We start from the raw sequence: 72089 nt of genomic DNA on the forward strand, positions 1-72089 counted from the left end.
AACTCAGTAGAAACCAAATTCCCTAAAGTAACTCAACAAAAAATTTGTTCCTCAAGACACCAGTTAGTCACCCTTAACTTTCTGGAAAACAGCAAAACTGCAAACTCCAGGAGCTAAAAAGAAAAGTCCAATGCAGACCTAATCAATTCGGCAAAGACATATTTTCCCAGTAAAGCTGGACAGCTCTCAAAAAATTAAATGAGCAATAATCGAACTCAAATAAATTCCAAAAAAAAAGGTAAACCTATTATCCCAATCGGAGAGAGGGAATAGAGAGACCAGTTTTCTGGGAGCGAGCAAGGCCAAGAGCGTAGTTGATCATCTGAAGGGAGACAGAGTTGAAATTTGAGATATGATTGCCGCAAAAAGATCGGAAAGGTGAAAATGGTAATGGCTGAAGAAGATGGCGACTGAAGAGGCCATTAACAGCAGGAGTTCTAGTGGGGGAGATTATGTTGGTGCTGCTGATTCCAAAAGCTTTTTCAAGGAGCTTGTGTAAACCAGCTACACGATGGCGAAACATCCCTTCTTTTACTGTAGGTGGCAGATCCTGATCCAAGAATTATGAACACAGATACAACAATAAGATCAAACTGAGCAATTTTGTCCATAACATAACAACCAAATCATAATTAACAATAAAAATTACAATCCCCATTAGGCAACATAATTGGAAAACAAGATGAAGATTATATAAACAATTAGGGTTTGGGGAAGTAAGATACGCTTCATTACAGATATGTAGTCTGAACCAATGTTATCTAATTTGTAATTTGCTAAAACCCTCCCAATTGCGATCCAGAAAGACGAATCAGTATGTAGAAATGGTATACTTTTGGGATAATTTATCAAAATCAGTTAGCGAATTGCGATCCAGTACCCATTCTTGTAACGCCAATTAACTAACACTGGTCTGAACTCTGAACCTTCTTTTACAAAATGGAATGCATAGAACTCAACAGCACTAGATAATATATTTTACCAAAGACTGTGGCTGAACTAATAAGTAATTCCATTATGTCTCCTAGAAAATGCATAAACAGTTGAAATAACAAAAACCAACCCACCATGCTTCAATAAAAGTTCACCACTGCCTTCGCTGAGCAACGAAAACAACAGTAGAATAAACCCGTCTCAAAGACGTTACGATGAACTCATATAAGCAATCACAACAATTCAAGCAAAACATGATAAATTTTCTGAATAAGGGCATGTTCTCTTCGACATAAAACAACTAAACTGAACTGAATTAAATTGAACTGAAATGAATAGTGATATGTGAGAGTAAAAGTACTGAACTAAATTGAACTGAAAATAAGCTGGGGAGAACAGGCCTAAGCGTAGTATAAATATCATAAAAAAGGAAAGAAACCAGCTATGATCATAAAACCATAAATGAGAATAACACAAAAAATTATTTTTACTGAACTAAGTAGCAAGCAGCCTAACAATGAGCTACAGCATTTGCATTTCCAAAAGTAAAAACAACCAAGGAATACTCATAAAAATTACAATATCTAAGATTCAAAGCACTGATAATATAATATAAAAAAACACAAATTACGATGAAATTAAGTGCTAAAATTAGGGTAACAATCAATTGAAACAATTACCAATTAAGGCAACAGAAGTAAATTAAACGGAAAATTTTGAACAAGGGGTAAATTTAGTACCTGAGAAAATGAGAAATAATATTTGAATTTCAGAGTGAGAGAAGAATTCGCAGGGAGAAAGACAAAGAACAAGGTTGGAGGTCTGATTGTTAAAAACGCAAACAAGCAAAACGCAAATTCGTTTATTCTTTTTACTTGGGAGAATCGGACACTTGGCTGATGGCTCTTCTGATTTTCGGTCGGGTTCGGGTCAGATTGGGTGTGATCGGAGTCGGATATGTCTCACGTCTATTCAATTGGGTTGGGTTAAAGTCAGCTCTGTTTCATGTCAATTCAATATTTGAATTAAATCTATTAAGTAAAATATAAAATAATGACAAAAAAAATGATGTCATTTTACGCGTAGGAGATATAATTAAAGTAAATAATAAAATATTCAAATTAAAAAATTGAAATTTGGTTATATGTATGGCGAGGAATCATAGTTACGATCTGGTTGTTTCGGGTTAGTTTTTGAAAGTCTATTTAGGAAGGTCTTATTGATTTAAAATCATTTGATTATCCATAGTTTTTGGATAACAAATCATCTAAATTTCTGATCAAATATGGGTATTATAAATTATGGTTATAATCCTAACGTGATTATGTTAATAGTTTTTATTAAAAGACACCCTTGAAAGGGCTCGCTCTCTACTGACGATAGTGCTATCTCACCATCGCCGGTGCGCCTCCATCGCGGCAAATTAACTCCTTAGCCATAGTTGAGGAGATCACAAAAAAAATGCTCCTAATATGAATGTCTGGGACCTGTCTCATGGTGTTGCAATCAAGGTTTCAAGCCATAACTTATATGATTTTCAATTCTTTCATTGGATATATCTCAAGAAAGTAATGGATGGGCGTCCATGGTGCTGCTTAAAGAGGCTGATGGTGACGAATAACGGGATCATGTTATCATCAACCATTCTCCATTCTGGGTACATAAAAAAAAATTCCTTTTAATCATAGATCCAATGAGATAATTTACCCTTTGGTTGAGAATTATTGGAACTAGAAGAGGATGTTTTAGAGATTGGAAGATATAGGAGAGTTCGTGTTATGATGGATGTAACGAAACCAATTCATCGTTTCAAACGTATCAAAGATAAGTATGGGAAGGAGCTTCATGTTGATTTCATATGAGAGGCTTCCTTTTTTCTGCTTTGCCTGTGGAATTATGGGTCACTCTGGAGGGATTGTCAGGTGGTGGCTGAAGACGATAAACATGAGGGACCGGGGTGGAGTCTTGGGCTGAAGGCGACACCTCGCAAGGGAAGGTCGAAAGAGTTAAAAGAAGAGAGGTGTTCGAGAGCTGCTAAAAAAGTTTTGTTTGTGGTTGATAATGAAGCAAAAAACATCCCTCCCTTTACTGATGGGGTTGAAAAACCTTAAACAATTGCGTGTGCTGGTTCCAAGAAGGTTAGAGAGAAGGAGATTTTAATGAGATTCTTAGTTTTGAGGAGAAAGAAGGAGGAGTTGATCGTCATAGACATGAGATGGGTGCATCTAAAGAGGTGTTGGATGATTGTGCTCTTCGTGATATGGGTTTTGAAGGGTTGTGCTATACTTGGGAGCATGGGCTCATGTCTCTACGCGCATTCGAGAAAGGCTTGACAGGTATGTGTGTGATACGGAATGGTCGAATCTTTTTCGTAGTCATTGTGTGGAGAATCTTCTTCGATACAAATCAGACCATTCGTCAATTGTTACTCATGCCCATACTCGCAGCAAACATCGAAGTAAAGGGCACTACTTTTGTTTTCAATCATGTTGGCTACTTGATGATGAGTGTGAAGCAGAAGTGAAGATTGCGTGGGAGGGCTCTATGGGTGATGAGATTATTAGGCGTTTTTCCTTGGCAGGTCATAGGCTTGCTACGTGGAGTGCTACACACTGTAGCAAGTTGGGGAACAAATACAAAAAATGGAAAAGGATTTTGCCTTAGTGCAAGAACATGAGGTTATGGAGGCTAGCTGCAAGGAGAGTACTGAGCTTGAAAAAAAGCTTGATAACCTGAATGGGAAATATGAAGCCTACTGGTACTTGAGATCTAGAATTGATGAGGTCAAGGATGGTGATAAGAATTACTCAATATTTTCACCATAAAGCTTCTCAGAGGAAGAAACGAGACTATGTGAAAGGTCTTCATAATGATGATGGTGTTTAGTGTACGGAGGAAGATGAGATCGAAAACATTTTTGCTAATTATTTTAGCAATATTTTAAAATCATCTAACCCTTCTGATATGAACTTGCAGCATGTTTTGCAGTATATTACTCCTGTTATGTTTGATGATTGTAATCAAGCTCTGTTAAAACCCTACACCAAAGATGAGATTTATGCAGCTCTTGTTCAGATACATTCGTGCAAGGTTCTTGGGCTTGCAGAAATGCATGCTATTTTTTATCAGCGTTTCTGGCACATTGTTGGTGATGACGTTTTTTAGGTCGTGTGTAACATTCTTCATGGTCACCAGTTTCCTGCTGATTTGCATTGTACTAATATAGCTCTCATTCCAAAGGTGAAGGAGCCAAAAGTTGCTGCTAAGTCTAGGCCTATTGCCCTATGTATGTGTTGTACATGTTGGTCTCAAAGGCCATTGTATTGTAGATAAAAGTGTAACACCCCCAAAATCCATACACGTCTACGACTACGCCGCATCGACTTTGGGAGTGTTACCGCCGCGATCCGCGATGAAACACAAGGCTTATTAAAAGGAATATTAACTCAAAATGTTGTCTCAAAAACTGAAATGCAGTGGAAATAAAATGTAACTACAACACAAGAATCATCAACGGCCCCTTTTATTCAAAACACAACTAATTAAGTAAATCCTAACATTCTTGTAATACTTAATTCAAAAGCTATAAAGTCCAAGACTAAGGACTACCCTCGAATGTTCAGTATCATGCAGCAGCACTAGTGCGCCTAGTCTGCTCCCCATTGTAGCATCAATGGTTCATCACAGGTCAACAAACACATAATAACACACAATCAACTATGTTGAGTACATAATAAACCATTGAATGCATATAAACATAAACAAAGCAATAATGAACAATCCTAAACATGATACTACAATAATGTTACATCCTTTACTCTTTATTTAGTTGGCAGCGAATGAGCACCGTCATCTTACTAGAATCATACGGGCTACTTAATCCTTAATAGACAACTTGGTCTATTAGATGAAATGCAAATACGGTTTCATTCTGTCTCACTCCCATCACCTTAGTATGCATACCCTTAAGATCGTACGGAACCTTCTGCCTACTTGAGTTATGAAAATTTATAAGGACACTTCTGTCGTCATAGTAGGACTGCGTAGGAGTGTAGAACAAGTCCCACATTCCCCCCATTGTTCATCCCTTGTAGGGAGTCCAACTACAAGTTTATTGACATAGTTCATTCTTAATATTGTCCATTCATACCACAATAACATATATAGAATCGTTTAACATGTTCTCTTAGATACAATACTCAAATATTTTCTCTTGTAACACTCTTCTTACACCATGGATCAAATAATACGAATCCAATGCTCATGTTCATAATACGATAGAATTACGCATTTCAATGCCACATATCAATTTTCAATCATAAACATATTACCAAACAATCTCAACAATCAAAATCGTTCCTTATCATGATTCTAGGTTCCAATAGCATGTATAAATCACAACCTAATCATGATACTAGTACTTGCAACTAAACTGGTACGCATACGTACCTTGTAACGGAGAATTTTCGCTGTCTTAGCCAAACGTACCGCTTATGAAATTGGGACCTAAACGGTTAAGTAAGTACTTCAGTGTTACGTCCTTGATAATATTATCAACTAATAATACATAACTAACTATAACGACTTAGTAATTCGAAGTATAAACGATAGCTAATCTCATTGTTTATTAACTTCCTTAATTTTCTTTTCTATTCTATTGAGTTTAGCATCTTTTAAGAGTTAATGTTAGTGAACTAAACTGCTTTTAGTTAGTTTAATCACCTAACACCATTACCAATGCAAGTTCATTCAAGTCTTATGTCCAATACTCCTAAAATCAGGTTCGAATAGCAAAGGTTATAACTTCCAACTAATGAACAATAATCTACTTTCTTTACTTCCGACCTTACTTAATTACAACACCTTAAATCAGATTTACAACTTAATCAGATTAATAACTTAAACTAATTATACAACTTAATTAATTACTAATTTACTCAAATTACAATTTAATTACTTACAACTAGAATTAATATAAAAAACAGAATATACAATATTAAACTAATATACTATCATATAATACATATTAGGTTTTATACCCCTTAATCTCGCCGGTGTTAAACACCGGCAACGGAATTCCGACAGCGGCGCAAAACCCTCGAGCCTCGCCCCTTGCTTCGCACCACCACACTTCGCACGGCTCGCACGCACGCACCACAACCTTCGAACGCCACACAACCCGTGCACAACCCTTGACGACTCGTCGCTCGCTCGCACAACACCCCAGCAGCGACGACTCGACGCTCGTCGCACAGCACCCCAGTAGCGACGACTCGACGCTCGTCGCACAGCACCCCAGCATCGTCGACTCGATGCTCGTCGCACAAGCCCTCGTTAGAAATCACTCGCACAAACCCTGGTCACCAATCGCTCGCACAAAGCACTCGAGCACCTACTACTTGCTTGCACAGCCTCGAACCACTCTCGCTCGCTCGCACTCGAACTCCACACGCACACCCTTCGCACCACTTCGCTCGCACGCCACTTCGTCAAAGGCGACGAGAGAGAAGGACAGAGAAGAGAGGGAACAACAGGGGAGATGAAGGGAGAGGAGAGAGAATTTGAGAGAGAGAGATTACGGCTGAGAGAGAAAAGAATAGAGAGAGAAGAGAGGGAAGGGAAAACGGCTGGAGGGAGAAGAGAGAGAGAGAGTTAAGGGTTCTGACTTTTTCTGATTTTTTTATTCTTATTCTCTCTATTTATAGTATGGCATATCTAGGTCTAGTAGGACTCTGTTTGATCTTTTAAATTCCAAAATTAAACTAAACCGAACTATAATAGAATTACGTTAAAGTTGTAAACGTACTCAACTGTGTTATTATTATTATTCTATTTATTTTTTTGTAAATAATACTAAAATACCTTTCAGTTATATTCTTTACAAATTTATCATTTATAAAGAATTAACTCCAAAAAATACGGAGTATTACAAAAAGAATTTCTCTCAACTATTGTTACTAAGAATCAAAGTGCCTTTGTTCTGGGTCGCCTAATTATAGATAATACGCTTAAACTAAGGAAATTTTCATTCAATGAAGCACAAAAATCGAAGCATGAGGGACACTATTGCAATTAAGCTTAACATGAGTAAATCCTATGACAGAGTTGAGTGGGGCTTTCTTAGGAAGATGCTGCTTACTATGGGTTTTGATGGTAGATGGGTGAACATGATTATATGTTGTGTTTCTTAAGTTTCTTATTCCTTCATTATCAATGAAGGTGTTTGTGGTTCTGCTATTTTTGACAGAGGTCTCCGGCAAGGTCACCCCCTTTCTTCATATCTCTTTATCTTGGTTGTTGATGTATTTTCAAAGATGATATAGACAAAAGCTCAGGAGAAACTGATCCATGGTGCTAGGGCCAATCGTAGTGGGCCAGAAATTTCTCATCTTCTTTTTGCAGACGATAGTTGTAATACTCCGTATTTTTAGTAAGTTATTATTTATATTTTTATAAAAGTTTTAGTTTTTAAAAAGGTCTTATTTACTAAAAAGGTTTATTATTTGTTAGAAAAGCCTTTTATAAAAAAGGTTTTGGGTATTTAAAACAAATTCTAGCCCAAATGGATTTTAGACCTAACTTTTCTAAGTTTCAAATTCAAGTAATTTGTTCAAAATTAAAATTAAAATTTTTTTATAGACAATCCACAAAGGTTTTCAAAAAAAAAAAATGTGCATCGTAGTCACGACTCAAAGCAGCAAGCAAGTGTGGTAGATGCATAGTTGTTATCCTTTGTTTTAGTAATCTTACTTGGTTAAATCTTTTGTAACTTATGAAATAATTATCTTTTCCTAACTTTTCTAACGTACACTACTAGTTGATCCTACCTAATTTTGTTTATCCTCTTATAAAACCTATCTTTTAGTTTCCTAATCCTATTCCGATTCTACCTTTTCAACTAGTATAAATAGGGGTCTTCACCCATCATATTTTTCACACCAAATTTGAGAAATAAATCTCTTTTCTCAAGTTTAAACTCTCTCCCTCTCTTAGCCTACCTTTCCTCTTTCTCCTTAGTAGTTATTAATTTTCAAGGTGCGTGTATTTGTAGATCTTTAATAATTATTTCGCAAGTGTAGTATCATGTTTTTAGGAAAATATTTTGGATTGAAATACATGTTTTTATGAGTTTTATTATGAAGTGCATCCGTATTATATGAACATATTTGAATGTTTACAAATTTTATTTATGAACTTTGAATTATGTCTTTCGTTTAATATATTTATAAAGTTTGATCTTTGAATTTATATTCAAATATTTTAGAAGGAGTTTGATCTTTTAATTCATGTTTAAATATTTATAAAGGAGTATTTTTGAACTATTATTATTTTTCAAAGGTTATCCTTTGAGGAAGTTGTTTTATTTATGCTTTATATGGCTAAGTTTTAAGAATTATTATTCTTTTTAAAGGAGGATTATTTCAGAAGGATTTTTATTAGATATATGATCTTATATGATCACAATTATAAAGAGGCAACGACTTGTTATTTATTAACAAGAACGGTAGCCATTATATTATTTACCCATGTACTTTTTGTATAAGTCATGTGGACAAGGTAGTAACCCCTCGTAACAGACTCATTAAGGAATACTACATTTGGGGGGTGTGCACACTTTAGGGAAGGTACCCTGGCAAGGAAAATGAGTTTTTATCAAAGTTATATACTTTATGTTATAAAAGTATTATCAAGTATCCAGAAAGGTTTTTTCGAAATTAAATATTGCAAAGGATTAAGTAAATAAAGTGTTTAATATTCCGCTTATACATGTACTCAGTATTTTTACTGACATGCTTTTATTCGTCTTGTTTATGGCTTTGTCCCTGTGATGACATTTTGGCAAGCAGAATTTACAGGTTGATATGATGCATACTTCATATGGGGGAGCTAGTGAGGAATCATAACTAGTCAAGGATTTGTTATTTTATTTTCTTTATTTTATTATTGTCGTCATAGTTGTATAATAAAGTTTATATATATTAATAAAGAGGAGTTATTTAAGTTATTTTCGCTGCATTAGTTTCAAGTTCAGTTAGTAGTTAGTATTAAAGCATTTAACGTTATCACGTGGCGGTAATACTCTCAAGTTTCTCAAGGAATTTTATATTAAAATAAGTTTTTTAAAAAGAGAGAAATTTGGGGGTGTTACAATAGTTTACTTTTTACAAGAGCCACCCGTCAGGAATGCACAAAATTAGTTAATATTCTCAACTGCTATGAGATGGCAGCTGGGCAGAAAAGTAATTATGAAAAGCCGGAGGTCTCTTTCAGTAAAGGAGTAAGTGTTGAGAAAAAAGATATCCTTATGGGAATTCTGAAGATGCGATAGGTTGACAAGCACGAGAAATACCTTAATTGGTATCCCTTATATTGCAGGAGGATCAAAAACGTTACTTTTGATTCTCTTCCAGATGGAATTTGTTAGAAACTCCATGGTTGAAAGGAGAAACTATTATCTAGAGTGGCGAAAGAAGTTATGTTGAAAGCAGTCACTCAAGCAATTCCTACCTATCTCATGGGAGTTTATAAATTCCCAACTATAATTATTCAGAAAATTCAAGATGCTATGGTGCGTTGTTAGCGGGGGAGTTCAGATGCAAAGAGGAAGACTAATTGGAAAAGTTGGGAGACAATGTGCACTCTAGAATCTCTTGGAGGTATGGGTTTCAAAGACCTCGCGGTATTTAATGATGCACTTCTAGGCCGTCACGCTTGGCGCCTTATCCATGCTTCAAATTCACTTCTTGGGCGTGTAATGAAGGCTAAGTATCTCCCATCTTTTGATTTTGTTAATGCTACTCTTGTAGCTACTCTTGAAAAAGTATATGGAGTGCAAAAGCCTTGGTGAAAGAAGGTATGGTTTGGCGGGTGGGAAATAATTTAGACATCAATATTTGGGAGGGCCCATGGATCATGGATGAAGATGCCATGTACATTAGCTCTCCTCGACGGGAAGATGTGACTTTGGTGAATCATCTCATTGATATGCATAATATGGAGTGTCAATTAGATGTTATTGATGATATTTTTAATGATCGTGATAAGAAGTGAATTCTTGCAATACCTTTAAGCTCTTCCTCTCCAAATGATATGTTAACATGGGCTCTAACAATATATAGGCAATATTCAGTCAAAACCACCTATATGCTTTGGAAAGGGTGCAACCTTGATAATTTTCACAACGCTTGGGTTGAATTATGGAGTCTTAGGGTTAGTCCCAAAGTGCGTCAATGTTTATGGAGATTATGTACTCATACGTTGTCTACTTGTGTCCTATTATTTCTTTCGCACCTCATTGAAGCGGAGGAATGTCCTTGGGGCTGTGGAGAGCAGGAAACTGCTAAGCATGCTATAGATACTACATTACCCTCGGTTTCATGAAGTGTGGCTGGAATATGGTTGCTCTTTGTTGCGTGATGATAGTGGATGTGAGACAATGTGTGATGTGGTTGAAAAATGGAAGCAGTATGACATGAAGATAAGGATAGAAGGTGCCTTTCTTATGTGGTGCAATTGGGGAGAGAGAAATCATAAAATCTTCAATGATAAAACCACACCCCACCGAGTGCTATTGAATCGAATTGAGAGGTTGGTCGAGGAGTATGACAAGTATTCAAAGGGAGTTTATCAGCGCCATGCTGCTGCAGCACGGAGTGCTTGAACTTGGAGTCCCTCACCAGAAGCCAGCTTCAAGATTAATGTAGATGCATCGCTTGAGATTGAAGGATGGATAGGCCTTGGTGTAATTGCACGAGATCACTTGGGTGAGTTCGATTTGCAGCCTCGCGTCGTGTTCGAGCATATTGGACCCCAGAAATAGCCAAAGCCATTGAGATGGGTGTGCGTCTAGGTAGAAGGTTTGGCTTGGAGAATGTTATTATTGAATCTAATTGCCAAACTATTATTAATCGGCTTCTGAAGACTTATCTCTACCTATTTGATTTAGATAATGTTTTATCTATTATTTTCTCATCTTGTACTTGCTTTAATTCATTAGTATGATCTCATGTGATAGAAATGACAATTTTGTTGCACGTCACTTATTAGCTAAGCTAGCTATATTTGGCATAGAACAAATTTCGGAAAATCACTCTCCTTTGAGGTGGCTCCATACATTCTCATGGACAATTTGTCCCTTGATTAATCTAGCTTGAGCTTTTCCCTTTAAAAAAATCCTAACATGATTTTTTTGTTAGAGAAGAGGAAGATGAGGGTTGTCTAGTGGTGGGGGATGATGTTGGTTATTTTTGCTACTTATGCCATTGATTATCCATATGTTTGGTTATATGAATCCTACTAATTGTATGTATTGTATGCTTGATTGCGATTTTTGGTTGGGTGTTTGATGGTCAGTTTCGAGTTTTTGTGTTTCTTTTTTTGTTTTGTTTGTATTGAATGAATGTTATAATTGGTTTAGTTTATGTGAATTATTGTATAATTAGTATGCATATTTTGGTGTTTACATATCACTAGTACCACTATAGTTATCTTTTTTTTTTTTTCCAGATGTTCCATTATAAGTCAATGGCATTAATACATTTCAACTAAATATTTTTTAGTGGATTAACTTCAAACTTCTCATTTCTTTGTCTAATAGATGAATCTAACCAAGGATCACGAGATAAGAAGTTATAGCCCGTAAAAAAAAGTGATATTAAGGTTCTTAGCACCTACAATGAGACATATATACATGGAATTCGCTCCTCGGATGGCGTTACATAAGCCAAGTCTGCATACTAATCTGTGATATCAGTGGGTTTGGGAAAATTGCCATGTCCTAGCTCGATTCCGCAGAAAAGCTAAAAATTTTGGAGGAAATGGGGTTCGAGAACTTATTATTCTTGGCAGGCAAGATCCTACCTAGACCACTTATCTATTATATATTGACTAGGGTCATTTTGAATAAATGTCCATTCGCGACTATCGTAGAGAAAAAGTTTTAAGGTGAAAGTCTATAGAAGTTGGGCATCCCAACAAGAAATGGCCAAACAATAGATTTGAAAATACTGAAAAAAATAGAAAGTTTGATGCGTTTTATGCCGAGTATGAAACAGTAAGGGACACGAGTGCTTCTGCAATTCAAGGTATCTATATGGATAACTTGAAGAATACAGTGAAGAGTGTTGTTTCCAACATCGATTTCAAAGAAGCATTCCTAATGTACGCTCTTTCACTAGTAGAATAAATGCTTATTGCTGCGGTGATATTATTGCGGTTTTACCTATACGCAGCAATATAACACGCAAAGAGAAATAAAAAAATAGAAATTGACAATATTGCTGCGGTTCCCGCCCAAAACCAAAGCAATATTGTCTAATGGATACATTTTAAAAACATGTGGGGGCCCTGAACAACTAATATTGCTGCGGTTTCCACGTAAGACCGCAAAAATATATTAAAAATTTTTTTTTTAATATATTGTTGCGGTCCTACGTGGAAACCGCAGCAATATTAGCTGTAACTTACTAAAAAAAAGACGGGGGTTTCTTTCACACTTAACGAACACATTCCACACACTCTCTCTCTCCTCTCACAGTCTCTCACACTCTCTCACACTTTTACCAAAAAAACCGGCGACCGGAGTGCGCGACTGGGTTGGGCGACATATCCGGCGACTGGAGTTGGCGACTTTCCGGCCATTTCTTTTTTTCGTTTTGGGTCCTCAATTCGCGTTTTGGGTCTCGCATCTCCACCATTTCTCCTCGCTCGTTCTCCACTGACGCCACTCTTCACCGACCGACGTCACTCCTTCACCGGCGCCACTTTTCACCGGCGCTTCTCCTCCCACCTCCGGCCTTATCCTCCCACCTCCGGCCTTCTCCTCCCACCGACGCTTCTTGCACACTTTTTCACAGTTAGTTTTTTTAAAATTTTTCTTAATTAGTGTTTCAATGAAAATTTTGGCTTAAATTGTAGTTTAAAATGATTAGTATAAAGTATATATATGATTAGTTATAAGATTTGAGTATTAAAAACTGATTTGTGATAATTTTGCTTTAGTTTTTGTATGCCCTAATATGTTATACGGATTGTTTATGCTTAAGTTATTGTGATGTTTTTGAATTCTTTGTTTAAAGTGATATATGCAATGCCTTTATATTGATAGACTCACCAATGGGAGGGGAAGGGAAATCTAAGGAATGGTTTGGTACTTGTTGTTTGATGATAACTTGAAATCGCTTGAATGCGATTATTGTTTGGTGAATACTTGGAATCGCTTGAATGCTGTTTTATATCATATTGCCTAGATACCCTTCAAGACTTACTCATTAGGAGTAAGTCTTGAATAGTCCCCGTTTTGGGACTGTTCTTAAACGTCACATCTCACTTAGGTGGTGAATGTGTGTTGATTCTTTGATTCTAAGTGAAATACGGTTAGTCATTTCCCTAATTTGTTCTCCGGGTACATATAAGATAAACAATTATCTTTATCGTGTACTTGGAGAACTGAAGGGAAATGCTGCCGAATTTTACTTAGAATCAAAGATGATACATGCATTCACTAGTGGGATTGGACGTTTAAGGATGGGTTAGGTTGGAGTGATAAGGACCCAATGGAAGCATGCATTGAATATTAGTTTGTTGTGTTGGAGTTATGTGAATTTTAAATTGTAATAATTTGTATGTATGTGTTGGGGTTTTTAGAAATGGATCGAAGTTGGATGTATGGAAAGCGGAATACGTTGGAGTTCGTAGAAGGTGTGAATGAGTTTTGTAAACGTGCTGTAGAACATCAACAACTTACTTGCGAGGCTGAGATTTATTGTCCATGTGTTGATTGCTACAATGTAAATATGATTTCTGATATTAGGACCATAAGGGATCATATTATTCGTCGTGGATTTAGGGCTGAGTATTATATTTGGTTATGGCATGGTGAAGGGAAAATATACTCAGGATAGGGTTAATGTTGATGTTGGCACTAGTAATTCATTAGAGATTGATATGTCGAATGTCGGGGTTGAGAATGAAGTTGTGATAGAAGATCATGTTAGGATTGAAGGTGATGATGTAGTAGGTGATGAAAATGACAACGGAGATAATAGTGACACTGAGGATGAAGATTTGGTGATCGATTAGGTGAGATGTTGGAAGGGGCTCGTGACCATTTTAATGAGCGGCCACGAGTGTTTGACAGTTGTCTGAAGCTGCTGGGAAACCCCTTTATCCAGGGTGTACAAAATACACTCAATTGAGTGGGGTTTTAACTCTTTTCAACATAAAAGCGAAACATAATTTGACTGATGTAGGCTTCACAGAACTCTTAGAAGCTTTACAGATATGTTTCCTGAGGGTAATTTGTTACCAAAATCTACCTACTATGCCAAAAAATTAATGTGTCCTTTGGGTTTGGAATATGAGCGGATCGATGCATGTCCGAATGATTGCATGTTGTATCGAAATGAGTATGCGGACCTTTATGAATGCCCGAGGTGTGGTAAGTCCCGCTACAAATTGCCGGATGGGGTTGCCCGGACCGGGCAATACTGGTCCTTCTGCGAAAGTGTTGTGGTATCTTCCAGTTGTGCCAAGGTTTAGGAGGCTCTTTTCTATCAAAGAAGATGCACAAAACCTAAGATGGCATGCTGATCGGAGAAAGAAAGATGGGATGCTTAGGCATCCAGCAGATTCTCCTCAATGGAAAGCTATCGATTCCAGATATAGATAATTTGGTCGGGAAGCCAGGAACTTGAGACTTGCACTGTGTACGGACGGAATGAATCCTTACGGTACTTTGAGTAGTCAACATAGTACTTGGCCTGTTCTTTTAGTGATATACAATCTTCCTCCATGGTTGTGCATGAAGCGGAAATATATTATGTTGTCTCTTTTAATTTCTGGGCCTAAGCAGCCGGGAAATGATATAGACATATATCTTGCACCTCTCATCGAAGATCTCAAAAAGATGTGGGAGAAGGTGTTATGGTGTTTGATGCGTATTCTAATGAAGATTTCAGGCTTCGTGCTATGCTATCTGTACTATAAATGATTATCCTGCTTATGGGAATTTATCGGGTATAAGGTCAAAGGGAAAAAGGCATGTCCCATTTGTGAGAATGGTATGGAGGCTACACATTTGTCACGTTGTGGGAAACATGTCTATATCATTAATAAGCAATTCCTACATAGTTCTCATCAATATCAAAAGAAAAAAAGCACCATTCAACGGGTTTGTTGAAAATGCTCCGGCTCCTAGACCGTTGACTGGAAAAGAAGTTTATAATCGTGTTAAGGGGATGGGAACATTATTTGGTAAGGGGGTTAAACCTTCGGAAGACGATGGTGTCATTTGGAAAAAAGAGTCTATATTCTGGAGACTTCCTTATTGGAAATACTTACCAGTTAGACATTGTCTCGACGTAATGCATATTGAAAAAAATGTTTGTGATGCAATTATCGGTACTCTGTTGAATATGCCAGGAAAGACTAAGGATGGTCTTAAGGTTCGTAGAGATATGGAGAAATTGAAGATTCGGCCTAATTTATGGCCAAAGGTTAAGGAAAAAGCTAAGAAAGGAAAGGGAACAACAACGTATTTGCCTCCAGCTTGCTATACATTGTCTAGGAAAGAGAAACGATTGTTCTGTGAGTGTTTATACGGTATTAAGGTTCCCACTGGATACTCATCTAACATGAGAAGACTTGTTTTCTATGACTGATCTGAAATTAATTGGGTTGAATCTCATGACTGTCATGTGATGATGCAAGTGTTTTTGCCGATTGCAATACGCGGGATTCTTCCAAAGCATGTCAGGTTTGCTATCACGAGGTTGTGTTCATTTTTCAATACCATATGCTTAGGTTGTACTTGGACTCCCTCACTGAAGACTGCAGGGAGTTAGCAGATACGCTTTCCCTTGCCGTCGCAGACGATGATGCTTTTGGTGTTACCTTGCCGAGATCCTTGTTCCATTACTCAAAAGATGATAACACCACTTTTCTGACCAAGGAGGATATTGGTCAGTTTTTGAAAGGAGAAATGATTAATATTTCTATTATCCAAGTGTACATGAGGTAATAATAATCAAAGTTATGATTTTTTTTACATTTAACTATATGGTAGTTGTATTTTTCACATATAGTTTACTTTTGCCAATTTTTAGGGCTATGCAGTCGGACTTGGATGGATTTGGGGATGCTATTGGACGTGTTTGTTGGATGTCTCCGCAAAGTACCGTTGCGTAGGTGCATTCATCGGAGGACGTAACGCAGTACATTGTGCATGCTATGATTGGATGCGTCGATGTAGGTGCTAGTATCATGTTCGCACCAATCTTTCAAGAGTAATATTCTATCTTAATATTTACAAATATTGATTGTTGCATGATATGTGATTTTTTAAGTAATTATTGTCGTTCAATCTTGCAATAGCCAACATTGGATGCTCCTTGTCATATGTCCCGTGCTCGGGATAATTTATACCTTCGATTCTGCCAGCTTTCACAAACCTCGGAAGTTAAAGCTTAGAACGCCTATGATAGTGTAAGTTGATATACATTTGATATACTTTAAATGAATTGAGATTATAACATACAACAATTAAAGACTAAATCATTTGATGTTGTATTATCTAGTGCTTTTAGGAGGTTTCGGATGAGCGGCTACAAAGTTCGTCGGGAGAAGCTTTTGTGGAAAAATGTTGAGGTATATATAATAGAATTGCTTGATTCAATTAAAGCTTACTTTATTCTCATTATATGGTAATTTTCTCATTTTCTTAACTTTTGATAAAGTGCCACAACAACAAGGAGGCACGGAGTGCGGTTATTTTGTGATGCGATACATTTTTGACGTACTCGCTTCATATTTTGGTTCGGAGGATCTGGACAAAGTAAGTTAATATAATTATTCATTTCATATTTAATATATTTAACTATTTGATGCTAACTTTGGTAAATTATTTTCAGGTTGCTGAAACCTTTACCAAAGATCCTTATACGGAGGATCAAATCAATAAGGTGAAGAATAAGTGGGCAAGATACTTTATTGATGAGTGCATTTCGTAGGTTAGTTAGTTTATGTTAATTTTCTTTGTTTTTCTAACTTCAGACGAACATATACATTATTTCAACTTGTACCAACCAACATTGTAGTGATTTGGAATTCACGATATATATATATATATATATATATATATATATATATATATATATATATATATATATATATATATATATATATATATATATATATATATATATATATATATATATATATATTATATATATATATATATATATATATGTATATGGATTCGCTAAATATTTTTGTTGGATTATTATGGAATTGTATTTATGATGTTGGTTGTTGGGTTGAATATTGGATGATGGATGTTGGAGATAATGGTGGTTGTTTGATGGAATTTTGGATTTGCTTGGATGGTGGATCTCGAAGATGTTATTGGTTGTTGTACAAGTTAATTCCCAATTATGGGTTTATCCAATTTACAAACGGAGCTCTGCCGAAATTTATGCAGAAAATTTAATAGCATATTGCTGCATAGCTTCCTCAAGGTTGCATATATAGGTTCCTAATCAATATCAAATACAATAATTTTTTTTTTGAAAAAAAGGCATATTGATGCGGTATTGGGCTAGAAACCGCAGCAATATGCCTTTAATTATTTTTTAATTAACAATATTGCTGCGGTTTTGGCCCAGAAACTGCAGCAATATTACGTGACAACCAGATAATAAATAATAATAATATTGCTGCGGTTTGGCCTAAAAATCGTAGCAATATTAGTAGATAAGCATTTATTCTACTAGTGTTTGCAATGCATTGTGTCCGTCAACAAGTAACAGGCTACAAAGCAAGTACCTACCCATATTTTATTTGGAAAGAAACGCCAAACAATATGATCGGAGTGCCATTGTATTTGAGGACATAAAGAAACGTGAAGAAGTTTCTTGAGAAGTTCAACGGATACGACCAGTGGCGGAGCCAGGATTTCAAAATTGGGGGGTCACAAAAAAAGATAAAAGATATTCATTATTAAAAATTTTACCACACAAAGAAACATTGTCAAAGATCGGATTATTTTCGCATTGCCTTTGATTTTTTTTTTATATCACTCATCGTTTCCTATATTCATCATTTAATATAAATTAACACATTTCATACCAAAAATATGCATGAGTCGCTTTAATCCAGTGAGTAATCACTTCTCAGAAAATTGAGCTACAATTAGCAGTTTTAATGCTTCGAATATCAACATTACCAAGAAAGTAAACATTCTGTTACCAGTTGAATATCAGGGCATGAAACTGACTTAACTAGAGATGGAAGCTTTGAGATAGAGCAACAATGTTAGTTTACCTGAAAAACAAAGTAGAATTTTTCAAATGTAATGCCACTAAAGAGTGGAGAAAAAAAATATATCATGTATTGTTCTTCAAGACAAGAACAGAACAATGCACTCATAAAAATGCAAAAATATGCATGAATTACAGAAAATGAAAAAAGAAAAAAAAAACAGAGAGAAAAAGAGGGAAATTGAGAAATTCGACATAAATCTGAAGAGTTAGAGATGATTTGATGAAGAAAAATCTCTTTGTTAGAGTAGAAAGTGTTGATGATGAGACTCAGAACTTGATTGATTTCTGCCTGAAATGTGAAAATCTCAGCTTCACCCATTGTTACGTCCGCCATTGATGGTTGATACACCTTCACAAAAAACCCTAGAAATTTCGCAATGAGAGAGAGGAGAGAATGTGGATCGATTGCTTTAGTGTACTGAGGTTTATTGGGAAAGGAAAGAGCGCCGAACAGTGAACTCCTCTTTTCTAGCGCTGAACTCCTCTTTTCTAGCTGACTGTTGCCACTGGTTTTAATTTTTTTTTCCCCGAAAAATCCTTCAATTTTTTTTTTTAATTCGCGGGGTCACGTGACCCCACATGACCCAAACTAGCTCCGCCACTGAATACGACGTTATTAAAGGTTATGGCGATTATGTATATAACTTGGTGGTGAACTCTTTTTTTTTTTTGCAATTCAAAATAGTGATTGATAATAAAAATATATATATATATATAAGAGAGTTAAAACAGTCTAGCACTAAACTAAACACCAAACCACCTACAACACAAAAGCAATAACAACCAACAAGGCTCAATAACAAAATCAGCCTATATTGCACTAAAACCCTTCTCTCAGCATCATTACAGTTACAAGTTAGCAAACTGTTGAGATCTAACTGGATCATTATTAAAGATTTTCCTATTCCTATGCATCCACACAACAAATAGTTTATGAAAATAATATAATATAAACCTTAGAGAAATCATGCTTCTTCCATAAGTTTTGATTTGAGCCATTCTACTCTCTTCCTAAAATGACATGGGCTTCTATTAATGTCAAGTTGTTGTAGCAAAACCCTCTAAACCTCAACAAAGTAACCACACTCGAAAAACAAGTGCTGAACAGATTCATTGGCTTCATCACATAAACAGCAACTCAAGCTACAATTCACATTCCATCTGCTAAATCAGTTTGTAGTTGCTAGCCTATTCTGAATATCAAACCACAAAATAAACTTACTCTTAGGACTAGCTTTATTATTACAAACCATCCTCCTCCAACCCATCTTCTGAACATAGCCATGAAGTAAAGAGTAGGCTTTCCTTATATTGAACTTCCCATTGTGGATCACGGCATCCCAATTTCCAACTACCTCAAGCAAATCTCTAGAACTTAATTTTCTTTAATATCTAGAACATGTTACTGCTAATAGTCACTGAATATATGCTTTACCTTCTCAAATAATAGGCATTAATCCATTGCACCCACATGTGCAACTTATTTGATTTGAAAGCTATAGCCCATAACAACTTGAAAATATGAGTCATTGTTGCATGCAACCATATTTATTAATCAAACTCCAACCCCAAAAACTTTAGGATTGTAAAAAGCATTCCAAGAAATTGGTGCTTTCTTTGAGTCCATAGTCTTGAATGTCCACAAAAGCTTTCTACACACATTTTGAACGACCTTTATGATCTTCTTTGATAAGGGAAAGATGTCAGCCGAGTAGTTTTGCATGCTGCTTAAAATACTCCTTAATTACAAGCTGAAGCCTACTACCATAACTCAAAGTTTTAGTAAAAAATGATCTATAAAGTAGTATTACATGCTTTTTGTTGTTTTTTTTATATTTTCAAAAATGATCCATAAAGTAGTACATGATGGTGATGAATGCAGATCATATACTTGGATCACCAGAACCGACAAACTGTTGGTTGGAATATTTTATCCAATAATTGATGTTTGGAGGGAAGAATTGGTTCACGAATCAAGTGAGAGCTGACAAATATTTAGAGGGGGATTACAACAAGATTGTGATAAGATTCTTCTTTATACTACCTAATTTTTACTTGTCAAAGACTTTTGGGCTTAATAATATGTACCGCTTCAAACATTTTCAATACTGATAATGACCAAAGGTACATTTTCCTTGCACTTGCTACATGATGTTTGGTATGGAGGAGAGCACCCAAATGAGATAAAAGATGTCTTGCCTCCGGAGAAATGTACAACTACAACAACTTTTGCAAAATTTTACAACAACTACAACATTTTCAAATTTAATATATTAAGTCTTGCACGAGTCCTTTGCAAGCAGCCCTAACCCATACATTATGCTTCCAGTCTTTAAAGAGACCCAGAAAACGGAAGAAAAGTGGTTTATGTCCCAATGGCTATCTACAATATGCCAAATGTAGGAAAAGTGATTTTTCGATTTTTGATTTCACTTTTTGAAGTGCTTTTATGCTTTATTTTTCTTCTAAAAAGATTTAATAATGTTAGTTGTAGCAAGAAATTCTTCAAATGAAGCAAGTGAAGACTCTGAGAAATCATCTTCAACGAATGACTCTTGATCAGGATCTTCACCAAAGTGTTCTTAGACAACTCCACTACATATACAAGTGGCCACCATGACTGTTATAAGGAGTTGTGTCAGTCAACTTATGGTGTGAGCTCTTTTTTTTTATTTAACGAAAAATCAATCTATGATAATATTAAAGGAAGATCCAACAACCATTTTTTCCCTCACTAATTAGCCCTTGTTTTCCTGCCCATTGCTCATCACTTTTCTTTTCTTTTGTGTAATATGTCATAATATAGTAGTCACTAACCAAATATTTTGGCGGAGTCAGTGAATGAGGAAGAAGGTAATTTATGTTTTCCAGTTGACATGCCTACCTCCTCTAAATGGATTGTTATTGTCACCCCCACACAACATAAGAGAAGAACTAGGAGGATCACAAGAAGCACAAAAATGGGGGCATTTAAACACATAGAGGGAACTGGTATTGTCTTCAAGGCGCGATGAGCGAGGATGAGAGGGTGGTTGAATCTTCGACGAGCGATGGAGTGGGAGGGGGTAGTGTAGTCTTCGACGACCAATGTCGTGGGGTGGTTGAGAGTGTGGCGTGACAGGAGTGGGTGGTTGAGAGTTGGCGAGAGAGGAGTGGGTGGTTGAGGGGATGGTAGGCTGAGGAGAGAGAATGACAGAAGGAAGAGGAGGTGAGTGGATGAGAGAAGGATGGTAGGTTGAGGAGAGAGAATGACAGAAGGAAGAGGAGGTCGGTGGATGAGAGAGGAATATAGATTAGGATTTTAGAGAGGAGAGATGGAAGAGAGAAGGGAAATCATAAATGGGAGATGGGTTTGAGTCTTTGAGAGATTGATGGTTAGATTTTGATCCTTCTCAAATCAAGGGTTCTAATTTATGATCCATGATATTAATCTTTGGCCAATAGGAAAAGAGAATGATCTAACACATGTATTGATGACTTATCACATGATTGACAATCTTATATTTTTTATAATCTTACTAATTCTTGTCTTGGTTTAGTAACTTCTAACTTTAATAATTAGTCAATTATTTAATTAATTTGAAATTTTGGTTATTTTTATTGAAATTATTATGAGTAGTGTTTAAGTACTATATAATTAGAGTTATGAATTGATCGAGTTTCTAAATTTTAGTTAAACTCTTTATAACATTACTTATACAACTACTAGAATTTTTTGCACGCGATGCGTGCTTGATCGAATTTTTTTTCGAAACAGAAACTCGATTTTCTTCGGCATAAGAGTCAAAATTTGAACATTAGACATACAAAGTATAATTGTTTTTAGTTGCAAAATTTGATTGGCTTAGTTTTTGTCACTTAAGTCTCTCACCGTTCTTTTTTTATTTTTTTACTTTTCAAAGTTAAATTCTATGAACAAAATAGAAATTTTATTGAATTTATTTATGATTTATAATATTATAATTTTTGAATTAAGTACAATACTTCATAAATTGTAAAGAAAGTGGACACTTTGATTTCAAGTCAATTTTTTCATATGTTGTAGTTTGTAAGTGAATTTTTAAGTTTTTATAAAGTTTCCTCATTTTAGTGATTTGCATAACGTAAATTATGCAATTTTATGATTTTAGTTAACTTGTGAGTGATTGTTATAATTATATTTTTGGTATTTTTGTTTGAAGTCCCCTTTGATGTGTAAGTGAAATTGTAATTTAGAAGGGGAAGGGGGGGTAAAATAGGCATTTCAAAAGAGGACACCATTGCTCCACCCTTCCCTTATATAATAGAGGTAAGTCTATTACTCAAATAAGTAATATTATAATTATATTTAATTAAGTAAACTTATATGTAGTGTTACATTGACATAGATTATCAACTTACAATGATGCATTTGTTGATCTCGTCCAATAACAACTTGTTTCAATCCAATTACATGTTTTTAGTTTCGTAATGCATTTCACATGAAGACTATTAGATAAAATATTGTATTGTTCTTGAATTAGCTTATAATCTATGTTGCTACATTCATTAATCTTATCTAGTAACAACTTCTTTCAATTATCGTGGAACAAGTTAGTGAGAGATTGAGTTGGTATAATTCTAAGTGAGTAACTGACTAAATGCTAAGTTAACATATGGTTTTTAACAAGTTACTAACTAATAAGTACTTGTTAACTTATTGACTTATGGTTGTTATGTTTACCATCACTTATATAAACTATTGTTATGTTTATTGTTATTATTGTACAACATATTAACTCTCGTTGTAATAGGCGGTTAGGCCTCATATGAACCGTTGTTGTAAACATATGATTGTCATTTGTTATAATATCATAACATATCAAGAGACGTGTACTAACTTATAATCAATATAGTATTACAATGGTTTACAATTATATTAATACCAATGTACTACTAAAATGATTAAACATGTTGAAAAAATAGTTTGTTTATACTTTATCATATATAGTAACAACATAATACATATATACCGTGTTATGTTTGTTATTGTTATTCCTATTATTAGCATTATTGCTACTATTACTATTAGTATTTATATTGTTATTATTGTTAGTAAACCTGTTCTTATTTGTATTATTATTGCTATTGTTAGCATTGTTACTATTAGTGTTATTATAATTGTATTATTATTATCATCATCGCTTTATGTTTATTATTATTATTCTCATTATCATCATAGCTATTTACAAACTTGTATATCAATCATAATGCTTATAGTAATAAATCATTTATATAAACCTTAGAATTGATCGTCTACTCGTTATTATTGTCGTTGGTTATAATACATAATATCTATACAAATATATTAAAAGGTGTGTGTGACAACATCGATGTGCCACGTGGCACCCTCCTCCTATCACCATAATTTGCCACGTGTGTATTACCCAACTAAGTCAAGTATGTCATTATTTTTAAAAAAAAATTGTGCTAAAGCCCGGGATCAAACGACTAACCTTATGCAAGGATTCCCAAGTGATTCACCATATGATATAACATTTTTTATTGATTCATGTTTTCATAAATTTAGAGGTAAGGTTTTAATTAATAATGTCAGTTTCAACACTTACTTCTAAAGTTCCACGCTTTCATTCATCCCTTCCATTTCCCTTTTGAAATCCACCATGAGCATTAAAGTGTTCTTCTACTCCATAATTAATGCTTGCGAATTGTTGTTGTTATTGGAGAATACAAATCAAGCAATGGAGTTCAAAGGCTAGATTTCGGAGGGCAAAGCCATCAAGGTTAGTGAAATTGTTAATCTTAGCAAAATAAACCCAAACTAATTCACGAATTACTCCTAAATCCTCCTCTTAGTATTCTAATTGTACATTTCGGAAAATTGATCTGCTGCTTTCAATTCAAAAAAAAAAGAATCCTGTTTAATTCACTAATTCGTGGGAAGATACTGAGCTTTTGTATTTGAAAAATGTTTCAGGAGGAATCTCTGAAGTCGGTGACAATTTATATTTCATAATTTTGTAACTGAAATATTCCCCTCTATCTATATATATAACGAATAAGGTTAATTTATGATCCTTAAACTTTTGTTGTTCCTCTTCAAAAAGGTATTATCTAATTTGATATTTATTTTTTAGGATAGATTGAACTTTATTTTCATAGATGAAACTTTATCTTTCAATTCTCTTTTATTTATTTAATAATTGGTTTCCTGTTTGTTTTTTTTGGCAGAGGATTTTTGTAATTAATCAACTTTGCAAGGTATTATGTTCATCTTTTTCTTTGTTTTTTTTAAATGTGTTATAGTTGAGTGTATCTTTCTAAAATTTAGTAACCGAGATCACAAAATAGACGAAGACAAAATTTGGGTATTATATATTGACAAGTTGAGATTGATTTTGGTGTCTTTTTCCTCTTCTTTTATTTTTTGTATTTCGATTCTGGACTTTGTCATCTTTCAACAGATAAAAAAAAATATAATGAACTCGAACATGTGCTTCACTAGATTACTAGAAAATGTGACAGCTTCATCTGAACAACTTCAAATCATGTGTAGTAGTAACTAATTAGACAGTTGGATATTTTCACATATTTGTGGAGAATTTTTCTGCTGGTATCTGCTATTGTTGCTGAAAAAAGGGAGAAAAAGAGAAAGAAGATTATTGTTTTTGTTTCAGAATTATCTTTGAGTATGTTAATTGGGAAAGTTGAAAACTTTTTCTTTTTCCAAAACTTATATAGAATGAAGAAAGTCCTTTATGCTATGTTTGGATAGCAAGATTTCATTTCAAATCCTGGATTTGGATGAAATCTATTGTTTGGATGGCATGGAATTTGTCCAAATTCTTATCAAAAACCTATATTAGTGGAATTTCAAATTCAAGCTATTACCTTGTCATTTGAAATTCTCTCCTCATACATATCCCAACTTCATGAGTATCTATATCCCAACTTCATTCATTCTCTCTCTAATATTTATTTCTTTCTCCTTTAGTAAACCCACTTTTTCTCTCTCCTCCATTAAACTTCTATTTCTCTCTCCTCTATCAAACCCCTTTTACAAAACATTGATTAGGAATTGAAATACAAACTTTGAATTCCATATTTCAATTCCATTATTTGAAATGAAATACAAGTTTCCAAACACTACCTTATTGAATTGAAGCATAGAAATTCAGATTTTAGCTATTTTAGTTATGATAAATTCTTTATATTGTTTGAAATTAGATTGAGAATAAAGTTGTCTCTCTACCTATAAGTGTTACATCATTCTAAAAAGTGCCAACTATGTTCTGCCCAATATGATAATTGAATCGAGTCAAAATGTGTTGGTGCAAAAATTGATCTTAGAGAAATTCATTGAAATTGTATTATTTATTAGAAGTATAGGACAGGGTATTGATCTATTGTTCATCCTGTTGATAGTGTGAGTAATGCATTGTCTCGCGAAACATTGTTGGCAGTAGTTGGGTATGTCCATTGATACTGATTATCCTGATGTGTTCTTTTAAGGAGGAAGTCACTTTCGCGTTCATTAGATTACGCTTTGAGTTGGCTAAAATTTGAGATATTGTTCTCTATGATGTTTCCAAGCTTAATGAATCCTAGACATGTGCTCAGAACTAATATTATCCTTATTATTTAGCTTGAGAAAAAAAATTAGGCCGTTTGTTAAGGGAAAAACTCTATATATAGAGATAATGCGAGAGAAACATGATGAAATGTTTCCTGAGCTTCTGAGAGCTCATACCGCATAGAAACAAGCCTTCTAGAAAGGTTGAATATCATGCATTTGCTGTAACTTCCACCTGATTAATGAAATCATCTTCTTCTTTCTTAATTTCTTCCATTAATGATGCTCATACGTTGGGCTCCGAAAGGATCCTAACATGTTGCTGTTGAACCCTCCGAGTGAGCATTTTGTTTGGCTCACGTAGTTAAGTTTGGTCCCTATTGCACTGAAACTAAAAGATCACATAATGTCTTCCCAGATGGGGATGGGAATTTTATACATTAGAGATTGATAGTTTAAGCTTTCAGTCTAAACTTTATCACTAATGACTTCAACTAGAGGGGTTCCCATATAGCTTACTATATCTTGGTTGTCTCACAGTATAGCTCTCATGTCCTCATCAGTTTATCTATGCCAACCATCAAGCTGATTTAACAACTCCAACATAGACCACATTGCTCTTCATGATAACTGGCTGTTTATATGCATTTGCTTTTATTTGGACATCCTTTCATATCTTATTAGAATTAATAGATGTTATTATTAAGATTCATGCTTAAAGGAAGATAGACATATGAAACAGGACTAAGAATTGTAATTGTGTCATTTTGGTATGGATTAGAGGGAAAATTTTGGGAGGGGGTAAAGCTGATGGGATAGCCTAGATAGACATATGCTCTAATAATTTAGGACAGATTGGCCTCATATGATGAGTTTGTGCTACTGCCGGCACCCTGAACCATGTTGGTGTTATATGGGCCAATATTTACCAAAATTATGGATGATGAATATTCAAGATTTGCTGAGGTAACATTCAGCAATAGAGGATTCTAAGGGTTTTGCCGTTTGCTACTAGCATTTGGAGATGGACATAGCTGTACTTTCAGATTGTTAATACGCTAAATGGCCTTTGTAAGATGTTCACACTTATTGCTTAGGAGAATTGCAATAAAAGTGGGCTCAATCTTGTCATGTTCTATGGTACTTTGTTGTGGCCTTTTTTTTTTGCCTGCTGCACCTGCATTGACAGTATGACAGGTCATGACAAGAATACAGATATGGTCATGTGGTTTGTACCTAGCACTTGACCTTGCAATCATACTTCTTGCCACAATAAACCACAAAAGAATTTTGGAGATAGGCAGAAAAAGAGGCCTAGGAGAGTGTGATTCACTTAGTTTAAGGAAGCTTATTATTTTTGCAACAATATATAAGTGATTCTCCTCGCTCTCTCTCTCTCTCTCTAAGCTCATATTTAAGGACTAGCTTTTGGGCAGTAATGGTGTTTTCGTATAGATCTAATATGCTTTTAAGTTATTACATGCCACATGACCATATCGTCACTACTAAAACCATCAAGCTAATTTAGCAAGTCACTGACAACTTACAACATGTAGTGGTATGAGATATCATCAGTTTATAGCTCAAAAGGAAAAAAAGAAAGTCTAACTTGAAGTTAGAAATGTTGGATATCTTTTTTCATCTTCTTTCGCATCTTAATTATTTAACATAAACTTCTCAAAGATGCAAGGACTTTAATATTTGGAATATATGTAGAAGTTGATAAATGGAAGTTGGTGCATGATGATTGGCTAAAAGGAACATCATCTTTAGAACGGTGTGTTATTGGAACATAATTAAGCGAAAAAATCTAGAAGTTGTCTTTCTAAATATTACAGTGTATTGGAAGTTGGAACTAAGATAACTTGCATATTCAAGGATCATAGTCTCCTCCAAAACTTATAAGTAGACATCTAAAATACAAGCTACGACCGTGTCCCTGGTATTTAAATTTAGGAGCCTATTTTGAGCCTACTTTCCGTTTATTTGCCTAAAGGTTTAATATGCTAAAACTAGTTGTGAAAATTGTTATGTATCTTTCTCTCTTGAATAGTTGATAGTACCATCATGTTACTAAAATAGAAACTACAATCAAGTCGGTCACAACTTCATGATTTTGGTCTAATCGTTGGGGAGTCTATTTTGCATTCCCTGCTGTAATAATCTCTTGCCATGAGGTCAGCAAGTCATGGAGAGGGGAACCTGCATCTCTCAATTAATTTCCTTCAAGGATTAGGAAACTGACATCTTACAACATGTAGTGCTATATAAAATGTATTACTTTCAGCCGCTTTTGGAAAATATATGTCTTTATAAAGTATGCCTATAGTAATATGAAACTACTGGTGTACCTGATATTCATTTCTCCCAATTTTTCACAATGGAACTTAATGTATAAGTGCTGCTTGGACGATATATTGTTTTCACAAGAATTGTGTCATTGTTCCAAATCAATATCGACTCCATATAACACAAAGAAACTAAGGTCTACAAGAGTGATATAGTTTATTGGATGTATCCCAAAGCTTTGTACAAGTTGGTTTCCCTTCAATCAATAGAAGTCTGCAATTACAATGACACCAAACTTTTAGGTACATTGTGCATCAAATTTTGTAACAAATCAATTAGACATACTATTTTCCCTCTAACGTGTCATTCTTAAAATATATATTGTAGATATTTTGGGGATTGGCGTACATGCAGGTAAAGCGTTTGTTTGTAACGATGACGCAACCCGTATGCAAGAGGTTGTTGTTCTAGATAGAAGGTGTTTGCACTTATATTTATTACACTTTTTTATTAGTTTCATATTGAGTACTAATTATCGATATATTCAAATTTATAATTTTTGATACTATAGTGATTTGTTTCCAACTTGAAATAATGTATTTTTCCATCTTCCAATGTTGATGCAGCTGCGTTGCTGTTAGATTGATTCTTATGAACCAATTTGTTAGTGAATATGAAAACGAGGTTACACAAAGTGCTGGGCAGTACACCACACTATTGGCTTGTGGGGGTGTATGTTAGGAAAATGAATGGTGCGATTTGTACACAAATTAAAATAATTTTCTTAAAAGTGATAAATAATGGTTTTCTTAAAAGTAATAATATTAATTATGTTTTGTAATATTTATAGCTGAGGTTTTAATTTAAATTTCATGTTCAATTTCAGCTTATTTTCTAATCACAGGAAGATACGCAAGGTAATTTATTAATCCAGATAATGTAGATGCATCAACTATATTGGATTGGTAATGAAGAAACGCTAATTTATTAAATTATATATATATATATATATATGTGTGTGTGTGTGTGTGTGTGTGTGTGTGTGTGTGTGTGTGTGTGTGTGTGTGTGTGTTTATAATCATTGTCCCCCTGTTAATAATCAGGTTTGTCTGTGATAATTTTGCCAAGAGGAAGAGGAAGTGGTTTAATAATTGTGGACTATCAATAAATCGGGCATTATCGACTTCAAATGCAATCCGGACTACTATAGCGAGCTACAAACGAAAAATAAAAGTATGTGAGACACAATTATTTACATCGAAATTATTTTCTAGGAAAAACTTACTTTTTCTATCCAAATTATTACTATTTTGATTAATACGCAAGGAAAGCACTAAGGAATGGTTGGGAGATTAATTGATATAGATGTTGATAGTTTTAGATGGTATGATGCTTGCACATTTTGTGGACTTAATATACAATATGTTAGTGAGCATATCATTTGTATTAATTGTAACAAAGAAAAGCATCCAACAACTATTAGGTACTCTTTTTTTTAATACTATTTGGATATAAATTTTATAACTGTGTTAAAGTTATAATTACTTTTTATTAACCTGTTTACTAGCTTTATATATTTGTTTTCTATATTTCCACGATAAAAACGTGTTTCTGGATATATGACTATACTCGACTCTACCAATACAATGCGTGTCAAGCTCTTTACAAAACAGATTGAGTTTATACTCCATTAAACTAAAGCAAAATTGAAGCATATGTTTGATGCGGTACTATATAATTTTATGAACTTTACTCTTATTGATAACATGACTAAATTGAAATATAATGTACGTTGTAATTTTCAGATTAATTATGTTATTTTGATTTATTTATTGCAGGTGCATGATAGAGTTTTGCTACGATCCGAGCTTCTTACACGTGTGCGCATTGCATATATTTTCGTATTTCATCCTCTTCATCTATCGGCTTATATAGTAGACTATTAACTTATGTCGACTGGGCAGAAGAATGTGCATATTTATTTAAGTAATTACTATTTCATCTTTCATTAGATTTTCTTTGTTGATGGCCATATTAATAATCTTTGTAAATTTTAATTTTTTGTCTTCTCTTTTTGTAGAATGAGGAGCACATTGAATCTGGCAGTAATAGAGCATAATGAATCGCATCACTTTTTAAAAATATTAGAATAAAAGACTCCAGCATTTTACCTCAGTTTTGTTTGTCAATCTCTTTAGTTTATAAACGCCATGAATAAGCTCTTACCTTAGTATTATATTGTGCTTGGAATCCCTTTTTAAATGCATAATTTGTTGTTCGAAAAAGTTTTTTTTAATGACCAATAATACAAGAAATTACATTTAAATGATAAGAAGGAAATAACATGATTTCCATAAACAATAAACACCAGAGTTAAACCATACAAAAATGTTAACAGTAACCCCTGGGGCATAGCCCAGGCCACACACTAGTTAGAACATATGAAAAGTCACTCTATTCCTTTACTCATTAGAGTGGTTTTACGCAATTGATTAGTCGAAATAAGAGTTGACTAAGAGAATACACTAAACATCACGATAAACAATATAATGTTTTATTAGTTTTTTTTGTTATCATCCATATATTTATCGCACACTTACATATGTATATATATGTCGATCTTAATGCTTTTAATAATATGATTCTTTTACAAAATCTATTACAAAATCAAAATGACCCGACTTTGTCAACCGAAGTTGAATTAACGTTCAGTAGCAAATGGACCCGATGCTTTACAATGATCGAACTAAGGTCATTAGTGATTCAACCCGAATACACTTAGACTGTACCCAAGCATACATGAAACCCAAATACGACTTGTGCAAACCCGGTTAAAATTGTCCACAAACGATCATACCCGATAATGGATCGACTTGTAAATGGAACGTTCAGATATGTTCGGCACCCGACAATCCCATGATTCAGATGTGATCGCCCCAGTTGAACAAAATCCTGACTAATTTTGACCCGGGACATCTGTCCGTGTCTGACCTAATTTGCCCTGGGTATACCCCGAACCTGTTTTGACACCACTATGCGAAAACGACCCAAATCATATGATCCGTATAACCCGTTTGCCATAACGTAATAATCACTGTCGTGCTGTTCTCTGTGCATGAGAGTATCAGCATAGGATACAACGTGTTCCATTTTTAAAAACTTTAAAGCTCCAAACTTGGAAAATGCAACGACGACGCAATACTTGGAATACACAACTAATTATTTTGTCATTTCTTTGGGTTTTTCATATCAGACAATTTTTTTTATCAATTTTGCTGGAAAATTTTCCTCAATTTTATTTTGCATGATCTAACATCCTCTCAACTACTTAATTTTTTCCTTTTCTCCGCCCCTTTCTCTCTCTCTGGATTTTTCACAGAGGGAGAGGGACACCAAATTACCCACAATTACAATGTCCAAATGATCAGGTATTTTTACTTTTTTCAAATTGCATTTTCCCATCAGATATATCAATATATCAATATATGGGTTTTCTACATCATGCACTAAAAGTTCTTAGTTTTCAGTTTGGTTTATCATTGATTGACTAATTTTTAATGAGTTAATTTATATTTGTTATCGAATTGTGGGCATTGAATTATTTCGACATTTTCTTTCATATCATTCTTCATTATATTATGTGATGAATGAATTAGATTTGATTGTTTGTTCATGCCATCCTACCTTCATGATGATTTTTTTTTCTGGGATCTTGATGCATGTTCTAGTTGACTTGTCAGTTGTCATTTGTTTTGGTTGAATATAGTCCTCATAGTTTTTGAGCTTGTTTGGAAGTTTTTGGAGCATATGTAGAAATTGCATATGCAAATAATTCAAACTTATTAAGGATAGAGTATATTTTACCTTGGTATGATCGGAATTATATAGAAATATAACCCAAGTCTCAGAAATATACTTTGTGCCCTTAAGATAATTTCTCTCACTCTACAATACCTAAGGTTTTGCGCAATTGCCAAATATAGGGAAACAAGTAGCAGACATATCAATTTAACATAGAGGAATTCTGCATTAATCTCGATATAACTTTGAAAATACACTAACAACATGTTTGGTTCATGTCATGGAATGGAATCAAATAGACAAAAGGAATGGTAAAATAAATTGCTACTAATTTCCTTGTGTGTTTGGTTCAAGCAATTGGAATGGAAAGAGAATGGTAATTGTTACCAGTCTTACCACCAAGGCACTGACAAATGGATTTTGACAGTTAAGGAGGAAGGGAAGGTAACAAACTAGGGAGTCCATTACCACCGAGTAATGGTAACTGGGTGGAGGAGGGGTTGAACCAAACAAGAAGAAAGGGAATTGGTATTTGATCCCGTTTCTTAGATCCCACAAATGTTAAAACCAAACATGCTCTAATACTTTTTGACATAGTCCTTCTTTTCTATGTTTCAAGATAGAGGTGCATGATTAATCGCCTTTGTTCTATTTGATTATTACGTTCTTGCCTCTTATTTGTTTAAGGTTAATTGAAAAGAAAGAAATTTGAGGTTTGATGTAGGTTTAGTGTACTTTGTTCATTAGCAACAAGTGTAATGATGTTTGGTTTCTTGAATAATGGCCTTGTCGTGGTATAGTTTGTCTAATATTTATTGCATCCATTGACTAGTAAAGCACTTGGAATATTAACACAAAACAAAAATGATAGCTTTTCCTATATATATATATATATTGAAGAATATATTTTATCCATAAATGCTTACATCTTATGCTAGTAGCTGCTCCAATCTTGTTTCGTGTTTGGCGCCAAGGACTTTGCTGGGGTTTCCTTTCTTAATGGTGAAAAGTCTCGAGCCTTAAAACAAAAAAGATGATTCTGCAGGTCAGAGTAATGGTTGAAAGAAGTTTAATTGGCCAAAATTTTTTGAACATTAGGGGAGCCGAGAAACTTCACACATATCAAAGAAAACAAACAAATATTAATTGATGTGACGTATTGGTAGTGCTCCACGTATTGATGCCTCTCTTGCTTCATTGATAATCCATAGAGATACTCTGCCCTAGACTAATCAGCTATTCTGTTTAGTGAATTGTAATCACACAACGTTAAGTGTAGTTTGGCTCACTGGCCTCGTTCATGCAAGTAGGGGTTCAAATATTTGGATCTCTAGTTTTCAGAAATTCTCCATGTTGTAGTTTACTAGTTTGCTTCCAGTCATGACTTCTAGGACCTTCTTTTTCTAATTATTAAAGTAAAATTTCACAAGCTGGCAATGTTAACCTCCATCACAGCTTGGAAGGCAACAAGAACCATTCAAAAGATAGCAATTGGTGTTGGCATTGACAAACTAGATCTTGAATGTTTACAAATTAATGAGGGCAGTTTTAGGGGTAAATGTAGTGTATCTTTACATATAAGAAAAGCTTTTCAGCTTTATATTTGCTTGGTTGTCTTTGAATACAAACAGGCTTACACTTGCAAGAATTTGTTGGAACAAACTGTTCACCTTCATAAAATAACTTATTCAGAAGAACTGCTTCTGCTTTCTTAGATCGAGAGTGAAGTTCTTTTGTCATTAAATGGTTGTAACCTTCACAATGACAGTGCTAGTGCTTCAGCTTCTGAAGTCTTAACTTCATTGTCACTATTAGTCTTATGCCCTTTTCATTTGAAATCCACTTAGCTAAAGTATTTCGAACTCATGTTTGTTGTGGATTTGTCGTTGTCAATTTAAGTTGGAATGATAGACCTTATTACACTTACAGGAATTTTTTTTCCAAATCATCTTCTTTTAAGGCGAGAAGAAAAATCCCAAGAATTAAAGCGCTGCAAAACATGCATATTTGATTTGAAATGTTCTTTCTTTGTTATAATTTGCTGGTATCACTTGGTTCCCACTTTACAAAAGTTAGCTAGCTTATTTGATTACTTATTAGTAGAAAATACTTGGTGGCCCGGTGCATACATGAATTTTTAGTACAAATTGCTATCTGATATTTCTGAAAATTTTCCAGATTATAATATTACATTAAAAAATTCTATGATGTGTCCTGTTTATGGTAAATCTCCACTAGTTGTTCGCTATGCTTGGCAGAATTTCTTATCAAACTCTTAGCCAATATATAGTGTATTGGCGATGCATTGTCAAATATTATTTAAACAATGGCTCATGTCGAATTGAAAAAGTATTAGTAATTAAATTGGATCAAAACTATGTTTATAGGTAGCCAAGTCGTGATTTTAGGTCAAATTCTTTATCAGCTATTGCTGCATCCAGTTTTGCCAATGATTGCCTCAAGCATAGTGGTCATAAGAAAGTTCCCATTTAATTCAAATGGGATGGTTTGCCATGTACTTTGAAGGTTAAGCATGAAAAAAAGGTCAAACTATCTGGGATTTACCTGTAGTTACTTGTTGTCGACCTATCAGAGACTGCATTGATATTTCGTGTAGCTTTTTAAGATCAAATCATTTGGTTTACTCAATATGGATGCTGCTCTTTGTTACATGTTTTTTGATTGTTTATAGCCATATAACATATCATATAGAGCTGCAATATGGTTTGCGGCTTTTGTTGACACATTCTTTCATCTTATATATATCATCTAATGAAACTTTGGGTAGTGCTAATATTTAATGTGCCACCTGATCATTTTGCAGATAAAAATCAATATAAATTATTTTGGGACAGGTGATCTTGAATTTCAGTATTTGATGTATAATGGGCGGTTGTTATTCTACACATGCAAAACCCATCAGGTCACGTAAGAAATTGCGCTATCTATCCACCAAACGCCGCAGAAGAATACCAAATTTGGTTGCTGATGAAAAAAATAAGCGAATCGATGACGCCGGAAACTATTTAACTGATATAGCTGTCAGTCAATTTCTCCATATGGACATTGGGAAGGGTGAGACGACTGCTTGCCGAAGATCTGAGTTGTTAAATTCATCAATTCTTCTGAGGCAGTGGCATCATGGTCATATTGATACTAACGGTAACATGCTTTCCATCCTCTAACTTCGTGATATTTATAAATTTGTCCATATTGAACGTGCTCCAATTTTCTGGAGATTAAGACTTTAAGGATACCTGCACTTAACTTTTACAGGTTCCCGACTATACAACTTATAATTTATTAAGTTTCTTATTTTTGAACAACTTATTGTTGGCGAGAGGATATATTATAGAACATGATAAAAAGTCAACACATCTTCCTACCAATTTTTTTAATATGCTTTCCATCCTCTAATATGGTGCATCAATATTCAGCGGATAGAAGAATTATTAGGATTTTTAGAATGACTACTTATCAGAATGCGACAGTCAACACACTTCATTACTGTGAGAAGCAGTCGTGAAATTGGAGTTTGTTTAGGGTCCTCTTTATATTTCTGGTGCAGTTTGCTTGTTTGCTTTCTATCATTACGCAGTAAATTACTTTTATAACATGGATGAATGTTGGTTTTTGTTAGAACACTACCTTGATTCTTTACTCTTTTGCTAATCATGATATTTGTTCCCCCCTCTTGGCTATTTTATGGAGTGAAACGGGATAGTGAGAATGCTATGTAGCATAACATTGACCTCAAATATTATTCATGTGCAGGAATTTCTTTAGAGGAAGCATGGTTTGATTCAATCAGTGTACTGGAGTCTGACTCAGATGATGAATTCAGTAGTGTTCATGGAGGTAACGTCTTTTAATATAGTTCTCCCTTTGCTTTCCATTTCTCTGAAGGCTTATCGCCTTATCCTTTAGCATTAGAGATGCAGAGGTTTGGGGATCAAATGGGTGGAAGAGGGCTTGTTTTACTTCGAGTTCAGTTAGTAGTATCAAGCTTACAAAAACCTGTTTGTTTAGCTTCATTTTGTATTTCTTTTGTCTATTTATGATTCCTATTTCCTGGTATTTATTTTATGTGGCATATAGGGACAAATACTTAGTCCGAGAACCTGGCATTTAAAACTTTCCCTTTTTGGATATGAAGTTATATAAATCCCCTCTTGATTTGGATTTCTATTGCTGTGGGTTGTAAAGAGTAAGTTTTGACTAAAGCAGAATGGTTAGGGCTAGTCTACAATCACTTGTATCCCATACATCCTTTTCACAATTTTCCTTGGTTTCGTAAAGGTTTGGAGTGGGTAACTGAATCATATGCTGAAAGGAAATCCGGTTATGAAGCATGGATACCTCTGGGACCACAGATTTCCCTGTTTGTGAATTGTTTTCGATCCTCAAACCCCAGCCATTTATGAGCTAATGAAGCGTAGAAATGGCTGGAATCTGGAGCTTCCCCATCTCCAGGGTGTTTCCGTTTCCAAAATCCTAGCCATAGATTCTGGGCAGGGAGCATATTTTTCTATCTGTTTTCTCTACTTCTACCCATATAATATACACAGTGCTCTTATCCTAGAGCTCCAAGTTAGATAAGGTGATCTCTTTTCATGGAATTTTCACTTTAAGAGTAATACTCAAGAATTGGATATAGCTAACTTAACTAATTTGGCCGGGGTGTTGGAATTTGTTATTTGTTCAATCCTCTAGATAAGAGTTTGTCATTGGGTAGGTAATGTGCAACAGTGCAAGGAAGGCTATAAGTGCATACCACGTGACATATAATTTATGCCACTCCAGGCAGAAATATTTTCTTACGATGTTTTACCAAACTTAAACTTGTTCCATCCAAAAACCCCCAGTCCCACTTTTTTTTGTCTTGGATCCGCTCGTTCCTGCTGCATGCACACATAGGCCCCGACCTACACCCCACTCGCGCTCTTGTCACATATAGGCAATATTGTCCTGTTGTTTGATTAGAATCCTCGCTTGTGCCTACTCAATGCACCCAAGCCATACTGCCTGGCCACTGAAAAGGCTAGTGTGCTCCGCACCACCAAGTGTTCGAACACTCAGACCGTGATAATTGCTCTTGTGGCTATAGAAAAAGAAAGAATTTTAAATAGTTGATCTGCTATGTGTGTCTCCTCGTGTCATAGAGTAGTTTACTTGCTTTCTCTTGTAGTATTTATATATGTGGGTTTTCTCTGTCAGCAGACACCTTATCCATTTTGGATTTACTTAAAAGCTCCAAAATAATCTTCTTTATCAAAAGAATGTCATTTGTTATATTACTTATTTGTCCAATATGATTACAGCTCCATGGCATCTGTTGACTGTAACTTCCAAGTTCCAATTGCCTAGTAAAAAGGATATTGCCTGAAAGATTCCGAAAGTGAGTTTTGTGGGGGTGGGCAGTTCGGGAACAGTGTTACACTGTCACAAGTGTTGTCTTAATGACAGACTTTCTCTAAATAATTAGTGGCAACGTAAGGCTTTTGATTTTTGGCCTTCTTCTGCCGAAATCTCAGTTAATATTGGTTAAAGTTCCGTGGCAATTTTTTATAGCCATGTCAATTGCCATGGCACTATTCTGGTAGCCATACAAACACGTATTGATATATTATGAAGTTCTTAGTCTTAGATTTATGTGTTACATTAGACAACGAATTCCGTGCAGGCAGGCATGGTTTTTCCTCTTTCTTAAAACTATTATTCAAATCAAATGAAGTTTGATTCATGTGTTACTTCACCTATTATCTTTATGTAATTTGGAAAGCTTAAGATTATCTTATGTTTCCCTTTTCGTTTCAATCTGGTGCTTTTGCAGACAACATTCCCAATGTAGGCTATGCAAATGGAAATCTTAGAACTGGGCAAGTTCTTCAATATGAGTCCACATCATGCTTTGTGGATAATGGGAGTAAGTATGAAGAATTATGTTGAGGTTCTATAAAGATGGTCGAAGGCAGGTCCTAGAAAATGGGTCAACCTTTCTTTTTAGTGGATTGAGATAACTATGTTCATATAAAAGAGATACTAATCCATGCATATTTCTGTGCTTCTGGAAAGGTGATGAGTTTGTTGCTAGGAGTAAGAAGCTATTAGATCGATCCTTTAAGAGCTTCAATTATGTAAAGGAAAAGCGTAATTCCTTAGAGAAGACTCAAGACAACAGTGCAATATTGAAGGCTGGCCTCCCACACCTGCTTCCTTCTCTGAGCTTCAATGATCTTAACTTACTAGCTAGTTCAGGACGACAATCTCAGAGGAGAAAATCAACAGTAATCAGGCTTTCCTTCAAACGTAGATCTTGTGAAGGGGAAGAGAGCAGTAAGTATTTTAACGTCCAATAAAGCATCATTTTCTGCTAAGTGGATTGCTCTCATTCTCATAGCAATGTATTTCCTGAGGGCTTTTGGTAACATCTATGTTTGCCTTTTAACTTTTATCTGTTTACTGGGATCAATTTATGTTTTCTATTGGTGATTAAATGTTCTATAGTGTATCTTTTGGAGTTATGACTCCTATATCCATGCACCACTATATGCCATAGTTTTCTAAATGAAAGACGATTTATTGTTACTTTTTCTCTATGGTGAAAGCTAGATATATCTCTATCATGTGGAAGATTTAACAGGATATTCTTTAATGTTTTTTTTGCTGATATTCATAAAGGGGCATTGAAACGGTTCTTATATCGTCCCAGAGCGGGGCTTCTAATTCCATGTTCTTCTGGAGAGAAACTCACAGCAGGATGTTGGGCAGAAGTTTCTCCTTCAAAATTCAATCTGCGTGGCGAGAGCTTCTTTAAGTATGCTATTCACTCTTCAATTTCTATATTGTCTATAAGATTATCACTTAAATTGCCTGTGACTGTTGAGGTTAGAGAGGCTTTATTCATAGTTTCCTACATGCAGAGATAAGAAGAAATCTCCAGCTCCAGATGTCTGTCCTTATAAGCCATTTGGTGCTGACTTGTTTATTTGTCAGAGAAAGATTAATCACATTGCTCAACATCTTGAACTTCCTTCTGCTAGGATAGAGGGGAAAGTTCCTCCAATTCTCATTGTTAATATACAGGTATTTTTCTGTTTATTACCTTTTAATATGCAGTCAAAAGGGGGGTTTTGTCTGAACATTGAATTTTACGAGTAATTATCTGGAGGTTTGAGTTAGATATGCTCATATGATTTACTTTGTGATTGTGAACTATGTGACAGGTGCCTACATATCCGGCAGCCATATTTGGGGGTGACAGTGATGGGGAGGGATTGAGTCTTGTCCTGTATTTTAAGCTCTCTGAAAGCTTTGAGAAGGAATTTTCTCCTCACTTCCAAGATTGCCTCAAGGTACGTTATGAGCAATATTTAGAAGTTTCTTTGATTTCTTTAGTACAAGGAAATTCCTGTAAATTTGTCGACATAATCCGTATGATGACACTCTCCATACTGTGATTTTGTTGTAAATATAGTTAATATCTGAATTAGTACTATGGTCTATGGTTGCTCCGTGCTTAAATTGTTCGTTATTAGGCCTTGTTCTGTTCAACTTATTTTAACTTATTTAAGATAAGATAAGATAAGATAAGATAAGATAAGATAAGATAAGATGTCTTGTTAACTTATCTTCACTCATTTCAGAAAAAAATAAGATAAGATAAGACAAAATAATTTGAATCAAACGGACCCTTAATCTAGTTGAATCCCTGAAGACTTGTTGAAAAAGAAAAAGCTAACAGAGAATAAATCGGAAATTTTAGGAGTTAAGACTGAACATGCTTTGTTTTGTATGCATTATATTTAAGAAATGAGGCAGGCATATGTTAATCTTCTTTGTGTTAGTAAAGAAAGTCAGTAAATAAGAGAAAGAATAGTAACAAAGAAGAGGTGACCAGAAGTCTCCCACTAATCAAGGAGAAAGAGATAAAAGAAACAGCAGCAATCAGACATCATATCAGAAAAGAACACGCCCAGGAACACCCCATGAGCATGAGCTAAATACATCACTCAATTTCATGCATTAACCGAAGGAGACTTTGCGCCACGAAAAATCATAATATTCATATCATATCACTCGCATATTATAAAAAAGGCAATATGCCACAAAATTTTATGTCCATCTTTCACCCTTGTTCTAATTTGTCATCCCCACCCACGGCTCATCTCTTGCCTTCCATCTCCAATTTCGGTGTTGGCATGGCAACACCTAGGAGGAGTGTTCGTAGAATCGCCATTTCCCTTTAATAACAAACAATTTCAACAAATGATCCCTGGACAATTTAGTGTTTAAATTGTTTTTTTTTTATTGTTGGAATTGTTTGTTACTAAAAAGCAAGAAGGGGAAGGATATTGATAATGATAGAACAATAGCATTTTAGTGTTCCTTTAAATCAAAAGCACTGGGTTTATGTTACGGTGATAGTCTCTTTCAGTACATATTAATTATGATCTTCTGCATTTTTAAATACATAATAGATGATTGCAATGTGCACACCCATCATATATGTTCTTGATGTAATCAATGTGGGCTATGGAACATAAGATTAGGACCCAATTAAAAGGTTTGTGGTCTGGTATATTATTGTTACCTTAGCGATTCATGTGCATAGATCTGTATAATCGCATTGATTTTTAGCACTTCTAAATGTTATATCGTGTAAGCCATCAAATCTATTTTGTGCCAGAGATTCATTGATGATGAGATGGAGAAAGTAAAAGGGTTTGCCAAAGAAACTATGGTTCCTTTTCGAGAGAGGCTGAAAATCATTGCTGGCTTGGTTAATCCTGAAGATCTTAGCTTGAGTTCTACTGAAAGAAAGCTTGTGCAGTCTTATAACGAAAAGCCTGTTCTTTCACGCCCACAGCACAATTTTTACAAGGTAAGGAGGCTTGCTTGATCCATTTTATCTTCGTCCTGGTCTCGTACTCCACGAGTAGTGGATAAGTGACCAGAATTATACCTATATGTTTGAGTTTAAGTACCTGGTTTTGTACACAAGATATGATCAGAAAAAAGTATCATGTATCTGCTTTGTCATTCAGGTCGGTCAATCAATGATTTATAAATGGGTTGACAAACCTTGTCTTTAAGCAGTCCATCACATCCTGAAAGCTGCAAAAAAGCTGCAATAATTAAGCTATTGTGCATTTGGTGCTTACTTGTCGCCAATAGTTTATACTTCATTTGCTTAAAATTGCAACAATTTGACTTTTGTCCTATTCATATACTTCACTGTGACCATATCTTTAGAAGATATATATGTGCATCAATGTTTTTGATTAGCCTGAAAAGAATTTTTTCAAAACATTTTGTTTATATGATTTAACTACTAAATAATTAAAGATTTTTATGGTTAAATTTGTGTGCCAGCAAATGTACAAAGTCAAACTATTATAAATTTGTAGGAAATACTACAGAATATTAAATCTAATTATCCAATATTTGTTCAGGGTCAGAATTACTTTGAGATAGACTTGGATGTTCATCACTTCAGTTACATATCGAGAAAAGGGCTTGAATCTTTCCGAGAACGACTGAAGAATGGTATAATCGATCTTGGTTTAACAATTCAGGTACATTTTGCAGCTTTCAACCCCTCTTTTTCTTTTTACCCCCTTTACTATCAGTATATGATGAGAAACTGAGCAAGTATTGGATCAGCCTCTGAACACTTCGTTATCAATCACATGAAAATATTACATTGATCAGGCACAGAAACCAGAGGAGCTGCCAGAGCGGATGCTTTGCTGTTTGAGATTGAACAAGATCGACTTCGTTGATCGTGGCAAAATACCAACCATTATGTCCGTGGATGATCAGTGAGGTTCATAAGGAAATCTCACTAGATCTCGAAATGTATAGCTAGTATTGAGTGCGAAGATGTTCTTTTCCTGATGGAGTATCCTAGCATTACTACACTGCATATATTGCTTGTGATGGTTCCAGATTATACTATAAATACTACGTGTGTATATATGCTCAAATACAGTTCACCTTGTATTTGGCTTTCTTATGAACTTCTCTTCAGTAATTGGCTTGCATGAAGTCATTTTGTTGACAATCTAACAATTTCTTCTAAAAGAAAAAGGAGGTCAATTTGTTTTTTTGATAAAAAAAGAAAAGAAGATTTGGGCACAGTTATTTGAACTTTTGGCTATCATGTGGATTGTGGAGGTAAATCCAATGAAAGCCCTGTTGCTTCTGCTTTACAACATATTGATATTTGGATGTAAAACAAACCGACATCAGTGAATAACTCAGCTCAAACTTGGCAAAAATTTGCTTATTCAATGACTGAACCAAGTTTGAGCAAATTTTGAAGCTTCTTTTGTAGATATATATGCTTAAACGCAAGCACCAAAATTTACTTATCTCTATTATATAAGCCAAGGGAGGAGGTGTGGTGTCCTCTTTTGAAGTGACCAAAATACCCTTAATGATCTAATTAATGGAATGAAAAAATTACAAAAGCAAATCATTTAAAAGTTCTCATTCCAACTTGCCATTTAAAACAAGTTTAAAATGGTATATGTATCAAATACTTCAATCAAAAATTAAATGGACAAAATATTTAACCTTATAAAAAAAGATGGCATACATCACGTGCACATGAAAAGTCTGAACATTCACTACCTTTGATACTCTTTAATTCAGTTAAACCAACTCATTATTTTTGTTTTTTCTGTTCAATATTCATTCACAAAAACATAATGTTAACAATCACTCACAACCTTTTTATTTATTATACATTAGCGAATTAATATATCTAAATTCATCTAACTGTTGAATTTTTCACATTTAATTTTAATCATAAATAAAATACGAATGAAGTATCTAATAGAATAACAAATTTTGAAATTAACCCACGCATCGCGTGCATATGAAGGCTAGTTCGTATAAGTTAAAGCGACATGTTTATCCTCATCTAATGACACACTTATATTGCTTTTGCTTTATAATACTAGCTTTTTATGCACGCGATGCACGCGATGACATTTTCAGGCCTAATTATTACTAAGTAGTAAACAAAAAGAAAATGCAAGTTAGTATTTTACGGTCACCTCCATTTTGTGTATAAGATTCTTTTAAATACAATCAAATAGCACTCCTACATTATGTTCTTTCTTTTGCAGTCATTAACTCTTTGCATTTAAGTAGCATTGCAGTATTACTCCCTTAGTTAAACTTATCTCTATTGAACAAAAAAAAATTGAGTCCATATTATTTGTTACATTGAATTTCCAATGCAACAATATTATAATTTGGCTAATTTATACTTTGATCTACACTTGTATTTGAAACTCATATTATAATTTGGCTAATTTATACTTTGATCCACACTTGTATTTGAAACCCAAAATTTTGAGTGACGTGTTGTAGCCTGTAGGCACATCCTTTTAGAATTTTGACAAAAAAAATTTCACTACCTTTTCCACTACTTGGCAACATCAGTATAATTCCACTACTTTTGCTATTCATTTTCTGTCTCCTCTCACTACAAATCTACGAACCATATTTTCAAGGAACCTAGTTCATCAAACTATACACTATACAATAAGAAAATCAGCCTTTTCAAGTATTAGCAAAGCAGTAGATCTAATTCATCAAAAATCCATCAGCCGTATCAACCACTTTTGAAGGAAGCAAACCAACTTCAGTTTTTTCTTAGGTTGATTTTCTAACAAAGAAAGGTAATTTCTTAAATCAACTTAAGTTTTAACTTGAGTCGATTTTCTATCATCCCAAAATTTAATCCGAAAAGTATGAATCAATTTCAGTTTTTTTTTCCCTTGCCTAACATCTAAATTATGATTTCACAAACTTATATTTAAAATTTTCATCAGTCTCATATTTAAAATTATATTTGAGATAAAATTGTAATTTTCATACACAATTTGATATTGGAATTTTTTAAAAAAAACAAAAATCGTTTCTTTTATCTTGTTTTCTGATTTAACATGAAAATGAATTAAATTTAAATTGTATAAAAGCGTTTTTTTTCATTTCAAAATTTTACAGTTGTCTTGGTGCTTAATTTCACTATTTGTTTTCGCAAAATAATGTAATTTTTTTTTTCTGAAAATGGTTTTAGCAAATTAATTTAAATTTTTTTTTTTGAAAATTGATTTTTGCAAAAACCGTTCGCGAAAACTTTGATTTTGGTTTTTTTTTTTTTCAAAATTTATTTGTGAAAATGGTTTTTTAGCAAAAGTTATGAGCAGAATTTTTTATATTGGAATTTAAAAAAAAAAAAACTAAATTTGTTACTTTTATCTTGTTCTCTCATTTCATGCGAAAATAAAGGGTTAAATTTAAGTCCTTTCTAACTAATTGCTATCATCTCCCTTTTTTCTGTTAGTCGCTACATAACAATTGATATTGTTTTTTCAACTAATTTGAAATAACTTGGAAGATTAAAAGAATTATGTATCTTTTTGGAAGTTTGCAAATCGCCGATGGACAAATGTGTGATATCCCCGTCGAAATTTTATGTTTTTTACAGATTTTTATGCATAGTGTGTATAGGTAAATAATAATTTGTAAGTGAAATTTGTGAGTTCTTGAGAACAATGATTTGTAAGTGAATTTTGTGAATGTTTTTTTTATGTATTTACGCCCTACTATATTAGTTTTGGTTTGTAAGTTAATTTTTAGTTTTTTGTAAAGTTTAGTGATTTGCGAACTTCTTGAACGTGATTTAGAAAGGGATTTGTAAAGTTTCCTAACATAAGTGATTTGGGAGTGATGTTGAAATTTAATTTCCGGTAGCTTTGTTTGAATCCCCATTTTGGTATTGATATTATTTTTGTAATTTAGTAAGGAAAAGGGGGGCAAAATAGTCAGTTCAAAAGAGGACACCATAGGTCCCCCTTCCCTTATGTAATAGAGATAGGTAAGGGTGCAAATGAACTTTCTGTGAACACAACTCAAACTTTACAAGATCTTGCTTATTTGATGAACCTGAATTTGAGTTAAGTCTGGTGTAAAATTTTGTTTCTGTAAGACCACATCTGTTTTTTATCTAAAGGGTTACTATTCAAATTAAAAGGATCACTTTTTTATTTTTAAAAAAGAAGCATGTTTTTTAAGTTCAAAGAATAACTTTTAGACAATTGATCACCTTTATATAAGTCAGTTTTACTATAAGTGACATCTTTAGAGCAAAAAGGCACTTGTTTACCATAAATTAGAGTTATAAGGTCTTTGATGAGATTTTGTGTTGAGTTAAAAGATTGAATGCGAACATAAATAGAAATTACTCATTGATATTGGTAGGGAGAGATGTTTATCTTCATTAAAAAACCTTCTTTAGTTTGCATTTAAAAAGTTAGTTGCTTAGTTATTTTCCATTATATTTTGCACTTTTTTTTGATTATGATATAAGCATAAAGCTCATTTCTGAGTACAACTTGCTTATAAACCTCGCTTATTTACTACACGATTCGAGCACAAGTCGGGTTTGAATATGAAAAGTCCTACACGAATTGCACTTGAAAACACTTTCGAGCTTGAACTTGAAATGACATGTATGTTGATTAGCTTGAGATTGAACGGACTACGAACCCCAAATACAGAAAAGGGTGTTTTTTTCTCTAATTCCCCCCCCCCCCCCCTTTCCATTTGTTTAATTAAAGTAACAGATGGAGTATATAGGAGTATAAATTATACTCCTGTTTTTTGTTCTTCCTACTAGGAATCTTGCTTACTATTTACAACTAGTTTTATATGCACGCGACGCGTGCGAAGATATATAGAAAATTAATTTTTTTAGGGAATGTAAAAAATTAAATTAATTGTGAATTATATCTAATAAATTAGAGATATTTGAATTGTTGATGGTTTTCTTTTTGTAATGCCTTTTTTATTTTTTAAATTAATTAGGTAGTTTCTTTTTTAATTTTTATATATTTTTTAATTAAAGTAAGTAGTTAGAATAGAGATGAAGTGAGGGTAAAATAGGATTTCTAATATTTTGGTGTCCTACCCCTCTTCCCATATAGAATAGAGATAAGAGAGAATCTTCTAAATTCTTCTCAATATATGTTATAAAATATAATCATGTAGTCTTGTTTGATTCATCTTAATGAGTACTTTATAAATATTCAACCATTATAATTTTTACTAATATGTAATGGAAGATATTTAAGGTAAAACAAAGTGCATTGGCAAATGTACATAGTTAAAGAAGGAAGAATAGAAAAAAAAAACAAACAAACAAACATAGGGAGTACTATCCAACTCAAGAAGTTGCAATTCGTCTTGATTCAAATATCCTCTCCCATAGTATCAAAGTTTGTTTGGAAAGTGTCAGAATTATATGAGTTCTATTTTTACCTTTACTATCATGTTACAACTTTTATCATACATTCAGGTACTTATATTATGAGCATGGCATAGCTAACGCTATTGTTTTTTGTTCGTTGCTCAGATGGAACTTTCAAATATGCGAAATTCTCACAATAGGGAAAGCTCCACATGAGCTAACGAGCGAAATATAACCTTAAGTGTATCATGCCATTGATATGCCCTGGTGTGGTGTTGAATGAATACACTTCGTCCAAGTATCAACAAAACAATTTGGTATAGTTTTCAACATTTACTACCTATATATGTTCCTGCCTACCAAACAACCAATATTCATAATGCTTCATTTGATTATGGATTCGGTTAGGTCTTATTTGAGGATCAAACACATACCAAATCATTGCAAGTTTGGTATACATGTATTCGTAATTAATGAAATTAGTCGCATCTACAATTCAAAAATCAGGGTTCCATTTTATTCGGTTTTTCCTCATATAGAGAATCCTATTGTGTGTTTCCTTTCATTACACAAAAAAGAAAAAAAAAAAACTTAATCTGTTTATATAGCTTAAACATTTGCACACAATGCTAATCAAAGAGGTGGTATCCGATTACATAATGGCTAAATTATCATTCTCTACCACCGATAAGGTTTGAGTATTTTGGTTAAAGTTTGAAACTATAAATACAATAAAAATCAAGGTATCTTCATCACACCTGCATGGCTGCATGCATATGGTACACTCAAATCGAACGCTACTTTATCTCATTATGCTTATTGGCTCATTCAGAGTCCTCCAATTGAACAAGAAAAAGAATAAAAAAAATTGGATGTATCATGCTTACAATGTTCTCGAGTGTATAGTTATAGAAAGATATTTAGGCTCCGTTTGGTAGGGCGTAAAATATTTTCAGTGTAAAATAATTTTTATGGAAAACAATTTATAATGGAAAACACAATTCCAAAATTAGTTTTCCGTTGTTTGATTCGATGTAAGAAAAATGATGAAATGAAAGAAAAATGAAAGGGAAAGTAAGGAGGTAGTGAGAGGAGTGTACAAGAGAGATAAGGAAAATAGTTTTCCCTTCATTTTGAAAGGAAAATAGTTTTCCCTTCATTTTGAAAGGAAAATGATTTTCCATCATTGGGAGAGTAATTTTATCTCAAGGAAAAATGATTTTACACTCTTTTGCCAACTAAACAATGTAAAACTGAAAATAAAGGAAAACAGTTTTCTGGGAAAACGTTTTACGCCCTACCAAACGGAGCCTTAGAGTAACCGATAGAATTTAAGAAAGAAAGGAACAAGAATACATAAATGGTCGGATATTTCTTAATTAGTAGTCTATTTGCCTGTTAAGAATTGAATGCAAAATTTACAGAAACAACACATACACAGATAATATTTTCATTGAGAAGTTGATACAATCTGAAATAAGGAAGTTAATACTGCAAAACAGTTCCATGTATAAGTTGTACCAAAGAGGTATAGGTACCAAATATTGCGATCAATATACTGAACACTATAACGCCTATGACAAGTACCTGCTCATTGCCTAGATTAGCGCCTGAAATCTTCAAGAAGCACAAGCATGGAAGTGTAATAGACGCAGTGACGCTTAAAAATGCTCCAACCAAAGATATAAGATGCCCAAAGAAAGGAACAACTAGTGCTATAATGACCTGAGTCGCAACCAGAGCTGTTCGGATAAATATTCGGAAGGACCTTTTCTTGTGGTAAGTCGGAAACCAACTCTCAGTTGCACTTGCAACTGGTTCTAACATTAATGCATATTTGGAAAGTGGACTTACCAATGTGGTATATATTGCGACTCTTGAGCTTAGTTTGTGAATAGGAAGGTTCAGAGTTATTTCTGGATCTAATTTTGAACCGAACATCAGATAGCCAAATATTGCGATGGAAGCATAACTGATGGTCATGCAGACGAAACATAGTAGTAGTACCTGCAGTCAAGAGGCACAAGATACATTATAAAAAGTTGTGGTAAAACTTCATATATTTTGTCTTAGAGAGAACGAAATGGATCCACTCTTTTGTGACAGAGATAGTATAAGTCAGCTAGACGAACACCTGGAATGTGAACTAAACCGATCACAAAGCGAACCAAATGACATATCACCCCAATATGAGTCAAAACAAAACCCGAATCTTAACAAACATTTTCACCTCTAGCTAAACTTTACCTTTGAGAAGTTGCGTTTATTCTTCATGGAGTTGTAAAGGGGAGGGAAAATAGGATGAGCACAATAACAAAAGCCATACAAGCTAACAGCCGTGGGGATCCCTGACCAATTCACAAATTCCCCTTTGCTGTGAAATCCAATCCCATCAAAGGCACCAACCCATAAAACAGATGCAATTATCACAACAGAAGCTAGAACACCAGTAGCGGAGATGTAAGAAAGGATATTCAAGTTACTTAACCAAACAGACGGAGTAATAAGAAGTGCAACAATCATCACAAAACTTTGTTTTCCTCCAAGTTCAAGACCACAGGCTTGGAACTTCATTTCTGGGAAAAGGTTATGTAGATTGTCCCCTTCCACGATCAAGAAACCTGTTACGACCAAATACAACTCTGCACACATAAACACTGATACAACTGTTCTCCCAATATTCCCAAATGCACGTTCTCCCATGTCAGGGAAATTTGTTATACTTGGATCCGTTTCCATGCACCGCTTAATGAGCAAGCCGGCATAGAACGCTGCCATGGCAATGGCAAAAAGTAACACCAGGCTCAACCAGCCACCTGATGCTAGAGCATAAGGTACTGACAGTATCCCGACTCCTGTTTAAAAGGTCTCAAAATTAAGTCATCAAAGATAAATAATCAGCAAGTATAAACATAAGAGAAGTAAGAAAACAACAGAATTGAAAATTTAAGCATAACGAAGTCACAACATTCATGCCACCGGATTTGCAAAAGATAAAATAACTGATCTTCTCTAGTTTGTAATCATTGTAGTAGTGAGCATCAGATCATGCTAGTATATATTTAATGAATACATATAATATAAGATACATAACAAAATTGATGCATAGCATGCATTCTAATTAAGCCAACCTAAGCTAGTCTTCGGACAAGTGAAACCGAGATTTGTAGTATATTACACGGCTAAAGATTAATACACTTGAAAAATCTTCAAGTCTGGAGCAATGTGTTCAAGAAATTCCTATCAGTATTTAGATTTCACCCAATATTGCTGTTTTTCATGTTTCTTTTCAGCCTTCAAAGTAAAAAAAGGGAAGAATAATTCTCATAATCTCATTACACTACTCATATAAAAATTGAGCATTATAATCCTACAACAGACACTTAAGTCTAAACAGAACACATCAGTGTGAATGGCAATAACATTAACATCAGAAAAAACAAGAAGACTAGTTAAAAAGTATAAGAACATGGCGTATATAACAGACACAGTTAGTCAATCCACATTGATCTTTACTAGGTCCTCCTTAACCCTAGATACAATATAGCCTCTATAGTATCCTGATCATAATCTATGACTTATCGATATTGGGTGTTCGACAAGGGTGGGGGTAAGAGAGGAGTGCCACAGCCCAAACAACTCCACATTGGTCTACTTTACATCATTATATTTTGAGAGAAATTAGCTCTTGTAATCATTCCTTAACTCTATTTGGTTCCATCATCTTTCCATTTCATTTGTTGAGCCAAGCATGTCCTTAGTAACAAGAGAAGTCATATAATAGTATTGGTTGGCAATCAACACATGGATTAAGATAATTGTGTTAAGACTCTAATATTTTTTTTAAAAATTTAGTGATGTTGTAGATTCAAAAAGAAGTGCAGGTGTTTCGGTATAGAACAAGAGGTTTCAGCATAACTTAATGTCATCATAGTTACCTACACTCTACAGTACTAGTAGTGAAACTAAGAATCAAGGTTGACTTAGTTGGTTGGAGGCTCACTTTCTACCTTGTGACAAGGTTTCGATTCTTGCCCCTTATAAAATGGGATCCCCTAAATTCCCACTATTTGTGCAAGGGATTACTAATTACCTTAAAGAATAACCTATGTTGCTCAGACACAAATTGAGTGTCTACTCGGAAACGGGTGTTCGAGTGTCCGATTCGACTATTTTGTAGGAAAAGACAAGTTTTTAGTTTAAAATGAAGTATCCAAGTGAAGTGTCGTGTCAGACACGACACGACATTCGGTTTTTGAGGTAAATGAAGTTGTCGGAATAACATAGAAAAAAACTAGTAGTGAAACTTTTTTTTTGTTTTTTGGTTGACAAATCCCTTGTAACCAGCAATATGTAGCTAGTGAATAAAGTTAAACAAAGTAAACTATAATACTTTCACATTTTTCAACAGATTTCCCTGCATAAGTAGATTACAATGGCATCTTGCTTGATAAGCTAATTTAACTCCTCAAGATTTGTGCTAATTTATTAATTTAACTCCTCAAGATTTGTGCTAGTATATTGATTTAACTTTTACAAAAATGTCTTGGCTTATTGGTTAAGATTGAGGTGTTGTGAACGTTAGGTCACAGGTTCGAATCCCCTTTCCCTTCTTTGTACTTTGTACTGCCTTCGTGACTCATGGATAAAAAAAATAAAAAATTCTAACGAGCTGAAATATTATTTACAAAATTTATGATCAACTCCCAAGAGTGTATCTGTTTCACTGCAATAAATTTTGTCCCCTTACAATTAAGACCCCTCAGAATTAAGACCCCTCATAATAAATAACTAAATAAGGGTCCCCCTCAATTTGCTTATTTTATGTCAAAGGAAGTCAATGACTCAATGTGCTCAATAAATCAATGTGTGGGTCTCAGCTGCATACAATTTGGGATGACACTGAAATGGTACGAACGTATAAGCCGATAACATCCCCACATGTCTCAACTCGGCAACTAACAATTGTAAATATGTAATATGACCCCTATTTTGGATATGGTTTAGAAAAAGATATCCATTTCATCCCTACATGTGGCTCAAAATACTTCTCTTCATGTCCTAGAAGTGGTTCTACCTTTAAAATTTTACCTTATTAATATGCTTAATATTGAATAGTTAAATTATAAAATATTGATATATATATATTGAGTCAAATCAAATAATATTTTATATTAAAATTTTGGTTTCTATATTAGTTTTAAAATATGAAAAAGTACATTAAAATGTCAGCCAGTTACAATATTTATAGAAAACAAAAGAACTATTGATTCTCCTCATATCTGAGATCGTGTCACTAGAACCTTTATATTGTGAAATAGGTGAAAATTAATTCTCAAAAAAGTGAAATAGATCAAAACTATACTATTCACCCATATACAACAAGAAGCTAATGACTTATAATTGTGGTATGCGAGTAAATTAATTTATAGCAACACTTTTTGTAATTTTTAGGAAAAACTAATAAAGACAACTTTTCTCAACACTTCTAAAATTTTTCGTAGAATTTGCAAAAATCCATAATCTTCGCCAAAAATTCATAAAAACTATTATGATACGCACTATTTACATATCACAGTGATAAATTAGGACAAGTTTCATTTCCGTTCATCTTATACTCCTAGGCTAATGCTAACTAAACATTCTCAATTTAGATAGGAAGTAGGGACACATGCCCAACTATTGTCGCTTGATTTAAAAGGATCATAACTTTTAATTATCTTAAAATGGCCCCAAATTTGAAAGGTCTACCGTACCCGTCTATTCCTAAAAAAGCCATTCACCTTGATTAATATTAATATGCTAAATCAGTTTATAGCAACACATGCAACTGTAACATTCATAAAGCCTTTTTTAATCAGCTTAAGCCAATGGAAGAGCTTCGTGTATGATATTATTAACAGATTTAGTAGGTTACTAGTGCTGAGACATCATTATCGGAAGAGACCTCAAAGTTAGTTCGGACACTCTTAAATAATTAAAAGTCGTAACATCTTAAAGCAAACGGGTCATAATAGTTGGGACTGATAGTGTCAATTTATTCATTTTCGAAAATAGTTGTAATTTACAGTCATATAAACACTTATGTTGGTGGATTTGACATTGTTAAACAGTTCAAAGGCAATAATGATACAAACCATACAATATTGTTAAGGTGTTGCATCTATATGTAATTCCACTTCTACATCTTTTCCTCTAATAAAATCTTTCATATAAAATCAATAATCTTCATTAATCAACCAAACTTATAAATCACCCAGATGTAAGTTATTCATATATCTCCTAAAAGCGACGAATTACCATATAATATGATAAATATCCAAACTTTCGATAAAACATAAAAAAAGAAAAAGAGAGAGATAACCTGAAAGGGCATTGAGGCCATTGAAGAGAGTCTTGGAAAAAGAAGCGTCGCCTTCTTTTACACATTTGACATCGCCAGAGAAATCATTTTCCAAAAGGGGTTGCGCAATAAAAATTCTCTCACCCTCCATCACTTAAAATTGGAGTTTTAGGAGGAAGCGAAAATGTCACAATATATTTATAGTGTACTATGTATTAGAATGAATGAATTACAAGTATATAGCAGATGGGTTCGTTTAACTTATTAAATTTGAGTTATTTTCTTGAATTCAATAAATGAAAGTGGCAGTGAGAAATTTAATAAATTTAACCTAACATGGTGATGGTAGATGGAGTAAATATATAAATATACTGGGTTTTCATGTCAGTGAAGAAGCATTTATTCTAGGAATTCATCCACGTACATGATTAAGTTAGGAGTAATTCAAGGAAATGGACATTTTTTGAGTAGATCATAGCCACATATCAGTATTGGCGTGGCATTCTATGGTTATTTGTAGCGCCTATGATACCGGTTATGTACTATTAGTAATTTAGTATTACCTTTTTTTTCAAGGTTCTAGAAAAGGAGCAGCTAATATGGTTGTATTTAGGTAGAGGCGTAGAGCATATAAATAGGGTTGTTTGGCAATCAGCTCTTGGGTGTTGGTTTTTGGCTGGTTTAGTTAGCTTGTTTGACTAACTGGAAACATTAGCGGTATGTATTGGCTTTTTAAGTTGGCTGTTTAAGATAATTGTTTGCAAAAGTGTTTGACAAAATTAATTGTGGTTGTTGGCTTTTTATTAGAGAGATTGTGAGCCAATAAGCCAAAAGCCAATCCAAAAAGCTGTTTCGAACAGTTTTTTCATTTTGGCTTAAAAGCCCGCTTTTCAACCAACCAAAAAGCCAATAACCAAACACTTTTTTTGGCTGTTTGACTAAATTGAAAAGCCAAAAGCCCATGAAAAAGCCATTTACCAAACATGGGCAAAAATTGACATGACTCACTAATTCGATTTGAATTTTGTATAAAATTAGTGTGTTCAAGGTAAGGTTTTCAATCCATTCAAGTAAGTTAGTTGATCTGTCACGACTCGTTTATTAAACATGTTGGATCAGGATTGAAGATTTTAACCCGAACTCGACACGACAACATATTTAACTACTATTTGACTATTGATAATATTAGATGGACTCGAAATAATTTTGATATTTTTCATATATATATATATATATAATTTATTCTTTGGTAGTTCGATTTGGTTTATTTATTTAAGATAATACTCCCTCCGTTTCCTAAATATCTTCCCTCTTTCCGTTTAAGTGTGTTTCCAAAAGATCTTCCTTCTTTTACTTTATTCCTTATTTGGAATTTTTTTCCCCTTTTCACCCTCTCATGTCCCTATCATATGGTCCACCATTACATTATTAATTCAATTTTACTCCATTTCTCTCTCCTACTTTAACCCCTATTTATTTGTTTATTTATCTTAACCCCTTTCTCTCTCCTACTTTACCTACCCCACACCCCACACAACTTGATTCTCATTGATATCTATAGTAACAGTAACAAGGAAGATCTTTAGGAAACGGAGGTAGTAGTATATAAGACGCGAGTTAAATAATATATGAGGTACAATTGTTTAGTTTATGTATATATGCAAGTTTGATAAACGGCTCTATAAACGAGTTAGATAACCTGTTTAATAAACAAGTCTAATTAGAGTTGAGTGTTATTGACCTATTTGTTATTTGAATCGGGTGAGGGTTGAGAGTGTTGGACTATTTACTAGCTCTAATATTAGGTGATTTAGGTTGTGTTTTCTTAATTTTAAAAAGAAATATATATTAGGTTGAATAATTTAGAAAAATAATAATAGGTTTAGATTAGTTCATATAGATAGGTGAATTGATATCAATAGTCCAGCCTATAACCATCCTTCTAAACATAAAGTTCAAACTATAAATTATTCACAAACAAACTTTGAGGTTTAGTTTGCGTGGATGGTCTTAGATGATGAGTGATTGGTTATATATGTTCAAATATTTTTTTTCGGATTTACTTTTACTTTCTTCACTAATGAACCTTAATTATCATCGAAAAGTATAGGAAATTTCATTTGGTACCATCGTACTTTAGCCTTTTTCATTTGGTACCAAAATTATTTTTTCAATTCTACATAGTACCATTATAGTTTGGACTTATTATCTATCGTAATATTATGTTAAATAATACATTAGTTTTGGGTTGAATAGGGTTAGTAGTTTGCCTTGTTTACTTGTCTTGTGCATCAAGAATTGTTCAGCTAAGGTTTGAGAGTAATTTTGGCTCTTATATGTCAAAGTTGAAGTCGAAATTGGAGAAAAAAACGACTAGAATCTCGTTTTACGGGTTAAGAAATACGTACTTGTTTTTTTTTAACCTAATTGGACCTAAAATTTGGCCGTTAAGGTTTAAAATGACTCCCAAAACCTGAATTACGCAAAATTAGACAAAGAAACTAATCCTATAGCCTCAACTAATGTTTTATTTGACATAATGTTACGGTTGAGAATAAGTTCGAATATTTTTTTTGAATTTACTTACTTTTATCACCAATAAACCTTAATTTCCATAAAAAAATATTAACATCATTCTAGAGAAATACCTAAATTAGAATCAAACTGAACATTTTTTTTCTATCAAACTCCTTCTCCCCTTCCTGTAAAAAAAAAACTCATTTTGTCCTTGTTCCATTACATTATCCAACGCCTTTACCTTCCACTGCAAATCCCTACTTTTTGGAGCTCCACTTACATCATCGTGCTTTCTTATTCATGGGTATTTTTTTCGTGAAGAAAATTTTCCCATGTGTAATTTCCATCAAAACAGAAGCATGATAAAGCAACCATAGTCATTCACAAAATGACAAAATTGCTACCTGTAAACCAATTTCTACCTAAGAGCTAAATTCCAAATTTCATAATAGAGATTTACAACATTTTACTAGAAGGAAAATCAATAAAAGAGGAAAGAAAAAGAGTAAAATGTCAAATATGAGTTTTAGGTTAAGAGCTTGAAGTTCTCACTAATGCCAAAAGAGATACTTCCTCCGTTTTTTTGGATTTTTTTTGTCAAATGCAGCCTTTCAAAGTGGCCACTTTGTTATTGCATCCCTTTCATTTCAGTATTTCCAATTGCAGCCTTAAATAAGCCAAACTCTTTTAAGTTATAGCCGAAATCCAACCTATGTTCACGCCTTTGGGGCTTCAACTTAAAAGATATTGGTCTATATGAGGTTGTAATTAAAGAGATTGAAATGAAAGAGATGTAATAAACACAGTTGTCACTTAAAAGCGACGGATCGGCAAAAAAATCTCATTTTTTTCAATTGCTATATTGTGTTTTTCACAATAATTTAGGCAATGTCACTTTTAAACTTTTTGGAGAGTATTTTTTGACCCATTCAATGTAAAGTGATACTTTTTGGTGGGAAAAAAAAACAACTATAATATTTCCTTCGTATCAAATTAAATGCAACAGTTTTCAAATATGGCTGTTTCAAATTAATTGCAACAATTTCTTTCTTTCCATTTTTGGTATGATTTTTACCCCCGAAACTACCAAAATGTCCTTATTAAAAAACTAAAACACATATTATACTACCCAAATCAAATTAATTACACACGTAATCACAATTAATCAACCTAAATATAACCCCTCCCTTCACTACCACCTTCACTCCACCATGCACCACCATTTATCTCTCCTCATGCTCCCATCTCCATCCTCCTGCCGTCTCTCTCCTCCACCACTACCACCACCACCATCATCACCTTTGACCTTCGATCTCCTCCACCGACCACCACCATCATCACATTCGATCTCTTCATCAGCCACCACCACCTTCGATCTCATCACCAGCCGACTTCACCAATCTCGCCGGCTTCCACCACCAGCACCATCATCACCTTGGACCTTCGATCTCCCCCACCCACCACCACCATCATCAACTTCGATCTCATCACCAGCCGCCACCACCTTCGATCTCATCACCAGTCGAAATCCAGTCAAAATCCACCCAAAACCTCGACCACCAGCCGAAATCCACCGAAAACCTCCTCCACTAGCTGAAATCCACCGAAAACCTCCTTTCTCGTCGTTCTCTCACCTCCATCTTCCTTTGTTCTCTCTCCTGCAGATCTCTTTCTCTCTCTTCGATTTGTTTCTCTCGTTTCGATGGTGTTGAGGAATGGGTTTTGACGGTGGGTGGTGGTGGGGGCAGTAGGAAGGTGGTTTTGGGCTTCGAATTTCGGGTGTGTGTTTTGATTTGGGTTTTTGGTTGATTTGGGCAGCATTAAGGTGTTTTGATGGTGGTGGTGTTTCGGTGGTGCTAGTGATACTAGTGGTGCTTTGGCGGCGGTGGTGGTCGTAAGTAGTAGTACTGGTGGTTCCCGGCGGTAGTGGTGGCAGTATGTTCTGGTAGTGGCGGCATTAGGTGGTGCTTGGTCTCACCGCTTCTCTCCAATTAAACTTAATTACATACCCTCACCTTTTTCTAATCTCACCCTAAGAAATTTTGCCTAGGAGTCTGTGTCCATTGAATTGTTGCGTTTAATTTGAGACGGAGGAAGTAGTATTATTTTATGGTGGGTCAAGACCCCAAATAATGATATGTAGCAGTTAAAAAGAAACAACCATTTAAGGAAAATGTAACAATTTAAAAAAATGGAGGGAGTATATAATACATCAAAGATACACAAAAGGTATATAACTCTATCTTAGGATAACAATCCTGAACTCTAACAAACACCACTCAAATATTATTTCAATAACCCCATAAGTTGGAGCACGGGAAGGTTCGAAAATACCCACCTTGGAGAAAAGGAAATCAAACTCGGACATGCCAAATACCTTGGTGAAAATACAGGTAAATTAGTTATGCCGATTTGGCGGTGTAAAAAGGAGCAAGTAGACCCTCTATAATGACATCACGCATAAACACGTATTTTTCGACTTCGACTTCGACTTGCAAACTTATCACCCTTAATATTGTGATTGTGGCCAAGACAAAGACAAACAGAGGTGTGAATTGCCACGTACATAGGCAGATATGTTGTCATAAAGAATTCCAAAAGGAGATTTGTTATCTAACAATCTAATGGGGGAAAGGGTGTTGAAAGTGCAAGTGACACTCAAGAGGGGGGGTGAATTGAGTGTTTGTCCGAATGTTGTAGATTTTTCGATTATAGTAAGAACAATAAAGGAACAGTTCTCTAGCAGCGGAAATAAAAGCAATGAATAAACAACACAATGATTTAACGAGGTTCGACTTCTAATAAGTCTACGTCCTCCACTCACTCACTCTTTTATTAATCAACTCAGAATAACAAAAGAATTACACTCAATCACTTATGCACCTATGCACAAGATGATTCCCCAACTTTCACTTATGGAAGTTCGACCCAACCACCAACTATGATGGTTCAAATGAAGTTGATTCCCCGATCAACTTCCCTAGCAAACTGAACTCACAGAATGCTCACTTACAACAAGTTTTCTCTCAAGAACAAACAGCCTTACACGCTTAGAATGAGAGTAGTTTAAGATCTATGTGGTATTAGGGTTTGTGCTAGGTTTGAGAGCTTCAGAGAGAGAATGCTTTTGCTTAGAGTATGTGAAAATATGCGTGCAAAAGCCCCACCGTTTGTGTGCTAGTAGTTCTCCTTAAATAAGCCTTTTGTAAGTAAATGTTACATGATATTATGAGAGTATATTTTCCTCGGAAGTATGGAAATTATTCCAAGGAAAATATACTCATTGATTTTATTTGATATCAAATAAAATCAGTATAATATCATATAACACACTTACCATACTTAAGAAATCTTGCTCACACAACAAACCATGCATCCTTGTATTTTGAAAATCAATTTTGCGCGGAAAGAAAACTTTCCTAAAATACGAATGCATGAAATAAAACCTAGAGGACTGGTTCAGATCTGTTCCCAGACAGTTCCAATCAACGAAGTTTACTTGTAGTTGTGTATGACAAGTAACCGAGGTTTCTTGTCATCCACAACTAGCTCATCTCTCTAGTTTCAAATTAAACCTTTATAGTGCATCAAAACCTTTATACCACTTACATTGCATCTAAGACCTAAATGCTACAACTTGATCTTGGTCTTCATGCAATGCTTCAAGACTTGGCTTCACTAGCTTCGTCTTTCTATCCATTGAACTTGTACTTTGGCACCTACACATGCAAACAGAAACATGCATGCAATATAATAGTTCAATGTGGTTTGTCATCACTCAAAACTCAAAACAGGGAACTCAACAAATTCCCCCTTTTTGATGATGACAAACCCTGAAGTTCCCCCTGCAAATAATATCATTAGTTTTGAGAACTTTTTCAAACAAATTGAATTCTTAAGATAAGAACTCAAGGCACTGGTCTCGTACTGTTCCTGCAGATTAAGCATCATTTACAAGTACACCAGTTCACAACTAACTGACATCAGTTTAAGAAAGAGTTACCATAGGCAAATACTAATTAGACTCAGAGCTCTTAGACTTAAACATGCATTCGCAAGAAGAACATCAGTAGTTGTTTAGACTTATTTCTAAGCCATTAGGGTGAAAAGAAGTAAAGTGCTTTGAATACACTCACTTCCAGACCACTTCTGATCTGTCACCTCTAGCAAGGCACTCAGCCTTGCTCTAGTTGCTGCAACACACACAGGTTGTAACACCAGACCTGCTTCCCCCTAAGATTAGGTGGAAAAGATCATAGAACTTCACACCTGCTTCCCCCTTTTGGCATCATCAAAATAGATCAAGGAAACAAACAAAGGAACAAATAACAAAACACAACCAGTAGATAAACTACTAATAATATGAAGGTCATGCTAAATAGGCAGCTCAAAAAGCATTCTAGGGATGCTGATGCTACCATGTTCCTGCAAAGTACCAAAAGCTACAAGTCCTAAATAATAGTTATTACAGACCAGTAGTAGACCAAATTACATAAGATCAAAAGTTTTTGTAATTTGGGAAGGGGGGGGGGGTAACCAGATAGAAAGTTCAATAAAAGAGAGGTGTTAGCAGCAAAATAGAATAAGAAGAAAAAGAGAAGAAATCAATCAGCTCCAGAGTCGTTTTCAGTCCCATCATCTTCTTCCTCCTCAAGATTCTCTGAAACATCTTCTTCATTTTCTTTCTCCTCCTCTTCTTCTTTCTCTTCCTCCTCCTCTTCTTCTTTCTCTTCCTCATTCGTTTCTTCTTTCTCGTTCTCGGAAACCAGTTCATCATCATCTTCATCACCAGCAGCATGGGACGAGTCTTCCTTTGCCTCAGAATCCTCTCTACCCTGAATACCAGCTTTGTCAAGGCGAACCTCAACTATCCTATAGGATTCCTGAAGTGCAGTGCAAAGTTGAGTAACACTATTCAGCATATTCTGCATCATCTCGTTCTGGTCACTCAACTGCTTGACCAAGGCATAAGTAGCCTGAACTGATTCCGTACTGGTCCCTGCACCAACTGCATCACCCTTTGCTTCATTCTTCATTTTCAGAACACCACCTGCATATGTCATGCCCTTCTGACCTATAAACTGTGGGCCAGTTCTCCCTGGAGAACACATCAAGTCCCTTGTTTGGGATTTTCTTGGGTTTAGAACCCTCTGCAGCAACAATAGCAGGCAGCTTCCTCTTTTTGTCAGCTGGGAACTGGTTTGGTTCTGGTTCCTGCTCAATCCCCTTGCCTTTGGAAGTTTCAGCACCCTTCCTAGCAACCGTCTTTACCCTTGTGCCCTTGCTAGCAACAGCCTTAACACTCTCCTTCTTAGTAACTTCCCCCTCAACATCAACACCTTCCTTCTTCTTTAATTTCTCCACTAGTTTAGCCACTTCCTTTGTTTTCTTAGTTTCAATTTCGGGAGATTCTTCAACCTCCTTTTCTACCAACCTAGTACTCCTTCTTTTTGACATGATGAGACTGAATTCACTATGTTTTGAGCACTTAAGAACAAGTTAAGAAAACTTGAACAATTTGTGTTTCAAGAATTCGAGAAAGAAAGAAGTAGAAAAGGAATTAGGGTTTGATCGAGATAATATAAGCAAAGAAAGGAAAAGAATACAGGAAAATATGTGATCAAAGAGAATAAGAAAGAAATAAGGAAAGTATGATCACATGCAAGAATATAGATAAGATGGCATGAAAATAACCAACCGGATATATCCGTTCTTCGCAAACTGCAGTTGCCTTAATTACAACCGTCACTTCATTTATTTTCTTTATTTGAAATTTGAAAAATATTCAGAGAATAACCGCCTCAAGAATCTGGTTCCCAAGTGGTCTGCAACTGGTCTGTGCCAACTTACCTTTTTAAGACTATGCTTAAGTACCCAAGTACTAAGATGATCAGTTCGACATCGCATAAGAACTTTGTGAGCCCTAAAAAGCAAAAGAAAAAAATGTACAGAAGAAAAAGAATATATACACAAATTGACATCATTTGACTAGCCAAAGGGACAAGTCAAGACCTAAGAGCTCATTGTCTAATCTTAATCATACCCAACAAGGTACGAAGCTTGATGAACACTTCTCTGCTCAAAGGTTTTGTAAATATGCCAGCTAGTTGATCTTCTGACCTGCAAAACTCCAACTCAACATTACCTTTTTCAACATTGTCCCTTAGAAAATGATGCCTAATCTCAATATGCTTGGTTTTAGAATGCTGGACAGGATTTTTCGAAATATTGATTGCACTTGTGTTATCACATAAAATAGGAACACTTCCGAAACAGACCCCAAAATCCTTTAGTTGTGACTTTATCCACAAGAGTTGAGCACAAAAAGCAGCAGCAATGTACTCAGACTCAGCTGTGGATAGCTACAAATTTTTTCTTAGATCCCCATGAAATGAGACAAGAACCTAAGAAGTGGGCCATTCCAGAAGTACTCTTCCTGTCCACAATAAAACCAGCAAAGTCAGCATCTGTGTATCCAATGAGGCTCATCTGCTTCCCTTTGGATACCACAAAACAATCATCAGTACCATTGAGATATCTAAGAATCCTTTTAACAGCCTTTAGGTGAGATTCTTTAGGGTTGCTTTGAAATCTCGCACACAACCCTACTGAAAACACTATATCTGGCCTACTGGCTGTTAAGTAAAGCAATGAGCCAATCATACCTCTGTATAGCTTGCCCTCAACATCCTTTCCCTTCTCATCAAGGCTCAATTTTGTAGAAGTTGGAATAGGTGTTTCATAGGACTTGCTATCTGCAGACCATACCTCTTCAGCAGCTCCTTGAGGTATTTCTGTTGATTGATCATGATTCCATCTTTGTTTGCTTGATTGAAGCCCGAGGAAGAATCCATGTTCTCCCATCATACTCATCTCAAATTCGCTCTTCATCAAATCTGCAAACTCATTACACAAATCAGGTTAGTAGCTCCGAACAAAATATCATCAACATATATTTGGACCACTAACAGATCAGTTCCCCTTTCTTTCAAGAATAGTGTCTTGTCAACCGATCCTTTTTTATTTTCTACAAGAAAACTGGAAAGTCTCTCATACCATGCTCTAGGAGCTTGTTTCAGACCATGAAGAGCTTTGTCGAGTTTAAAAACATGATTTGGCAAGTCACTATCCTCAAAACCAGGGGGTTGCTTTACATAAACATCTTCTTTCAAATAACCATTAAGAAAGGCTGTCTTAACGTCCATTTGAAAGAGTTTAAAGTTCATTTGAGCAGCAAATGCAATTAATATCCTGATAGCTTCAAGCCTGGCTACTAGAGCAAAGGTTTCATCATAATCAATTCCTTCTGTTGATTAAACCCTTGAACCACTAGCCTAGCTTTGTTTCTGACTATAATTCCTGAATCGTCCAATTTGTTCCTGAACACCCATTTAGTTCCAATAACAGACATGTTCTCCGTCCTGGGTTCAAGATGCCATACTTGATTTCTCTCAAACTGATTGAGTTCATCTTGCATGGCTAGAACCCAATCTGGATCCGTTAAAGCAACCTTATAGTCAGTAGGTTCAACATTTGATAAGAAGGAATAGAATGCACAAAAGTTTTGCAAAGTAGAGTTCCTTGTCTGCACCCCCTTGTTAATTCACTAATGATTAGATCAGTGGGTGAGAGGACTTGTACTTAAAAGATTTGTTCATATCAAAGTTTGCATTTGTGCCTTCTAATGTTGAACCTGTTCCTGTACTGGTTCCCCCTGTCTCATTGTTGTTTTGAGCAGGTGAACCAGTTTCCATAGTGGCTCATCTCATCATCTTCATGTGGATGAGCATCTGAGTCACTATCTCCTTCCCTTACCTCTTGAGCTACCTGATTCTGTGCTGGACCAGACTCTTCCTCTCTATGAGAGTTGTGTGGTGAGCCTGGTTCAGCACCTTCTTCATCCTTAGCTCCTGTAAAGTTCAGCATACCAATTTGAACTCATCAGCATCTTCAACCTGCACATGCTTGCTGAACATGTTAGTCTCATCAAACAAGACATGGATACTTTCTTCAACACACAAGGTTCTTTTATTGAAAACTTTGTATGCCTTGCTGTGTGAAGAGTATCCAACGAAAACAGCCTCATCACTCCTAGGATCAAACTTGTCCAAACTTATTTACCATTGTTGTGTACAAAACATTTGCACCCAAAAACGTAAATGTACAATGTTTGGTTTTCTTCCCCTAAGGAGCTCATAAGGTGTTTTCTTCAGTAAAGGTCTCAACATTACCCTATTCAAAATATAACACGCAGTACTCACAGCCTCAGCCCAGAAGTTTCGAGGAAGACCACTCTCTAGAAGCATTGTTCTTGCCATTTCTTCTAGAGTGCGATTTTTCCTTTCAACCACTCCATTTTGTTGTGGAGTTCTAGGAGCTGAAAAATTGTGAGATACACCATGATCATTACAGTAGGTTACGAAGCTGACATTGTCAAATTCAGAACCATGATCAGACCGGATAGAGACCAGTTGATGACTAATCTTGTTTTGGACGTTTTACCAGAATTTCAAATTCTTCAAAAGTTTCATTTTTAAACTTCAAAAAGATTGTCCAAGTGAAACGAGAATAATCATCAACTAACACAAACACATAACTATGACCATTTCGACTTTGCACACGCATGGGCCCACAAAGTCCATGTGTACAAGTTCGAAAGGTCTAGTTGTGCTTACAAACTTCTTTGGCTGAAAAGAGGACTTGACATGTTTACATTTAGCACATTCATGACAAATATGATCTGCAGCAAACTTGATGTTAGGTAAACCTGTCACCAAGTCTTGAGATCTCAGTTTATTTAGCAAAGAAAAACTTACATGTCCAAGTCTCTTATGCCACAGCCAATGATCATCCTTTATAACACTAAGACAAGTGGCACTGGTCTTTGGAATCTGACTTAAAAATGTTATGTAAACATTGTTATGTCGAAATCCCTTGCAGACCAGTTCCCTTGTTTCAGTGTTGACTATATGACAAAGATTGGTTTCAAATTCAACATGGTTTCCTTTGTCACATAGTTGAGAAATGCTCAAGAGGTTATGTTTCAAACCTTCTACAAAGTAAACATCATTAATAGCTTGAGAAAGTGTCTTACCAACTTTACCTATACCTTTAATCAAACCTTTGCTATTGTCTCCAAAGGTGACACTTCCTCCTTCATAGGCTACGAGTGAGAGAAATTGACTTTTATCTCCTGACATGTGTTCTTGAGCAACCACTGTCCAAATACCAGTATGGTTTTGCTCTCACTCTAACCTGCACAACAAATCAAGGTTTAGTTTTAGGAACCCAGATTTTCTTGGGTTCCTTGTCCTTGGAAACTGGTTTGACTCTGTCCTTTCTAACCCAGATTTGTTTTACATTGGTCTTCTTTGTTTTATCATGTTTTCCATTGTTAGACCAATGGTGTGTGTAACCATTCTGATAAAGGGCATTGTGAACATGAGACTGGTTTCTTTTATCATGTTTTTGCTTAGTCCAACAAGTATTAATAACACCATTCTTACCACAGTAGGTACATACGTGCATGTCCTTTGCAAACACGTACTTACCTCTCTTGAATTCAGAAATCCAAGTCTCATCTCTTCCCAACTTTGGTGGCTGTTGGGAACTGGTTCCAGAATACCCTAATCCAAACCTCTGAGGATTACCAGGTTGTGAGGTCAGAATGTTTAAAGTACTCTGAGCATCGAGCAACCTGTTCATCTGTCTCAAGCAGTCACTCAAATCCTGTTCCTTGGTTTCAAGTTTCTTAAGTTGAGCTTCATTAAATTCTGCAGCAATGGCAAGATCCAACTTTGCCTTATGAAGCTCATCCTTAAGTTTTGAAACCAGTTCTGGATCTGGTTCAGAAGTGGTCGCAATGTTCTTGCCTTTTCTTAGTTCGTATAATTCGGATTGAAGATCACAGATCTTACCCTCATATTCCAAACATAAGTCTTCAACATTAACCTAGGACCACTTGTGCTAGCAAAAGAAGCTTTCAAATCCACATACTCATTGAACAATTCTTCCACATCATCAATCAGATAATTATGAGCCAAAATTAAATCAGAATGTTCTAAAGTAAAGCTTTTCTGTTTGAGTAACTCGAAATTTATACCTTCAACTTCAGCCTCCTTGAGTTTACTAAATCCTCTATCATTGTTTTGATAAAAACAGTTTTTGAAAAATCTGATTGAGGTCTTAGCATCTCAAGCTCAATATTCTTCTGATCCAAACTTATTTCAAGCTCTGAAATTTTTTCTTTCAGTTCTGTACAAATAAGTTCAAGTTCAGCAGAACGGCTTTCACTTAGGTCTAAGTTTCGAGTTACCTCTCTCAACTTCTTTTTGTTAGCTTTATAAGCAGCATTACCTTTAACATTTTGTTCAATAGCAGAATCAATAAAACCTAGTAACTCATCTCTATCACAATATCTCATTTGTTCTTGCATATTAGAGATAGTTACCTGTTCTTTCGGAAGAGCTGCTTCCTGCCATGAGACACATGTGTCCTTTCTTTCCTAAACTGGTCTGCTTCTGGTCTATGTCTCCAATCAGTGCAGTCACACACATTAGGGCTTCATCTTCCTCGCTTTCACCACCTGAATCAGAATCACCCCAGGCGGCTAGCATAGCCCTCTTAGTCATTTTCTTCTCTCTCTGTCCTCCTTTATCATTCTTCCATGCTGGACAATCCTTGATCATGTGTCCAGTTTCTCCACATTTGAAGCAACCAGTGCTGGAACGCTGGTTCTTCGATTGCCCTTGTTCTTCCAAGACTTCCCCTTGAACTGCGTTCTGAGACTCCTCTCAAACCTCTTAGCCATGAGTCCAATCTCATCGAGATCTTCATCATTTCCTCACCCTTCAAAGCTAACCCACGACTTTTGGTTGTGCTTTCCTCCTTTGAATCCACCAACATCTCATGAGTCATTAATGACCCAATAAGTTTTCTATGGACAAGGTTGTTAGGTCCTTAGCCTCCTGAATAGCAGTCACCTTGGGGAGCCATTTACCTGTCAAACTTCTCAAGATCTTTCTCACCAAATCTTCATTAGTAAAGTTTTTCCAAGAGATTTAAGTTCATTGATAATTGACATGAAACGAGTAAAATATCTCTTATATTTTCATCTCGGTTCATATCAAAAGTTTCATATTTAGACATTAAGCATATCAACTTTAGATCTCCTGACTTCACTAGTGCCTTCATAGGCTAATTCTAGGGTTTCCCATATTTCCTTAGCAGTAGAGCATGCTAAATACGGCTTACCTCATTATCAGCAATACCTTGTTGAAGTAGTGACATGGCCTTTGCATTCTTCTCGAGAGTCTTCAGATCTGTAGTAGTGTACTCACTCTCCTTCTTCTCTGTTCCATCTGAATTGTTAGCCACCTTCCTTGGTCCATTCTTGATGATCATCCAGCACTCATAGTCTGTGCCAATGATCAGATTTCTCATGCAATTTTTCCACCAAGGATAGTTGGTTCCATTGAACTTTGGCAACCTTGATCCTCCGGGTCCACTGGTCATTTCTTGAGTAGTCATTATATCTTCCTTCTCTAGGTGTTACCCTTTCAAGAAGTTAGGCTCTGATAACAGTTAAAAGTGCAAGTGACACTCAAGAGGGGGGGTGAATTGAGTGTTTGTCCGAATGTTGTAACTTTTTCGATTATAGTAAGAACAGTAAAGGAACAGTTCTCTAGCAGCGGAAGTAAAAGCAATGAATAAACAACACAAGGATTTAACGAGGTTCGACTTCTAATAAGTCTACGTCCTACTCACTCACTCTTTTATTAATCAACTCAGAATAACAAAAGAATTACACTCAATCACTTATGCACCTATGCACAAGATGATTCCCCAACTTCCACCTATGGAAGTTCGACCCAACCACCAACTATGATGGTTCAAATGAAGTTGATTCCCCGATCAACTTCCCAGCAAATGAACTCACAGAATGCTCACTTACAACAAGTTTTTCTCACAAGAACAAACAGCCTTACACGCTTAGAATGAGAGTAGTTTAAGATCTATATGGTATTAGGGTTTGTGCTAGGTTTGACAGCTTGAGAAAGAGAATGCTTTTGCTTAGAGTATATGAAAATATGCGTGCAAAAGCCCCACCGTTTGTGTGCTAGCAGAACTCCTTAAATAAGCCTTTGGTAAGTAAATGTTACATGATATTATGAGAGTATATTTTCCTCGAAAGTATGGAAATTATTCCAAGGAAAATATACTCATTGATTTTATTTGATATCAAATAAAATCAATATAATATCATATAATACACTTACCATACTTAAGAAATCTTGCTCACACAACAAACCATGCATCCGTGTATTTTGAAAATCAATTTTGCGCGGAAAGAAAACTTTCCTAAAATATGAATGCATGAAATAAACCCTAGAGGACTGGTTCAGATCTATTCCCTGACTGTTCCAATCAACCAAGTTTACTTGTAGTTGTGTATGACAAGTAACCGAGGTTTCTTGTCATCCACAACTAGCTCATCTCTCTAGTTTCAAACCTTTATAGTGCATCAAAACCTTTATACCACTTACATTGCATCTAAGACCTAAATGCTACAACTTGATCTTGGTCTTCATGCAATTCTTCAAGACTTGGCTTCACTAGCTTCGTCTTTCTATCCATTGAACTTGTACTTTGGCACCTACACATGCAAACAGAAACATGCATGCAATATAATAGTTCAATGTGGTTTGTCATCACTCAAAACTCAAAACAGGAAACTCAACAGGTGTAATTTATGAGATGGGTTGTAGCAAGCCACTTTCTCCCAAAATAATTAGGCAAAGTAGCTTGAAACCTCAAGGCTCTCCCTATATTCAAAATATGCTTATATTTTCTCTCAACTCTTCAATTTTGTTGAGGACTAGCCACACATTAAGTTTGAAAATAATGCTAGTAATGGAAAAATAATCAAGGAAAGAATTAAATTAAATTCCATTATCACTTTAAAACCACTAAACTGGTTAGATAAGATTGTCGTTCAACCATAGCACCAAAAGTCATAAACAAGCAAAAACCATATGTTTTACCACTAACAAGTAAATCCACATAGCATAGAAAAAATCTTAACACCGAGCTTCAGATTAAACATGTCCCTAAAAACCCCACAAATTACTAAGAATTTTCTCAAAAATTCGAGTGGCTTTATGTTTTACCTAAAGGAAACATGTCTCTAGAATGCTTAAAAAACTCACATCCTTTACTTAACTACCCTTATGATTGCTAACATGGGGAAGTAGCGTCACCAATAGTTCATAGGGGGTGCCCCATTCTCTTGTGGCATAACTCCATATCTAAAGTTGCTCCATTCACTAAAATATGTTGTAACAGATCATCGTCACTGAAGTAGTAAAGTCCATCCCGTCTACAACACCGTTCCAATTAGTTCCCTCATTGGATCATGTATATCGCACATAGGAGAGTTGAATTGAACAATACAATGCAAATCACGAGTTAACTATCAAACCGAAAGTAAACTGCAACATAGTTTAGGAACAAAAAGCAATTTCGCCAGAGTAATAGTGTCAAACAAATGAATGGAACCCATTTGAGTTATAACAATAGTGTCGTCATCTTTCAGGCTGCTAATGAGACACTAAAAAATATCCGATATATCAATAACCAAGATTTCTCACCGGTCACATGATAAGTGGCCCCAGCGTCAATAATGACAGGTTATATTTCGTACCTATGTGTAATACCCCAATAATTTTCCTTTTTCAATAATACATTTTAAAAATAATTAATAGAAAATCATAAAAGTATTATCGCCACATGTGAAAATGTTTCGACTTATTCAGTATTTTGCAGCGGAAAATAACTAAAATATTTCAAATCAAATAAAAGAAAAAGTCAAATTAAAATCTTACATGTTGGAGCCAACCATGGCCCACCAAGCCCAACTTAGTTGATATTCGAAAGTCTAAATATAAAAGTCAACTCAAAAGTTAATAGAAATTTAAACCAAATTTTAAGAAATTCCACAAAATCCGAAACCAACTATGAATAATGATAAAAATAGTTCAAAACTCGCATTCCCCATGCATCATCACCTCCAATATGAATTACAAAACTGACCTATTGATGCAGGTGACTACTCGCCAAATAATATGACAACAAATATGGATTGTCATATGATCAATAAGACATAACCCAAGATCAACATAAAAGCACGTAATCAGCAAAGTTGAGTACATATAGTCTAAGAATAATAAAGTTAAAACAACCTAGTATACATGATATTATGGAACAAATATAAACATGAAAGTATGAAATGCAGTCAAATAAATAATACTTTAATAATACAAGAGTTTCCAATAATAATTTAATTAGTTAATTTAGTTTGAATAAACAATGAACAAGTTGTCCAAACCAAAATTACTCTTCATTAAGAAGACGACGCAACAGGCGTGACTCTGTTCTCCCAAACACAATTAATATCGACAAATAAAATATGTAAGAGGAACATGTTGATTAGGTGATCGTAGAAAAGCCATGGGTTATCACCAAGTACTTGATGAGTTCAAAAGTAATATCGCAAGTACTTGATGAGTTCAAAAGTAATATCGCAAGTGCACAACGTCTGTTGTTAGCAGAGACTTAGCAAATATAGGTCAATCCACGAGGAGATGATTTATTTCTACAGATTGATGTTTACTTATGAACTATTTTAGGAAAAAGATAGTGCTAAAATAAATTAAATCATATATGGATGTAAATCAAATAATTTAAAACTAGGGCTTTCGTTAGGTCCACCATGCTTATACCAATTCGTTAGGTTTGGGCTACTATTGGGAGAAGTACGCGCAATGGGAGAAGGAAGAGTTTTAAGTTGGGTAGGCTCAGAGGAGTGGGCTGCGGATATTTGGATAGCCTAAGTGGAGCAAAAAGAGAAACACAGCTCCACAAATTCAGAAGTGAATTTGGTTCTAAATTGGAAAAAGCGTCACTTCATGGTGAATGAAGGAGTGGTACTTGGACACCTCATATCTAAAAGTGGTATCCAGGTGGATAAAGCAAAAATTGAGGTGATTCTGAAACTTCCTCCTCCCGTGAATGTTAAGGGAATGAGGAGTTTTCTGGGTCATGCGGGTTTTCATCGCAGATTTACAAAACAAATTTCAAATATTGTGAAACCCCTTCTTCAATTGTTGCTCAAGGATGTCAGGTTTGATTTTACTGATGGTTGTATGGAGTTTTGACAAGATTAAGGAAGCATTGATCACCGCCCCTATCATACAACCTCCGGATTGGAGTCTCCCATTCGAGATTATTTGTGATGCTAGTAATTATGCGTTGGTGCTGTGATTGACCAACTGAAGAACAAAGTACTTCATGCTATCTACTATGCCAACAAGACATTGGATGAAGCCAAGGTCAACTATGCTACTACAAAGAAGGAGTTATTGGCCATTGTCTATACTCTTAACAACTTCCGGACCTACCTCATAGGTTCGAAAATAATTGTTCACACTAAACATGCTGCACTGAATTATCTATTGGCTAAGAAGGAAGCTAAGGAACATCTTATTCGATGGATACTATTATTACAAGAGTTTGATTTGGACATCCATAATAAGAAGGGCGCTGAGAATATAGTTGCAGATTATATCTCCAGATTGAGATTTGAGTCAAGCGCCAATGGTCCCATATATGGTTCTTTTCCTGATGATCATCTCTTTCCTATGTCTAGTCAATCTCCATGCTATGCAGATTTTATTAACTATTTTGTTATGCTTCTCATCCTCCTGATTTGACTTAATAGCAGCGTAAGAAAATTTTTATCATGATGCTAAGCACTATTATTGGAAAGACCCTCTCCAATATAAGAAGTGTTCAAATGGTTTGTTCTGAAGATGTGCTGCTAATTGGGAGATATCTAGGGTCCTACAACATTGTCATAATATGTCTTCTAGTGAACATCTTGGTTCATAAGCCACAACTTATAGAGTCTGGAGTGGTTTCTATTGGCATACTATTTTCAAAGATGCCCGTGAATTTCACCTCTCCTGCAATGAGTGTCAAAGACAAGAAAATTCAAAGAGACAGTAGATGCCACAGATGGGAATCTTAGAGATTGAGCCCTTTGATGTGTGGGGGCATTGATTTCATGGGAGATTTTCCTTCTTCTTGTGGGAACAAGTATATTATAGTATCTATGGACTATGTGACTAAGTGGGTTGAAGTTGTGTATTCACCCACTAATGATTCCAAGGTGGTAATGAAGCTCTTCAAGAAGACCATTTTTCCTCGCTTCCGAGTCCCGAGAGTATTGATCAGTGATGGGGGGGTCTCATTTTCATCAGAGAACCTCTAAAGCTCTACCGAATACATATGGAGTAACTCATAAGGTTGGCTTGGCCTATCATCCTCAGACTTGTGGCAAAGTTGAAGTCTTCAATCGTCAGATCAAGCGTATCCTAGAGAAGGTGGTCAACAGGTCAATGAAAGATGTCACAGAAGTTGGACAACACTTTGCGGGCACTGCAAACTGCTTATAAGGCACCTCTAGTAACCACTTCATATCAGTTGGTCTTTGGCAAAGCTTGTCATTTACCAGTTCAAATGGAATATCTCTCGGCTTGGGCAGTTAAAGAAATCAACATAGATTTAGAGGTTGCCGGTGAGGCAAGACTTCTTCAACTAAATAAATGAGCTAAGTGAGCTTTGACTGGAAGCATATGAGAATCACAAGATCTATAAGGAACAAACGAAGAAGTTTTATAACAAGATGATCGAGAAACGAGAATTTCATGTTGCTGACAAGGTCCTCTTATACAATTCTAGACTAAGGCTTTTACTGAAAAGCTTAAGTCAAGGTGGTTTGGGATTTTTGATGTCGTTGATATAAAAGTTCATGGAGTCATTGAAGTGGCTATTGAAGAGCGAACAAAATCCAAAGTGAATGGTCAGCTTCTGAAGCTGTACCATGAGGGGGCTTTCAAGGGACAAGTGGAGGTTATCTTCCTCCACTCGCCCAGTTTGAAGTCTGAGGTACTACATGACCTTTCTAAACCAACGCTTTGCGGGAGGCAACCCGTCTTTTATTTTATC

The 72089-nt window shown here is 35.0% G+C and overlaps 4 protein-coding genes across 4 annotated transcripts in view; 2 read left to right on the forward strand and 2 right to left on the reverse strand.

Moving 5' to 3' along the window:
- Positions 1 to 1883, reverse strand: part of LOC104887309 (hypothetical protein) — a 6101-nt gene extending 4218 nt beyond the window's left edge. Inside the window, exons 1-2 of the mRNA XM_010671922.4 lie at positions 1674 to 1883; positions 280 to 550 (exon numbers count right to left, since the gene is read on the reverse strand). Of these exons, the coding sequence (XP_010670224.2) occupies positions 280 to 523 (244 nt within the window). The 5' untranslated portion in view covers positions 524 to 550; positions 1674 to 1883. The remainder of the gene's footprint in view (positions 1 to 279; positions 551 to 1673) is intronic.
- Positions 1884 to 31185: 29302 nt separating this feature from the next.
- On the forward strand, positions 31186 to 41929 carry LOC104887308 (hypothetical protein). The gene is made up of 11 exons (XM_010671920.4): positions 31186 to 31520; positions 34718 to 35055; positions 35668 to 35751; positions 37727 to 37819; positions 37969 to 38229; positions 38575 to 38710; positions 38817 to 38979; positions 39120 to 39248; positions 40583 to 40777; positions 41349 to 41471; positions 41608 to 41929. Exons 2-11 carry the CDS (start codon positions 34779 to 34781, stop codon positions 41719 to 41721), a joined length of 1575 nt encoding a protein of 524 aa, XP_010670222.2. The 5' UTR covers positions 31186 to 31520; positions 34718 to 34778; the 3' UTR covers positions 41722 to 41929.
- Positions 41930 to 47579: 5650 nt separating this feature from the next.
- On the reverse strand, positions 47580 to 52904 carry LOC104887307 (amino acid transporter AVT1I). The gene is made up of 3 exons (XM_010671919.4): positions 52527 to 52904; positions 48410 to 49017; positions 47580 to 48169 (listed from the first exon to the last, which is right to left on the reverse strand). Exons 1-3 carry the CDS (start codon positions 52654 to 52656, stop codon positions 47648 to 47650), a joined length of 1260 nt encoding a protein of 419 aa, XP_010670221.1. The 5' UTR covers positions 52657 to 52904; the 3' UTR covers positions 47580 to 47647.
- An 18582-nt stretch (positions 52905 to 71486) lies between these two features.
- The window catches only part of LOC104887392 (uncharacterized), a 1696-nt gene continuing 1093 nt past the window's right edge, over positions 71487 to 72089 (forward strand). The window contains exons 1-2 of the mRNA XM_010672008.2: positions 71487 to 71663; positions 71823 to 72029. Of these exons, the coding sequence (XP_010670310.2) occupies positions 71487 to 71663; positions 71823 to 72029 (384 nt within the window). The remainder of the gene's footprint in view (positions 71664 to 71822; positions 72030 to 72089) is intronic.

The sequence above is a fragment of the Beta vulgaris genome, chromosome 2 (assembly GCF_026745355.1).
Source record: "Beta vulgaris subsp. vulgaris cultivar EL10 chromosome 2, EL10.2, whole genome shotgun sequence".
NCBI lineage: Eukaryota > Viridiplantae > Streptophyta > Magnoliopsida > Caryophyllales > Amaranthaceae > Beta > Beta vulgaris.

Bases quoted from the DNA above. Each gene is read 5' to 3' on its own strand.
- LOC104887308 (XM_010671920.4), top strand. From the start codon at position 34,779: ATGGGCGGTTGTTATTCTACACATGCAAAACCCATCAGGTCACGTAAG. The intron at 35,752-37,726 runs GTAACGTCTTTT...GTGCTTTTGCAG, and splicing joins ATTCAGTAGTGTTCATGGAG to ACAACATTCCCAATGTAGGC. The intron at 41,472-41,607 runs GTACATTTTGCA...TACATTGATCAG, and splicing joins ATCTTGGTTTAACAATTCAG to GCACAGAAACCAGAGGAGCT.
- LOC104887307 (XM_010671919.4), bottom strand. From the start codon at position 52,656: ATGGAGGGTGAGAGAATTTTTATTGCGCAACCCCTTTTGGAAAATGAT. The intron at 49,018-52,526 runs GTTATCTCTCTC...CCTTTTAAACAG, and splicing joins TGGCCTCAATGCCCTTTCAG to GAGTCGGGATACTGTCAGTA. The intron at 48,170-48,409 runs GTAAAGTTTAGC...TCTTGACTGCAG, and splicing joins ATAAACGCAACTTCTCAAAG to GTACTACTACTATGTTTCGT.